This window comes from Ochotona curzoniae, unplaced genomic scaffold, assembly GCF_017591425.1.
Source record: "Ochotona curzoniae isolate NIBS_2020 unplaced genomic scaffold, NIBS_Ocur_1.0 contig_2699, whole genome shotgun sequence".
NCBI lineage: Eukaryota > Metazoa > Chordata > Mammalia > Lagomorpha > Ochotonidae > Ochotona > Ochotona curzoniae.
In genome coordinates, this window is record NW_024465561.1 from 3121041 (window position 1) to 3191970 (window position 70930).

At 50.1% G+C, this 70930-nt stretch overlaps 2 protein-coding genes and 3 pseudogenes across 2 annotated transcripts; all 5 read left to right on the forward strand.

The window, feature by feature from the left end:
- The first annotated feature begins 13842 nt into the window (after positions 1–13842).
- On the forward strand, positions 13843–29062 carry LOC121153784 (annotated as a pseudogene).
- A 967-nt stretch (positions 29063–30029) lies between these two features.
- Positions 30030–33728, forward strand: LOC121153785 (annotated as a pseudogene).
- A 1130-nt stretch (positions 33729–34858) lies between these two features.
- Positions 34859–38647, forward strand: LOC121153786 (annotated as a pseudogene).
- Positions 38648–39652: 1005 nt separating this feature from the next.
- On the forward strand, positions 39653–51005 carry LOC121153787 (galectin-10-like). Its single transcript, XM_040976530.1, has 5 exons — positions 39653–39659; positions 45770–45921; positions 48222–48298; positions 48812–49022; positions 50765–51005. Exons 1-5 carry the CDS (start codon positions 39653–39655, stop codon positions 50876–50878), a joined length of 561 nt encoding a protein of 186 aa, XP_040832464.1. The 3' UTR covers positions 50879–51005.
- Positions 51006–57975: 6970 nt separating this feature from the next.
- Positions 57976–65309, forward strand: LOC121153855 (galectin-10-like). The gene is made up of 4 exons (XM_040976608.1): positions 57976–58134; positions 59893–59969; positions 61229–61439; positions 65063–65309. The coding sequence occupies exons 1-4, from the start codon at positions 58117–58119 to the stop codon at positions 65174–65176; spliced, it is 420 nt and encodes a 139-aa protein (XP_040832542.1). The 5' UTR covers positions 57976–58116; the 3' UTR covers positions 65177–65309.
- The last annotated feature ends 5621 nt before the right edge of the window (positions 65310–70930 follow it).

Genomic DNA, 70930 nt, shown 5'->3' on the forward strand with positions numbered 1-70930 from the left:
GTTCAGCTCCTTTGCCAGGCTCTCTAGGGTGTCCCAGTCAGGACACGGGGTCATCTTGAATGCAGCTTTCAGGACCCTGAGCTGCTCGGGGTTGAATTGGGTGCATGGTCGGCACGCAGCACAGTCAGAAGCTATTGAGGCGACAGGCAGGAAAGTCAGGACTGCTTGGCTGGGACCCCAGGAGGTGGCGAGGTCCATTCCCCAGCTGCATAAACACATCCCCAACCCACAGCCCTATACCCTGTGTCCCTGACCATGAACCTGTGTACAAGTGAGCTACCTCTCTGTCTCTCTCTCTCAGTTGAACTAAACTCATGCTGGAAAGCAGAGCTGGGGTCAGGTTCACACACTGCCCAGACCAGAATGTGTGTGTACAAGCAAGGCCACCTGCCCACCTCCTCCTAACACAGGTGCAGACAGCAGACCAAGCACAGCATCGTCTCCCGACTTGTTGGAGGGAATCACACCCACAGGGCTCTGGAGGAAACCCCCATACATGACTGGGACACAGAGGGCCCTGCATGAAGTTGCTGGCTGCCTTCTGGCCCAGCGCTGGCTGCTGTGGTTAGTGGAGAGCAAACAGGCCAATGAAAACACTCTCTCCTAGTCTCTATTTCTCTCTGTAGCTCTGAGTCTAAGAAGATGTGTTTTCGTAAAGATCTCTTCAGAAAGAGACAAGACATCTACTTGAACTTGGTTCCTCCCATTCTCACACAGCTCATTCATTGGCAATCTGTGCCAATGCCCCCAGTATCCGCCTCTACCCCTGCTTACCTTGCATGTTAACTGACAATATGGGTCGTCCGCTCCAGCGTCTGTGCTTGCTCTACCACTTATTCTAGGAGCCCATGCATTTATGGAAGCATGTGAAAGGATTGCCCTCATGCTATCAAAGAACATCCTTCCTAATCCAAACACCAATTGAGGAGGTTTTGTCCAACACACAAATGGCAACTGTAATGCTTTGTTTTCAACATAAGCTGAAGTGATAGCCCTCAACAGTCCAAGCACACCCTGCCACAATCCCTTTTGCAAATGAGGGCTTCCTTCAATCAAACACACAAATGGCCAGTGGAAACTGGAGTTTTCAACATCAATTGTTCCAGATTCAAGACATTTTTCTAAATAATGATACCTGCCATTGAGGACCTCCGTGAGGTTGAGGGTCCTGGAACGGCAGAGTCACAGAGAGCGAGAGGGAGAGAGAGAGAGAGACAGAGGGAGAGAGAGAGAGAGGGAAAGAGAGCTGCATCCATTGCATTGGATTGGTCCGCTCCCTGATAATCTTAGAGTTGCCTCAGCATTGGATCAGTCATTCATCTGAATCGATGTCGCATGGGTTGCCTGAACTCACAGTTTTAGGCTCCCCACTAACCACAGCAGCCAGCGCTGGGCCAGAAGGCAGCCAGCAACTTCATGCAGGGCCCTCTGTGTCCCAGTCATGTGTGGGGGTCTCCTTCAGAGCCCTGTGGGTGTGATTCCCTCCAACAAGTCGGGAGACGATGCTGTGCTTGGTCTGCTGTCTGCACCTGTGTTAGGAGGAGGTGGGCAGATGACTTGCTTGTACACACACATTCTGGTCTGGGCAGTGTGTGAACCTGACCCCAGCTCTGCTTTCCAGCATGAGTTTAGTTCAGGGAGAGAGACAGAGAGAACCATTTTGCTCAGCTACCTCTGGCCTATGGTAGGTGGCTTCCACAGCTGTGCCCCTAGTACTTGGCTCTTGATCTCTCTCCTCCTGAAATCCCTGAAATTCCTGTCCTGAGGTTATTCCTTGTCCTATATAAGAATCCTGTGCAGCCCAAGTTCACCACCCACTTTGAGCTCTTTTACTCACTTGTGGGAGCCTCAGTCCAGCTGGGGCTTCCCCTTTTGTAGGCCCTTGTCTCCCAAGGGTTAACTCCAGGGCTTAGCTTGTTTCTCTAGGGGTAATGGGATGGGCAATCTTGGCCTGATACATTTAGCCCCTGGCTTGACTGTAAGTTCCCTCTTCGCCCCTCCCCGGTTTTTTAAGATGCCCTGGGGGAACTTAGGCGTTGCTAGAGCATTGGGAAAATACTGGGAGGAACTAGACAGATTATAAAAGAGGCAGGCCAACTTCGAATAAACACGGCATTCTCTTTACAAGAATGACCCACTGCAAGTCATCTTTTTTGTAACCTTAGTCCCTCCCCTCGGCTTGGGGGCAGGGTACTAAGCAACATGGACGTTGCTGACACCCTTCGCTCCCCTTTCAGGCCTGCTCCCAGCCACAGATCTTTTGCATGTTGGTCGTTGCTCTGATCTAGCCTGGAATAATCCATCACCGATCTTAGTCATTGTCATCAAATGTTGTAGCCAGACCTAGCCTGGCCCATCCCCAGTCCTGACTCTCACTGGTGGGTGCTGCATCCTAGCTCTTACCAGCCTGTCTTCATCCCTGGCTTTCATGCAAACTGGTAGGTGAGATAGCTTAGCCTGGCATGATCTGCACTCCATCCTAGCTCCTGCGCATGCCAGTGAGCTAAGGTTTGACCTGGTTCTGCCCAATCGGCCTGCCCCCCAAGCCCTGAAGCAACCCACATACCTGCCACAAGTGAAGCAGTGCTGCCTTGCCTTACCAACACTCAGCTATGACTCACGGACTCACCAGCAGAAGTGATGGCCCACCAAGGGAGTTCCCCAAGTTCCTCTGTCAGAACCACTCCCAGACGCAGATCTCATGCATGCCATTGGGTGCTAAGCCCGTTAGCTGGCCCAATCTGCCTCTGAGTCTTGGCCTTTGCGTGTGTTGGTGGATACTGCAGCCCTGCCTTCTCCACATCCAATTCTTGGGTGTGTCTGAGGGTGCTCCAGCTTTCACCAGCTCAGCCTATTCCCAACACCAGTGCCCGTGAGTGTTCGTGATTTCATTAGCGATGCCGAGCTGAGCCCACCACCACTGCCAACACTCAAGCAAACCAGCTGGTATAGCAGTCCCATGGGCGTGAGCTCAGGCTCCCCCACACAATGTGCTTTCAGACATTGTTCTCTCACATTCTGGCCAGAGTCATGGCCCATCCAGACATGGTTCACATCGTTCCCCAACACTCCTTGATGGGTATTGTGGTTGAGCTCAGCCAAACAGATTTCCTCCCACGGCTTTTGCATGTCCTCTCCTGTTTCCTGGAATATACCTGCTCTGCTTCCCCTGGGTAATGTTTCTGCATCTATTTAAATGTGTCCTCACCCTATTCCACCATATGGATTTTCCAGCTGCTCCACTTCTACTCTAGCTATCTGCTGATGTGCCTTGGTAAGTGACCAAAGGTGGCACCAACTTTCAGTGCCTGCATCCATGTAGAAGACGAGAGGAAGCTCCAGTCTCCTGGTTTGGCATCTGCCAAGACATGGCTATTGTCTCTCTTTCTCTCTGTTCTCTTTTTGATGTCTGCCCTTTCGCTCTGTTCAGCTGTATTTCAAAGAAGAAATCAAGAGCAAAAAAGAGAGAGAGAGAAGGTAATTCCACCATTGTGGCTCACGTTGGATGTCCGATTTACCCGCTGCACTGGTGGCTTTTCTCTTGGGGAGAAGGCAGTCTAGCTCTGGAGTCAGGAATTTAAGCCCAACTGCTGAAAAGCAGTTGGCACCATCTTGGTTCAGGTAGCGTGAGGATGGGACACCCCATTGGCCATCTATGGCTAGTAGGGGAGGATCATCCTAGATGTGGAGCTGCCATGGATCGGGCTAGGTGCCTGATAAGGACACTCCACTGGCTGATTTTGGTCCTGAACCAGGCCTGCAACGCAGATGCTGTGTTCAAGAGTCCTGCGGCTGAAGGATCCGGTGAGGCTCTGGTCACCTGGTCAGGACAGGGCTCTAGCTGTGAGGTGGGTTCTGGTTTTGTGGGCTCTGGGGATGAGAGATCCAGCAAGGCTCACGTTGCCATGCCCTGACCCTTGGTTCTACCCATGAGTGAAAAAGCCATAGTAGTGGACACAGCCTCTCATGCACATGGAGAGAATGGCAGACCACTTCGGACCAGAGGCAGGAGAACAGAGCAATTTGGACAACTGCCCCAGGAAATGATGACAACAAAACGCTGGGTGAATGGAGACTTGTGGTCGAATATAGCAGACAGCGGGCAAGGCAAGGTTGCCACACCTTTGGTTTGGTGAAATTGACAGCAATGGAGAACTACCATAACCGCCTGATCAGAACCCTCAGAACATGCAACGCAGCGGGACCCTGGGTTGATATTGGGTGGCGGTTCCCCATCATGGGGTACTGGGACATTTGGGAGGCTGGGCATGGCTTCCCCCTTTATCTCTCCACTTCTCCCAGAGACAGGAACAATGGAGAATGAGGGAACAATCATTTCACCCACTTCTCCCTCATCCTCGATCCTGCCCACCCTAGTCAACCCTGTCATCACCATCCAATAAAGAAAAGACATTTATTTTGTAAAAAAAGAAGGTTTAAAAAAATCAGAAAACATTATCAGTTGTGACATGAAGCATTTCAGTAGAATTGTGTAAACTGAGGCAGAGTGAGGGACAGACGAGCATCCCTGGCCCCGTCACAGCCGCAGGAGCCACAATGGGCTGGGCCGGGCCAGGCTGAGGTCGGAAGGCAGGAGCTTCATCCACATGTCCAAGTTGAGTGGCGTGCGTCCAAGAAGTGGGCACATGTTCTGCTGCTTTCCTTGGGCCATTGGTAGGGAATTGGCTCACAAGTGGGTCAGCTGGGACAAGAATCACAGCCACATGGGATGCTGGCATCACAGGATGCAGCTTTGCCTGCTGTGCCACATGCCTGGTCCTCGGAGAGCACCCCTGGGGTGAACTTGCCTCAGGAGACACAGGAGGCTGGGAGGTGGCAGTGAACTCCTGGCATCTGGTGTGTGCTCATAGGCCTGGATGCTGTCTACTGGATGGCATTTATGAACATCCCCACACCCTCTCATATACACAGACACTTACACACGCACACCATCCCTGCCATTGAAGCAGATGAAACATTCCTCTCTGTATCTCTCAATCACACACATTCCCCATCTGTATGCTATTCAGGATAAATAAAGTTACGTGAAAGTTTTAAAGACTATTCAGATTTTATTTTTCTTTAATCAAAACATCCTTTAAACATTCTAGTCAATATGAAGGAATGCCCAAGAAAGGCCTTGTCTTTGCATAGTCACGTCCTGTTTGTCATCAGCTGGTATTTTCTTGCTCGGGCGAAGTGTAAATAAAAGAAGTCCAACTTGGAAATCTTTCTGGATCCTAAGCATTTGAAGTAGCATTTGGCAGGTAGAAAGACAAGCAGGAATCCATCAGGTGGGACACTGTGGTGACTGGTCTGGGTGGAGAAGGTAGACATCCAGAGTGTTTGGGTCGACGTCGAGGGGGGAGCCATAAATCCTCACCAGCTCATCCAGGTCATCGGGAAGGGAGGCCCAGGGAGGCGAAGGATCCAGGACCAAGTCCTCCAGGTCGCTGGGCCAAGCGCCCTGCTGGCTGTTGTGCCCTGAGGTTTGTGGAGCCTGAAGAGATGTAGGTGTGGGTGCCTGGGAAGGCGGCTGTGGCTGTGGTGGCAGCGGCTGTGGCTGTGGTGGCAGCGGCTGCAGGTGGGAAGGTGTGGTCCCTTGTGGGTGGCGGCTGGAGCCTGAGGTCGACCCGGGTTTCTCCTCTTGCTTGGCAGAGACACTCAGGTCAACGCCACTGGTGCTGAGTTCCCGGGAAGCCCTCCCTGCTGCTGCTTTTTCTGCTGCTGCCTGAGCTTGGCTCGCCTATTTTTAAACCAGACCTGCGGAGAGAGGGGGCACAGGTCAGTGTCTGTGGTGGAAAGAGAGTGAGGTGCCCCCATCCCAGGCCAACACTGCCTCGCAGCGTTTCTCATGGACATACAACCCACAAGGGAACTTTGCATGGCACTGTGCCCAGCCCTGGGCTCCTCTGGGGAGGTGACTGCTGCCGCGGACCCCAGTGAGGCGTGCAGGAGCCCAAAGCACCAAGTCCTGGTAGGCACTGCAGGTGCTGCAGCTGCCGGGAGCACTGGGTGTCCCCACCCTCCCCCATGACACCGACCTTGACAACAGTCGTGTCCAGCTTCAGCTCCTTTGCCAGGCTCTCTAGGGTGTCCCAGTCAGGGCACGGGGTCTTCTCGAAGACAGCTTTCAGGACCCTGAGCTGCTCGGAGCTGAATTGTGTGCGTGGTCGGCGTGCAGCATTGCTAGGGCCTACAGAGGCGACAGACAGGAAAGTCAGGACTGCTTGGCTGGGACCCCAGCAGGTGGCGAGGGTCCATTCGCCAGCTGCACAACCTACTCCCCAAGCCATTGCCCCCCACACACACCCTGCGTGGCTGCCCCGTGAACCTGTGCACAAGCGAGCCACCTCTCTGTCTCTCTGTCTCTCTCCAGTGAATGAAACTCACACTGGAAAGCAGAGCTGGGGGCAGGTTGCCACACTGCCCAGACCAGACTGTGTGCTCACAAGCAAGGCCACCTGCCACCCACCCCCGCCCCACCCCTCCTCCTTACACAAGTGCGGACAGCAGACCAAGCACAGCACCTGCTCCTGACTTCTTGGAGGGAATCACACCCACAGGGCTCTGGAGGAGCCCCGTCCCCACCACACACGATTGGGACACAGAGGGACCTGCATGCACTTGCTAGCTGTCTCCTGGCCCAGCCCTGGCTGCTGTGGCTTGTGGGGAGTGAACCAGCCCGTGTAAAGCTCTCTCCTAGTCTCTGTTTCTCTCTACAACTCTGACACGAAGGCAGCTCATGTGTCTTGAGACACATGACAAGAAATCCCCTTGAACTTGGTTCCCCATGCCCACACAGTCCACTGCTTGCCCAGTGTGTGCCAATTCCCCCAGTTTCCCGCCTATGGCCCTGCTTACCAGGCATGGTCATGGACAAGATGAAGTCTACGCAGGCGTCGACTTCTCCAGCTTCTGACTTGCTCTATCCCTCCCTCTCGGGGCCCACATACTTATGGAAGCGTGTGAAGGGATTGCCCCCAGCTGCCCAAGTCACACCCTGCCACAATCCCTTTTGCAAATGAGGGTTCCTTCAGGTGGGGTGCAAAATCCAATCAAACACACAAATGGCCAGTGGAAACTGGAGTTTTCAACATCAATTGTTCCAGGTTCAAGACACTTTTCTAAATAATGCTACCTGCCATTGAGGACCTCCGTGAGGTTGAGGGTCCTGGAACGGCAGAGTCACAGAGAGAGGGAGACAGAGAGCGAGAGAGAGCGAGAGTGAGAGTGAGAGAGATCCACATTCATGGCCTTGGATTGGTTCACTTTCTGATAATCATCTTAGAGTTGCCTCAGCATTGGATCAGTGATTCATCTGAATCGATGTTGTATGGGTTGCCTGAACTCACAGCTGTAGGCGTAGTCTGCAGAGCCAAAGCACTGGCCCAGCTGTGTGTCCTGTACAGATGTGGTGGCTCTTTCTTTTTATACTCTCTCTTTTCATGTTTCTTACTCTTCCTTTTTTTTTAAGTTTTATTTTTATTATTTTTTTATTGGAAAGGCGGATATACAGAGAGGAGAGACAGAGAGGAAGATCTTCCGTCTGATGATTCACTCCCCAAGTGAGCGCAACGGCCGATAGTATGCCGATCCGAAGCCAGGAGCCTCTTCCGGGTCTCCCACGCGGGTGCAGGGTCCCAAAGCTTTGGGCTGTCCTGGACTGGTTTCCCTGGCCACAGGCAGGGAGCTGGAAGGGAAGCGGGGCTGCTAGGATAGAACCGGCGCCCTTATGGGATCCTGGGCGTGCAAGGCGAGGACCTTAACCACTGCGCCACGTGGCTTCAGGCTCCTGGCTTCGGATCGGCATAGTATCTGCCTGTTGCGCTCACTTGGGGAGTGAATCATCAGACGGAAGATCTTCCTCTCTGTCTCTCCTCTCTGTATCAAATATCATCTGAGGAAAGTAGCCAAATGGCTAAAGTCCTCATCTTGCATGCACTGGGATCCCATATGGGTGCTGGCTCATATCCCAGCTGCTCTACTTCCCTCCCAACTCTCTGCTTATGCCCTGGGTAGCAGTTGAGGATAGGCCATGGCCTTGGAACCCTGCAGCCACATGGTAGATCCTGAGGGGCTCCTGGCTCCTTGCTTCATGTTGGCTCAGTTCTGGCCATTGCAGCAGCTTGAGGAGTGATCCAGGGAATGAAGACCTTTGGCTCTACTTCTCTCTGTAAATCCAACTTTCCATCAAAAATAAGTAAATAAATAGGGCCTGGCACAGTAACCCAGTGGCGAAACTCCTCCCCTTGAACGCACCGCAATTCCATGTGGGCACCGGTTCTAATCCCGGCAGCTCCACTTCCCATCCAGCTCCCTGCTTGTGGCCTAGGAAAGCAGGAGAGAATGGTACAAAACCTTGGGACCCTGCACCTGCATGGGAGCCCTGGAAGAGGCTCCTGGTTCCTGGCTTTGGGTTGGCTCAGCTCCAGCCATTGTGGTCACTTGGGGAGTAAACCAGTGGATGGAGGAACCTCCCTGTTCCTCCTTCTCTCTGTAGATCTGCCTTTCCAAGGAAAAGAAATAGCTCTTTTAGACAAAAAAAAAAAAAAAAGTAGAACCAATTTCCAAGCAGTTGAACTGTAACTGTAGAATTGCTCATCTTGGCTCTAACCTGCTTTTTCTAACTTCTCTACCCTTATTTGCTCGCCAGTGTAAAGGCCACCAAGATTTTTTTTTTTCCTTTAAAAGCTCACTGCCCCGACAGCAGAGGCCTGTCTCCCTCAGACTCGTGCAGAGTGGAGGCAGTTGCCCACTGGCTAATAAATACTCTCAATTCTAAATTGGCTTTGGTGGACGTGGTGCACCCAGGAACAGAGCTACAATCTTGGTCATGGATAATCGGGGGAACAATTCACTTTTGACAGAGCTCAGGCATTGAACAGACACTATTCAGTCCTCCTCAAAGAACTGCCACATTTGTGCCACCATCTCCACCACCAGCTCAGGCCAGAGCAGTGCTTTACCCCCAAAAGGCAGCTCACGCCCATGGCCCTGGGCACCCAGAAGAACCTCCCAAGCCCTCAAATGGTGGTCTTCCTCGGGGGCTGCCTGCTCTGCATATGTCACAGCAACAGAATCACAGAGATCATACAGCATGTGGCAAGGGGTAATGTCTCATGTTATTTTGTAAAGGCTACCCAGGGAACTCTGGTAAAAATCATGGTAACAATAACTCCCTTGGTAAACCATGGGGTTCTTTCTTGATCCTAAGCATTTTTATCTGGACATTAACCTGAAATGCAGATGAGATCTCATCACGAGTAATATTTTTCTTTACTGTGGTGTCGGAAGGAGGTAAATATTCAGGCTGTTTCAGTCGGTGTCGCCAGGGGAACCATAGATCCGCATCAGCTCCTGTGTATCGGGAGTAAGGTAATTCAGCTCCTGGGAAGCTGCGGGACTCGGGTGCGTGGGCGCTGCGGGCCAAGAGCGGCCTGGGATTCTCCTGCTTGACTGGGGTGCTGGAATCCAAGGCCTCTGGTGTTATGCTCCCAGCAGCCCTCCCTGCTGCTACTGTTGCTGCTGCTTCCGCTGCCACTGGCTGGACTTGGCTCGCCTATTTTTAAACCAGGTCTGCAGAGGGAGGGAATACAAGTCAGTGCCTGCGGTGGAGACAGAGTGAGGTGTACCCATCATGAGCACTGGGCGGCTGACCTTGCACAGGCCAACACTGCCTTATAGCCTCTCCCATAGACACACATTCCAACAGGGAACTTTGCATGGCTCTCCATGTGATTCTGGGCTCCTCTGGGGAGGTAACTGCTGCTGCGGACCCCAGTCAGGCCTGCAGGAGCCCAAAGCACCAAGTCCTGGTGGGCACCGCAGGTGCAGGTGTTGCAGCCGCCAGGAACTCTGGGTGTCCCCACTTTCATCAAATACACCGACCTTGACAACAGTCGTGTCCAGGTTCAGCTCTTCCACCAGGCTCTCTAGGGTGTCCCAGTCGAGGTACGGGGTCTTCTTGAATGCAGCTGCTCGGGGTTTGAATTGGGTACATTGTCATTGCCCCTCCCCAGCTGCAGAGGAAATACATGGGGAGGCTTGCATGACTTTACTGGGACTATCGGAAGTGGCAATGGCGGGCCCAGTTCAGTCTTGGCAGCTTGACCACAGCTCCTAGCTGCTGAAGGTCCCTGGGTAGTGAACCCAGACAATAGGGGAGCAATTCTCTATGTCTCTCTGTTTCTTTCTCATCTGTAATTCTGACCCCCAAATAAATAGAATATTTCTTCAAATAAATATTTTGTAGAGACTGTTTTCCTACCTCTGACAAGAAATATACTTCTACATGTTTTAGAAAATTTGTGTCTTGTTTTTTTTTTTTTTTTTTGTAAAGATACATTTACAGAGAGAAAGACCTACCATCTCCTTGTTCCTTGTCCAAATGACCCCAGTGTGTGGAGCTTAGCTTATCAGGAACTAGGAACTTCTAGGTCTTTCATGTAGGTGCAGCATCCAAGGCTTTAGGCCACCCTCTGATCCCTTCTCAGGACACAAGCAGGGAGCTGGATGGGAAGTAGAGCAGCATATATACAAGCCAGAACTCCTATCAGATGCTGATGCATGCAGTCAAGGATTAGCCAATAGAACCATCTCATTGATCCTGAGAAATCCACTTCACCACTTGGTTTCTCCATGCCCTGCAGCACCTGCAAACTCTTCCAATCCCCACCCTCTGTCCCCAGCTTTCCACCCTCTGGCCCTGCTTACAGGACATAGTCACGAACAAGAAGCAACTTTCGGAGCCATTGTCTGTCCCGGTCTGAGCCTGCTCAACAACTCCCTCTCTTGATGTGCATATATAAGCATATTTGTGAAGACATCAAGACTTTGCCTGAATCCTCCCAAAACATATCCCACCATAATCTATTCACTGAGGTGGGTGACTGGGGCCCAAGCACCTAGACCATGCTCTGCTGCTTTCCCAGATGATCAGCTGGGGTCTGCGTTGAAGAGCAGCTGTCGGACACCAACTGGCACACATGAGGTATGGCAGCATGGCAGGTAGTGGGTTGACCAGCTTTCCCACAGGGCAGTCCCCAAATCAATATGTTTTCTGGCAGCCACTTTCTGAGTCCAATTGTCAATGCCCATCTCCTCTCATCCAAGAATCCTCCCAAAGGTTCTGGGTTTGCCAAGCTCCTCTACATTCAATTTTAGGTTTCATTTCAAAGTCAGGCACCACTGCACTGAGAGAGAGAGAGGGTGTGGGACACAGCCATTCCCTGGGAAGTGAAGCCTAGGCTGGAGTGTCAGCTCAGATGCTGGGAGCCTGCAGTCCCCAACACCCATCAAGTCTGAGCTGCCGGCTGAGGCTGGGGGCACAGCGGAGCTGGATTGGGCACTGGGGGCGTCATGTCCAAGCAGGGCACTAGGGTCAGTGGGAGGGAGGGAGGGCTCCCCCAGCCTGAGGCAGCCATAGGGGATCTGAGATGTCACATGAGTTTGCTAGATGTGGTCAGATCAAGGCAAAGGGGCATTGGGGCACAGGGACTCTCAAGGTGTTATGCACATGGACTTTGCAGAGAACCCAAGAGAGACTCCACTTGATCCACTTGTTCTGAGAAAGCAGCCAGAGTGAGCAGGGCAGCTGACGTGGAAAAAGAATGGGAGAGCTACCCTATCTATCTTTCTATCTATCTATGTGTGCCTTGGGTGGATGGGCTCTGAGAGTGAGTGGTAGAGCATGCTCAGACACTGAAGAAGACAAAGCCGCTATAGGCTGCAACATGTCTGTAACCATTAGCGATAAGCAGGGTCAGAAGCAAAAAGCTGGTTGCATTGGGCACACATGAGACAATCAGAGGTCTGGGCAGCGTGTGAATGTGACCCGTACACAGCTTTCCAGGGTGTTATAGAATTAAACTCTAAGATTATTTGCGATAAAATTTCACATTTTTGAAAATAGCACAAATGAAACCTTAAGGATTACAAGAGATTTGTCTTGTATTACTTGTATTTCTTTGAATTCTAAATTCCCAAAAGTTGCCATGGATATGCAGATGAAGTTAGCTTGCTAAACATTTATCGCAACAAAAGACACTCCAGAGTACAATTTGCAAGTCTAGAGGACAAGTTCTGTAAAATCGTTTTTTTCCTTGACCTTGTCTTCCTGATCATATTATATATTTAAAAGGTGGACAACCAAGCAACAGAAAACTTAGGGTCAGGTAATGGAGGTCTGGAGGAATCAGAAAGTGGCCAGCTGTCAGCAATAGAAGACCTTACTAACAAAATTAGCATCCCAGGACTGCTATCAAAGCAAAGCATTCAGCCAAGCTTCCAATGGGAGGGGATCCTCAGAAGACTCACTTCCATCCTCTCCCCCTTCCTCCTCCTTAGAGAACTCTGAATCTGCTTAGCACTGTTGCTCCAGACTTTGTCTGGTCTGAGGTTCCTTCTCCTTTTTTACCCTGGTTTGGGGTCCCTTCTGTCTTCTTACTCTGGTTTGAGGTTCCTTCTGTTTTCTTGCTCTAGTTTGGAGTTCCTTCTGTCTACTTACTCTGGTTTGCGGCTCCCTTCCCCTTCTTACAGATAATTTTTGAAGGAAGGGACACACCACCGCTTGACGGGATGACAAAGCAATATTAACCAAGTGCCAGAGGAAAAAGGTGGCTACAAGGAGAGCAAACCATGGGAATATGTCGCAGACCGTTTCAACGAACTTCTGCGAGCCTTAAGCTTACTGTCACTGCCTTGTGAGTGGAGCAGATCATGCATCCCTTAATCATTTGCACTTTAGTGAGTTCTTGCTCCATGATAAATTTTACTTATGCCCCTGCAAAATTTTTAAACTTGCCTGCGGATTTACAGGGTCCCTCAGATTGTCCCTCATGCCCCAATATCGGGAGAAGGTCTGGGGATGCAATTAATTATGCCCCGGGCCCGGTGCGGTGGCGCAAGTGGTTAAGGTCCTCGCCTTGCACGCCCAGGATCCCATATGGGCGCTGGTTCTAATCCCGGCGGCCCCTCTTCCCATCCAGCTCCCTGCCTGTGGCCCGGGAAAGCAGTCAAGGACAGCCCAAAGCTTTGGGACCCTGCACCTGCGTGGGAGACCCGGAAGAGGCTCCTGGCTTCGGATCGGCATAGCATCGACCGTTGCGCTCACTTGCGGAGTGAATCATTGGACGGAAGATCTTCCTCTCTGTCTCTGCTCTCTGTATATCCAACTTTCCAATAATAAATAAATAAATCTTTAAAAAGAAAAAAAGAAATTAATTATGCCCCTCCAGAGTTCCAAGGGTCCCTCAAATTGTCCCTCCTGCCATAGAACAGGGAGAGGGTCTGGGGATGAAATCAGTTATACCCCTGCAAAATTCTAAATTCTAAACTTATCTTTGTAGGTCCAGGGGTCCCTCGGATTGTCCCTCCTGCCATGCCCCATGGTAGGCACCATTCTTCAGACCAGCAGAGCCAGTAACGTGGACAGCGGACACGGAGAGGGTCTGGGGATGAAGCACCAACAGGAGACCAGTGATGGTGGAAGTCTCTGTGAAGTCTCTCTTTATTGCTCCTTCACCTCTCCTTATATGCTCTTCCCCCGACATCGTCATTTAGCAGATTATTGGATACAGATAAGTTCAATTAGTCTAGGTGTTATTAGCCACAAGCCCAGTTCCTGTTCCTGCCCAGGCTAATAAGCACTAATCAACTCCTTAGCCCACAACAGGGGAAAGCCTTCATTTGCAAAATGGATTATGGCAGGGTGTGTTTTTGGCAGATGAGTTCAATCCTTCACACGCTTCCATAAATACTTGGGCCCTGAGAGTGAGTGGAAGAGCAATATGAGATGCTGGAGAACACAAAGCCACTAGAGGCTTCATCTCGCCCGAGACCATGCAGTGTAAGCAGGGGAGGAGGTGTGAAACTGGGTGCATTGGGCGCAGATGAGATAATCAGAGGTCTGGGCAGTGTGTTAGCCTGACCCCAGCTCTGCTTTCCAGGGTGAGTTGATTCCGGGAGAGAGAAATAAACAGGAGGCTTGCTTGTGAACAGGTTCATGGTACAGGCATGCAGGATGCTGGGATGTGGAATGAGGAGAAGATTTACAGCTGGGGAAGAGACCCTCGCCACCTCTTGGGGTCCCAGCCAACCAGTCCTGACTTTCCTGTCTGTCGCCTCTGCAGGCTTCCGCTACAGACCTAGGCGCAGACCTCGCACCCAACTGAGCCTCGAGCAGCAAGGGGTCCTGAAAGCTGTCTTCGAGAAGACCCCGTGCCCTGACTGGGACACCCTAGAGAGCCTGGCAAAGGAGCTGAAGCTGGACACGACTGTTGTCAAGGTCAGTGTCATGGGGGAGGGTGGGGACACCCAGTGCTCCCGGCAGCTGCAGCACCTGCAGTGCCTACCAGGACTTGGTGCTTTGGGCTCCTGCACACCTCACTGGGGTCCGCGGCAGCAGTCACCTCCCCAGAGGAGCCCAGGGCTGGGCACAGACCCATGCAAAGTTCCCTTGTGGGTTGTATGTCCATGAGAAACGCTGCGAGGCAGTGTTGGCCTGGGATGGGGGCACCTCACTCTCTTTCCACCACGGACACTGACCTGTGCCCCCTCTCTCCGCAGGTCTGGTTTAAAAATAGGCGAGCCAAGCTCAGGCAGCAGCAGAAAAAGCAGCAGCAGAAAAAGCAGCAGCAGGGACGGTTTCCCAGGAGCCCAACTCCAGAGCCCTTGGATCTGAGCATCCGTAGAAGGCAAGAGGAGAAGCCCGGGTCGACCTCAGCCTCCAGCCCCGACACACAAGGGGCCACAGCTTCCCACCTGCAGCCACAGCCAGAGCCTGACCCACAGTCGCCTTAACAAGCATCCCACACCTACATCTCCTCAGGCCCAACCAGCGTCGGGTCACACCAGCCAGCAGGGTGCTTGGCCCAGCGACCTGGAGGACTTGGTCCTGGATCCTTCACCTCCCTGGGCCTCTCTTCCCGGTGAATTGGACCAGCTGGTGAGGATTTATGGCTCCCCGCTCAACATCGACCCAAACACTCTGGATGTCTACCTTCTCCACCCAGACAAGTCACCACAGCGTCCCACCTGATGGATTCCTGCTTGTCTTTCTACCTGCCAAATGCTACTTCAAATGGCTTAGGATCCAGAAAGATTTCCAAGTTCGACTTCTTCAATTTACACTTCGCCCGAGCAAGAAAATACCAGCTGAGGACAAACAGGACGTGACTATGCAAACAGAAGTCCATTCCCGGACATTGCTAGATATTGACTAGAATGTTTAAAGGATGTTTTTATTAAAGGGAAATAAAATCTGAATAGTCTTTAAAACTTTCACATAATTTTATTTATCCTGAATAGCATACAGATGGGGAATGTGTGTGATTGAGAGATACAGAGAGGAATGTTTCATCTGCTTCAATGGCAGGGATGGTGTGCGTGTGTAAGTGTCTGTGTATATGAGAGGGTGTGGGGATGTTCACAAATGCCATCCAGTAGACAGCATCCAGGCCTATGAGCACACACCAGATGCCAGGAGTTCACTGCCACCTCCCAGCCTCCTGTGTCTCCTGAGGCAAGTTCACCCCAGGGGTGCTCTCCGAGGACCAGGCATGTGGCACAGCAGGCAAAGCTGCATCCTGTGATGCCAGCATCCCATGTGGCTGTGATTCTTGTCCCAGCTGACCCACTTCTGAGCCAATTCCCTACCAATGGCCCAAGGAAAGCAGCAGAACATGTGCCCACTTCTTGGACGCACGCCACTCAACTTGGACATGCGGATGAAGTTCCTGCCTTCTGACCTCAGCCTGGCCCAGCCCAGCCCATTGTGGCTCCTGCGGCTGTGACGGGACCAGGGATGCTCATCTGTCCCTCACTCTGCCTCAGTTTACACAATTCTACTGAAATGCTTCATGTCACAACTGATAATGTTTTCTGATTTTTTTAAACCTTCTTTATACAAAATGAATGTCTTTTCTTTATTGGGTGGTGATGACAGGGTTGACTAGGGTGGGCAGGATCGAGGATGAGGGAGAAGTGGGTGAAATGATTGTTCCCTCATTCTCCATTGTTCCTGTCTCTGGGAGAAGTGGAGAGATAAAGGGGGAAGCCCTGCCCAGCCTCCCAAATGTCCCAGTACCCCATGATGGGGAACCGCCACCCAATATCAACCCAGGGTCCCGCTGCATTGCATGTTCTGAGGGTTTTGATCAGGCGGTTATGATAGTTCTCCATTGCTGTCAATTTCACCAAACCAAGGGTGTGGCAACCTTGCCTTGCCCGCTGTCTGCTATATTCGACCACAAGTCTCCATTCACCCAGCGTTTTGTTGTCATCATTTCCTGGGGCAGTTGTCCAAATTGCTCTGTTCTCCTGCCTCTGGTCCGAAGTGGTCTGCCATTCTCTCCATGTGCATGAGAGGCTGTGTCCACTACTATGGCTTTTTCACTCATGGGTAGAACCAAGGGTCAGGGCATGGAAGAAAAAGGAGATCGGAGGCAGTTCCCTCATCCACTTTCCGCCATTCCTCGAGCCTTCCCACCTTAATTGATGGTTCTCATGGGCATGCATCTCTCCACAATATAAACATCAGCAAAATCCAAATGAGTTTATTATTTTTAAAAGTATTGATTTTAATTCAAAGTCAGATATACAGCGAGGTTGAGAGACAGAGATAAGAATCTTCTGTATCTTCCATCTGTTGATTCATTGTCCAAGGCACCCCAGCAGCCAGAGCGGTGCCAAGCTCACCCAGGAACCTCAAGCCTCTTCTGGGTCTCTCACGTGGGTACAGTGTCCCAAGCCTCGGGCCATCATCAACTGTTTTCCAGGCCACAAGCAGGGAGCTGGATGGGAAGTGGGCCACTGCAATTAGAACTGGTATCCATATGGGATCCCGGCCTTTTCAAGCTGAGGATTTTTATCTACTGGGCTACCGCATGAGGCCCACATTTATTATTTTTAAATAAGTGTCTTGAATTTGATGGAGCTAATGTCCAAGACTAAAGTTTCTATTGTCTTTCATGTTTGATATTTCTGCTGATCCAGGGAGTGGCTTATTGGTAGATCCAGTGAAAGCAGGGTGTGACTAATACCCTTTACTACTGTGTTCTTCAAATACTACTGCAGGCCAATCCTTTCAGCACTGTGAAAGGATTGAAGCAGTTGAGATGTCAAGTGTCAGAGAGGAGAGGCAGAAGAGATAAACGAACATGCCTGGGAAGCTGGCAGTGGATGTTCCTGGGCTTGAGCCCTTGCAGCCCATGGGGGAGACCCGCGTGAAATCCCTGGCTCCTTCCTGGCTGTCGTTTGGCCCAGCTCTGGGGTTGGCCGGGTAGCCGCAGGTGGGGTGGGAGTGGGGGTGAGGCAGCAGCTGAAAGATTGATTTCCTTCTCTGCCTCTCCTCTTCTGACCCTCCAATCCTCAACAACCTGAATCCTTTTGTAACTAGACACGAGAGCATTGGGTCACAGCAGTGTTGGAAGAACATAGCAGAATCCTCTTGACATGAGGAGACCTGGGCCTGGAGTCTTCTTCCCTCATGGCCCTGAGGTGGACAGTGGAGCCCTTGGCTGAGCTCAGGCTGCGACCCAAAGCGCACATGGGCTTGTGATCCCTTTGACTCAGGCAGCCTCAGGCCTGTGGTTTTCTACACTGGGAACACGAAGGGGCAAGGCCAGAGCATGGGACACCGGGGGCTGTCGGTGGGGTCCAAGAGTGCCAGAGATCTCTCCACTTTGCCTGTGACGTCAGGCTGGCTCAGTCCTCCGCTTCCCCAGGCCCAGTCTTCTCTCACCATATTTCTGAATTTCTCTTGGAGGCACAGCCACAACCACACCAGGGACAGAAACCACAGAAATGGGGATGGGAGGAACACTGATTTCTTAGGTTGGAGATGTTTCTGAGTTCTCATTGGTTTGCAGAGCAACTGACCCAGAGATGGATGGAGCCCTACTTGGCCAGCTGTGCTCTCATCCCAAACATGTGGGAGGATGTAAATGTTGAAGCTGCTGGGATTGGCATCTTCAGGGAAACCATGTGGGTCCTTACGAACTCCTCTGTGTCAATGGGAAGGAAACCCTACAGAGCCACCTGCTCCAGACTGCATGTGTACTGTGTGGAGAACCCAAGAGGAACATCTGCTAGCTCTGAAAGAGCAGCCGGTCACTGAGCAGGGCAGCTGATATGGATTAGGGAAGAAGCTTGCTCTGTCTTCTGCCTGTCTGTCTGTCTATCTACGTATCAATCACTCCATCTGTCGTTCCATTTCTATATTTATTTCAGCCTTCCCAATAAAAATAAATGTTGGATGATTTAAAGAGAGAGAGAGAGATTTTCCATCTATTGGTTGAATTTCCAAATAGCCCCAATAGCCAGAGCTGAGCTAGTTCAAAGCCAGGAGCTTCTCCTGAATCACCCCAAAGGTGCAGGGACCAAAGCACTGCAGCAGTCCTTCCCTGCTAACCCAGGCAGATTCGCAGAAACCTGATTGAGAAATGGAGTAGGTGGGACTAGATCAGGTGCCAATTGGAAACATGTGTTTGCAGGCAGATGATTGGCTTCCAGTGTGCTGGTGCCTAGTCAAGAAATCTTAAAAAGCAAAAACAAACAAACAAACAAGAAACCCATCACATCTGAAGAGCCCACACAGCTGGGCCAATGCTAGTGCAGTTTATATTAAAAATGAAAGTTTCCACTTTGCATTTGTGTGTTTGCTTCACTGGTCCTGCCAACCCTGAGTACTGTGCATCTGAGGATTCGATGATGGCAGGGTACAACTTGGGAGGACTAGAGCAACCGCTTGCTGGCCTCTTCATGTTTCCAGAAATGGGTGGGCTCAGAAAGTGAGAAGTAGAGCAAGTGCAGACATAGGAGCAGACACAGCCTCAAATGTTGCATCCTGTCAGTGACGATGTCCTGTAAACGGGGGCAGAGGGCGGGAAGCTGGGGACCGAGGGCTGGCATTGGACAGGCCAGTGGGTGGTGTCGGGTGTGAAGCAACCAAGTTTAATAGTGGGTTTATACGACTGAGATGATAGCTCGTATGGCTAATCCTTGTCTGTCACAATACTTTCTCAAATTCATTTTATTGACTTTCTCTGTTTCCATTTATTTTATTTTGTGGGACCCAGTGCAGTAACCTAGTGGTTGAAGTTCTCAACTTGCATGTGTCAGGATCCCATGTGGGTGCTGGTTTGTAATCCAGGCTGCTTAGCATAATGCACTTTGTCTAAGAACATACAGATGTTTATACCCCTCACCCCAAACAGGGTGACAAAGCTCTTGTTACAGAGGCCAGGGTATGCAAGCTTTTGTTCATCACTCTCTTGGAGGAGACTAAACAGTCTCTAGGCTTGGTGTTTTGATGTTAACTAAAGTAAAGGGAAGTCAAAAGGGAGGGGCAACACAGCCAGTGAAGAAAAGGAGAGGAGGAGATAGACTGAGAGTTCGAGGGCCCTTCTTCCATCACTTACAACCTCATTTACAACCTGAGGGAGGCAGGAGGGAGAGATAGCATTGGGACTTGGTTGCTCCAAGTACCAGATGTCCTTGGCTTGGGAGAAGCCTCTAGTCCACAGACGCTCTCAGCTCCTTCATCTCCCCCTGTCTTTTTTATTTTGTAGCGTGATTACATTGACTGCATGACGATAGTGAGCTATGCTTTGGATTCATGTAATTCACCTCCAGACTACAGAAAAGCAATATAAGCAAACAAGACACAGTACCAAAGCGAGTAGCAATCCTGAACCCCAACAGCTAACTCTATTACAGGGATTGAAGGCAGCAACGACCTTGGCAATGTTTTCTGCTAAATGAGTCCCTGAAATTGTCTTGAGTTGTTTTACAAAAGTTTCAGAAATAGAAGCATGTAATCACACAATTTCAGCAGTATCCTGGCCATGGGTTTTCTTTTTTCTTTTTAAAGATTTATTTATTCTTATTGAAAGGCAAATATACAGAAAGGAGGAGAGACGAGAGGAAGATCTTCTGTCTGATGATGCATTCCCCAAGTGACTGCAACAGCCAGTGCAGCACCAATCTGAAGCCAGGAGTTTCCTCCAGGTCTCCCACGCGGGTGCAGAGTCCCAAGCCTTTTGGCTGTCCTTGACTACTTTCCTAGGTCACAAAGAGGGAACTGGATGGGAAGAATTGCTGCCAGGATTAGCACAGGTGCCAATAGGGGTTTCCAGCACATTCAAGACGAAGACTTTGACCACTGCACTATTGCGCTGGGCTACCATGGGTTTTCTTTGTTTTTGTTTTTTTTTTTTTTTTTTTTAGAATTATTTTATTTTTATTGGAACGTCAGATATGCAGAGAGGAGGAGAGACAGAGAGAAAGATCTCCCATCTGATAATTCACTCTCCAAGTGACCACAATGGCTCTTGTGCTATGCTAATCTGAAGCTAGAATCCAGGTAATTCTTTCAGGTCTCTCACCGGGGTGTAGAGTCCCAAGGCTTTGGGCTGTCCTTGAATGCTTTCCCAGGCCACAAGCAGGGAGCTGGATGGGAGATGGAGCAGCTGGGATTAGAAGCGGCGCCCACATGGGATCCTGGCATGTTCCAGGTGAGGACGTTAGCTGCTAGGCCATGCCGCTGGGTCCTGGGTTTCAAATGATGCTAAACTATTCCCATCTTACTCCCTAGACTCCTTTGCTCTCAGAAGAGATGTCCCTAACTGCAGTTTTAGGGATTGTGGGTGACGACCTGAGTGGGAGAGCTAGTAGGAGCTCCAGGCTCCTGGCTTCAGATGGCTCAGCTCCAACTGTTGTGGCCACTTGGGAAGTGACCCATTGGATGGTAGATTGTCCTCTCTGCTTCTCCTCCTCTCTGCTTCTCCTCCTCTCTGTAGATCTGCCTTTCAAATAAAATTAATGAATCCTAAAAAAAAAAAAGTTATAATAAAGGAAAATTTCCCTATTCTGGAGAAACAGTTGGGAAACAGCATCCAGGATGGGCACAGCACTCCCAACAAAGTGGACCCAATGTGGTCTTCACAGCGACATGTGATAATCAATCTCTCTTGAATCGAACACAAGGAAAGGATCTTTAAATGTGCACATGAAAAAAATCAATTGAGATATAGAAAAATGGCAATAAAATTCAGAACTCAGCTCTCACAGGAAACTTTACAGGCCAGAAGAGAATGGAGCGACATTTCTAGATTCTAAAAGCAAAAACGGTTGGCCAGCAAAGCTTTCCAATTGTCTTTGAAAATGAAATAAAATTCTTCCACAGAAAAGTTAAAAAAATATCCATCTTCCAAACATTTCCCAAAACTAATGCTTTAACGGTTTCTCTTGGCAGAGAAAAGGAATAGCATCCACCAAAATCTGTAGATCCCAGGAAAATAACAACTGAAAACTAAATCAGTGAACAACGCATTGCCAAAAATTCAGAATCAAATTACCACCCATTCGTATTGACCTTGATTGGAAATGACATAAAATCATCAGCCAAATGTCATTGATCACTAGATTAATTAAAAAAAACAAAACCCATCATTTTGTTGCCTACAGAGGATACATCCCACCAACAGAGATCGGCTGAAACTGTATCGCATGGATTTTACAATTTTTCTAAATTTAGCTTCATCTCTTCAAAACACTTTCTTCCTCTTTAAATTCTTCGCTGATTCACAGATCTTCACATGATTCACAGTAGCATCATGTTCTTCAAGAAGGTTCTTGATTTTCTGTTTCATTACTCAGCGACACATTAATCATTCAGTAGCATGTTATTTAACTTCATGGCGTTGTAAGTTTCTATTTTTTGTTCCTGTTGTTGATTTTGTTTTGTGTCTTTTCCCATTGGGGGATGTACAGAAACTGTGTAAGGGAGACTATTTATCCAGGGGCATGTTGTTTAACTTCAGGCATTGCAAATTTCTGTGTTTCTTCCTGGTGTTGATTTTGTTTTTCACTTGAGGGGATGTGTAGTGACTTGTAGTGGAGACTGACATGTCCAGATGTGAAGATATGAAGCAGTGCGCATCTCTACTTCCAGATCAAGGATGGACTCCCAGTAAAACTGTGGCTGTGTCTTGACAATGGGATGCCGGTCTCTGCCATTGAACATGCCTGCAAGAATGGACTTCTGAGTGTTAATGAGGAACTATGCTCTTGTAATGATAAGGGGAAAACTCAGTGGGAGGGAGGGATTTGGGAACCGTGAGAACAAAAAAGCCAGTCAGTGTGCAGGCACTCTCAGTCAGATTCTAAATGTCAGCCTGACCAAGAATACTTCCGGAGGCAAACCTTAGGAATGTATTGTGTGTGGAAAAGATTACAGCAGATCTCATACTGGATATACGCTAGAAGATTTTGAGATTCATGAAAGGATCCACACTGGAGAAACGCCCTCTGCAGCTAAGAGATGTGGCAAAGCTTTCTGGTGTCCCAGTTCTATTCCAATCTAGAAAAGAACTCACACTGGAGAGGAAGCCTACAAGTGGAAGGAATGTGGGAGAGTGGCCGTTTCACGCACAAACACACACTATCACGCACAGCAGAGACAGAACTGAGACATGTAAGGAATGCGGGAAGGCATTCATCTGCCACAGTTTTCCACAAACGAAAGAATTGACACCACAGAGAAGCTCTAGCCTTGCAAACACTGCAGACAAACCTTGCCATGTGCAACTTCCGTTCAGATTCGTGAGAGTTCTTACACTGGGGAGAAGCCTTGTACATGTAAGGATTGTGGGAAGGGTTCCCTGCTCATCCAGCCTTATGAGCAACCTGAGCGTGCACATGGGAGAGAAAGCTCACGCACGTAAAGAATGTGGGAAGGCCTTCAGCCGTCTCAACTGTTGTCAAAGACATGAAAGGACTCACACTGGGCAGAAACCATGTTAGTATTAAAAAAGAAAAAATGTGGGGAAACCTTCAGTGACCCACTGGATTTGCATCCAGGAAAGAAATCACACTGTATGGGCCCAGCATGGTAGGCTAGCAGGGAAAATTCGCACCTTGCATGAGCTGGCATCCCATATGGGTGCCGGTTCAAGTCCCAATGGCCCTGCTTCCCACCAAGCTCCCTGTTTGTGGCTTGGGAAAGTACTGGAGGACAGCACAAAGCCTTGGGATATTGTACCAGTGTGAGAGACCCAGAAGAAGCTCTTGGCACTTGACTTCAAATCAGCTTAGTTCTGGCCAAGGCGGCCATTTGCAGAGTGAATCAGCAAACAGAAGATCTTCCTCTCTGTCTCGCCTCTTCTCTATTATGAGACTTTCCAATAAAAAGAAATAAATCTCAATCAGAAACAAAAAAAAAAAACCCACCACTGCAGAAAAAGCCTATGAATGCAAACAACATGCAAAAGCTTTTGTTTCTGTTGAAAAGTTTTCGAACGCGCATACTAATGCACACTGGGGAGGGGCTGCATCAGTGCAGGGAATGTGGGGCAGCTTTCAGCTCCCCCAGCCCTTTGAGATCTCACACGAGAACTCACACTGGGGAGAAGCCTTAGGAACGCAAGCAATGTGAGAATGACTTGAGCTGTTGCAGTTACGTTCAGATACAAGAGAATCATGCTGTTGAGAAGCCATGTGAGTATATGGAGGGTGGAAAAGCCTTCAGTGATCCCACCAGCGTTCAGGCACACAGGAGAATGTACACGGAAAAGACACTGTACCAATGCAAAGAATGTGGGAAAGCCTTCAGCCGTCACAGTCCATCTCAAAGCCGTGAAAGGAGAGAGTGGGAAGGAGCTTTCCACAGTCAAGCAGTGTGGGAAGCTTCCCGTTTGTCCAGGTCTGTGAAAAACACATGGAAACACACAAGGGAACGTATACAAGTATGAGGAGTGAGGATGAGTTTCGCATTTGAATAAAGAATTGAAAGCTGTAGGCACGACTTTGGGCCTGGCAGTTTAAACTTCCAGCAGCCTCCCGGCTGCTGGTGAGTCTCAGGACAGGGCGTCTCATGCCTGGATCCCAGACGACAGCCACCATGTGCGCATGGTGAGCTGTCCCTGGGTGGCCAGGGCGCCATTTGGTGCCAGGCTCCACCTGCTGACCGCCCGTCTGGGGAGCTCTAGGGTTTTGATTCTTTGAATCACTGCTTAGGTAGATCCAGGTTGAACCCACTGTACTTCTAGGACGTGAAGCAATCGTAAAGATTCCCAATGACAGTAACTCTTTTTTTGAAAAACTTGTAATCACTGAACAATGGTGACCACCAAATACCAGTCCATGCAAAAGCTATGGCTTAGGGCTTGTCCAGCAAAATCATATCCTGTTACCTGACATGATGATGGATCAGGAGAAGGGTCACATTAAGCAGGGCCATTATATTAACTAGCACTAGAACCATAACTGTGGGCAGAATCTGTGTAAGATGTGTGGGCCAAACCCTGTGGAAATTCTAGCCTCACTGGTTAGCTCAAGAGATGGGGTGGTGATGGAATAGCTGGGTGTGACCAAGGATCCTGCCATCAATCACAGGTAAAGGAACCCCCAACAGTTGGGACTGGTCAGGGCAGCACCCAAATGTGCATCCTGAATAGGGTGTGAGGTGAGCCGGGCTGCAGCATTCACCAGCTCATACAAGGCCAAATGGAAGGTCAGTCTTCGCCGGAACCTGGCCTAAACCCAATGGCATGTATGAGAACTGTGTATGGGAGTGAATTAAATGGAGGAACTCGGGGAACTCCCTTGGCGAATCATAGCTCCTACTGGTGAACATGTGGTCCGGACCTGGGGGTTGGACAAGCTGGGCAAAGTAGCTCCAACAGCTGGCTAATGTGTCAGTTGGTAATGCAACAGGGTGGACCAGGCGGGACTGAGCAAACCTTAGCCCACAAGCGAATCTAGAGACCAGGAGGGAGCACAGGTCATGCCGAGCTAGGCTCTTGTACCTACTGGGATGCATGAGCCAGGAACACTAAGCCACAGTGTCTAAGGCAGAGGTCGAGACAGGTGAGGGACTGAGCCAAGCTGAGTCAGAGCAACCACTGGCATGCAAGTGATCTATGGCTGGGAACAGGCCCGGTTGGGGAGCTAAGGGGACAACCCTAGCTGGGTTGAGGTTCCCACCAAGGTGCATGTGGGCTGAAATAGGGGCTGCGTTCTGAATGGGACACGGTTGTAGTCTCCCTTGGCACAAATGTGGACTAGGATTGGGTGCACCGAGCCGGGCCAGACTCCAACACCATCTGGTGTACTGGAGGACCACGGTAGATGTGGGATGGACTAGGCAAGGTCTCAACCCCTACTGAGCCATGTGTGAGCCTTATGTGGGTATGGACGAGCCATGGCTGGGCTGAAACATCCAACAGCAAGGACCAGTTTGGGTTGAAGGCCAGTCAGGAAAAGCCACTGTCCCTGCTAAGACAGGAGGTGAACTGAGTAGTGCTGGCTCATGGACCCCCTGGTATGTGCAAAATCTGGCATTGGGAGAGGTTCTGATGGAGGAGCCTGGGCAACTCCTCTGGCAGGACACAGGCCCGGCAGGTAAGCACAAGCAACATGATAGGAAACAGCCCAGAACAAGCCATGGAAAGTTACCCACTGTCATACATCTGGCATAGATCGGGGAAGACCAGGCTGAATCTGTTCACATCATCCACTGGCAAATCCAGGCACCAGAACAGTGTGGGTCAAGCCGGGTTTGGTTGCAACAAAAACCAGTGTACAATACAGAATGCCAAGGTGGGGTTGCCTGTACCGGAAGTGACTGCAGCGCCCAACCAGCACACTTGAGAACCAGGAAGGGAGGGGGCGGAGCCGGCAGGGGAATAAGGGAGGGTTCCTTTGCTGGACAGCTACTCCCACTGGAGAGCATGAGCTGGAATGGGGGCAGACCAGACTAAGCAGGGCTACAACACCTGTGCACCTCATGTGGACTAGATCAGGGAAAAGCCAGGCTGGGCTGATTATTCCTACTGGTGCAAACAAAATTAGAGTGGGTGAGGTTTGTTTGGGCTTAGCCACAGCATCAGCTGGCAGAAGCTGGCACTGGGACCTAGTTCTGTCAAGTCAAACCACAGAACTACCTGGAGAGTTCATAACCGGGAGTGGGAGAGGCCTGGGAGGGAAATAGTGGGCTCATCCCTTTTGGGTTACCACTTCTAGCGGAGGGCACGAAAACTAGGACAGGGGCTGGGGTCGAATGGGGTGTGGGACAGACTGGACTACTGCTACACATACTGGCAACCCAGGGTGGGGGGCAGGCCTGGTGGGGGTTATTGTGGGTTGCTGCAACTGGGCTGCAGCTCCCACTTGTTTATGTGAGGGCCGAGAATGTGCTGGGCAGCACCAGGCTGGACTGCAACACCCATTGGTTCCAGTGGAAGTCGGGGCTGAAAACAGAATCAACCCAGTGATTGCAACCACCAGCTGATCAGGGCGATGGACTGAGCCGGGCCTTGTACCTGCTAGTACATACAAGAATCTGGTCTGAGAACACCTCAGAAAAAGTTTCTTTGGAGATTTCCCCAATCAAAATGCTGGACTCAGAACCCTAACCAAGAAAAGAGAGAAGACAGAACAGGTCAATCAACCATCTCAACTTTATGTTGACACTGAAGTACAGGGCAGAGACTATGATGGACTATGTCAATCAGTGGATTCTTCAAAGACCTCATACTGCTTGGAGTGGCAAGATTGGCAGCAATTTATAACTGGTGAACTATCAAAACCACTTGAGCAAGAACCTCAGAGCATACCCTACATGGGGGACCTGGGCAGGGTGGGAAATTGGGTGGGCCTTCTCCCTTAATACCCCCCTTTAAACATGAAGAAAACAATATGTAAATAATAGTTTTACCCACGTTCCTATAGTCCTTGAATCTTTTTACCCCAATTAACTATGTAAAGATTGTAAAAACATAATAAAAAAAGCAATAAAAAAAGAAAAAAAGCTGTAGTGCCCACATTTCAGAGTTCTATGTGGGTAATAAAGAAAGCCAGATGCAAGTAATACTGTGGAATGCCATATAACACAAACTGTGACCTTGTACATTTGCTAAGAAACTTAACCACGACAATACTATCTAAGATTCCATTACAAGAGTTTTAAGAGAAGGACGTTCCCTTGAAATCAAGCATTTTACATAGTATAAATATGTTAGTGAATTAAAGTGTAAAACTAATAGATAATTAGGTTTAAAAAAAAAAAGGAAAGGAGTAAGAAACGCAAAAAGAGCATAAAAAGCAAAACCTACCACTTCTGCACAGAACATAGAGGTCGGCGAGGGCTTTGGCTCTGAGGACTACGCCTACACCTGTGGGCTCAGGCATCCCATGGGACACAGATTCAGATGAATGATTGAACCAATGCTGAGGCAACTCTAAGATACTTAACAGGGAGCGAACCAATCAAATATAATGATTACGGATCTCTCTCCCTTTCTCCCTCTTCCTTCCTCTGTCTCCCATCCTCCCTCCCTACCTGCCTCTCCTTAGGGAGATCCTCAATGGCAGCTATGTTCATTTAGACAATGTCTTCAGAGCCCGGCACGGTGGCGCAGTGGTTAAGGTCCTAGACTTGCACGTCCTGGCATCCCACATGGGCGCTGGTTCTAATCGCGGCAGCCTTACTGCCCATCAAGCTTCCTGCCTGTGGACCGGGAAAGCAGTCCAGGACAGCCTAAACCTTTGGGACCCTGCACCCAAGGGGGAGACCAGGAAGAGCTCCTGGCCTCAGATTGGCTCGGCTCCAGTCTGCCTCAGATTGGCTCGGCTCCAGTCGTTGCGGCAGCCTGGGGAGTGAACCATCGGACGCATGATCTTCCTCTCTGTCTCTCCTCCTCTGTATATTCACCTTTCCAATCAAAACAAAGAAATCTTGGCACTGGGCTTCGTGGAGACGTGTGCGGCTGGAGCAGCTGTCCGTGTGGCTGACTGCGCTCCCTGCTCCTCCCCTCCGTGCACCTGGGCACCAGGAAGGATTCGCTGGTGCTGCTGAGCCGCGCCTTGGCGTCCCCGGACTCTCACTGCTGGTTCTTGGCTTGGAACCCCACGGGGACGCTGCTGGCCTCGTGCTGTGGCGACCAGAGAATCCGGGTCTGGGGCACCGAAGGTGACAGACAGCTGGATCTGCAAGTCTGTCCTTTCTGATGGCCACCAGCGCACCCTGTGCAAGGTGGCCTGGTCACCCTGTGGGAACTACCTGGCCTCCGCCAGCTTTGATGCCACCACTTGCATCTGGAAGAAGACCCAGGATGACTTTGAGTGTGTCACCACACTAGAGGACCACGAAAATGAGGTCAAGCGCGTGGCTTGGGCCCCTTCTGGCAACCTCCTGGCCACCTGTAGCCGAGATAAGAGATAGGAGCGTATGGGTTTGGGAAGTTGATGAAGAGGATGAATTCGAATGTGTCAGTGTTCTCAACTCCCACACGCAGCATGTCAAGCATGTGGTCTGGCACCCGAGCCAGGAGCTACTAGCCCCTGCCAGCTACGATGGCACCATGAAGCTCTACCGGGAGGAAGAGCATGACTGGGTGTGCTGTGCCACCCTGGAGGGCCACGAATCTACCGTGTGGAGCATGGCCTTTGACCCTAGTGGCCAGCGGCTAGCATCGTGCAGTGATGACCGCACTGTGCGCATCTGGTGCCAGTATCTACCAGGCAACAAGCAAGGACTGGTGTGCAGTGGCTCTGCCCCCAGCTGGAAGTGTGTGGGCACTTTGTCCGGCTTCCACTCCAGGGCCATCTATGACATTGCTTCGTGCCAGCCGACAGGTGCCCAGGCTACAGCATGTGGGGACGATGCCATCCGAGTGTTTGAGGAGGATCCTAGCTCTGACCCGCAGCAGCCCACCTTCTCCCTGACAGCCCATTTGCGCCAGGCCCATTCCCAAGATGGCAACTGTGTGGCCTGGAAGCACAAGGAGCGGGCACTTCTGGCTTCCTGCAGTGACGATGGACAGGTGGCCTTCTGGAAGTAGCAGCAGCCCGAAGCCCTCTGAGCTCCTGGCTTTGGGATCAGAAGGCCCCAGAAAGCGTGCTAAGACTCTCAGTCCCAAGAAGACCTGCACTTACCTTAGATGACATCCGTGCAGATTCAAGTGCAGTGTGGAGCCACAGAATCTCGTACTCCCGCACCTCCTGACATGAGGCCCTCAGCCAAGAACTAGGGAATGTGGGTCTTTGGTAGTTAGGCCACACAGTTGGCTTGCTATGGAACTGTGACATTCAGGGTATGTAGTGGAGAGAGCATAATGTTTGTATGTGTGGTGTGTGTGTTTGTATGCAAAGCTATGTATACAATGGAGAATGTGTATTGTGAAAGATCATGGATTTCAAAAGGTTTTTGCACCAACATCAACAAATGTTTATCCCAAAAAAAGTTGAAAAATAAATAAATCTTTTTTAAAAAAAAAAAGGAATTCAAAGGAGAGAGAGATGCATTCACTGCTTCACTGCCCTGTGACTACAACATGCAGTGCTGGGTCAAGGCTTTTCAATATCATAACACATTCGTGAATGCAAGTGTAAAACTCATCAAGTATTTGACTTAGAAAAAAAAGGAAGAGTAAGAAACATGAAAAGAGAGAGTATAAAAAGAAAGAGCCACCACATCTGTACAGGACACACAGCTGGGCCAGTGCTTTGGCTCTGCAGACTACGCCTACAGCTGTGAGCTCAGGCATCCCATGCCACATCGATTCAGATGAATGACTGATCCAATGCTGAGGCAACTCTAAGATGATTATCAGAAAGTGAACCAATCCAAGGCCATGAATGTGGATCGCTCTCTCTCTCACTCTCTCTCGCTCTCTCTCGCTCTCTCTGTCTCCCTCTCACTCTCTGTGACTCTGCCGTTCCAGGACCCTCAACCTCACGGAGGTCCTCAATGGCAGGTAGCATTATTTAGAAAAGTGTCTTGAACCTGGAACAATTGATGTTGAAAACTCCAGTTTCCACTGGCCATTTGTGTGTTTGATTGGATTTTGCACCCCACCTGAAGGAAACCTCATTTGCAAAAGGGATTGTGGCAGGGTGTGACTTGGGCAGCTGGGGGCAATCCCTTCACACGCTTCCATAAGTATGTGGGCCCCGAGAGGGAGGGATAGAGCAAGTCAGAAGCTGGAGAAGTCGACGCCTGCGTAGACTTCATCTTGTCCATGACCATGCCTGGTAAGCAGGGCCATAGGCGGGAAACTGGGGGAATTGGCACACACTGGGCAAGCAGTGGACTGTGTGGGCATGGGGAACCAAGTTCAAGGGGATTTCTTGTCATGTGTCTCAAGACACATGAGCTGCCTTCGTGTCAGAGTTGTAGAGAGAAACAGAGACTAGGAGAGAGCTTTACACGGGCTGGTTCACTCCCCACAAGCCACAGCAGCCAGGGCTGGGCCAGGAGACAGCTAGCAAGTGCATGCAGGTCCCTCTGTGTCCCAATCGTGTGTGGTGGGGACGGGGCTCCTCCAGAGCCCTGTGGGTGTGATTCCCTCCAAGAAGTCAGGAGCAGGTGCTGTGCTTGGTCCGCTGTCCGCACTTGTGTAAGGAGGAGGGGTGGGGCGGGGGTGGGTGGCAGGTGGCCTTGCTTGTGAGCACACAGTCTGGTCTGGGCAGTGTGGCAACCTGCCCCCAGCTCTGCTTTCCAGTGTGAGTTTCATTCACTGGAGAGAGACAGAGAGACAGAGAGGTGGCTCGCTTGTGCACAGGTTCACGGGGCAGCCACGCAGGGTGTGTGTGTGGTAGGGGCAATGGCTTGGGGAGTAGGTTGTGCAGCTGGCGAATGGACCCTCGCCACCTGCTGGGGTCCCAGCCAAGCAGTCCTGACTTTCCTGTCTGTCGCCTCTGCAGGCCCCAGAAATGCTGCGCGCCGACCACGCACACAATTCAGCTCCGAGCAGCTCGGGGTCCTGAAAGCTGTCTTCGAGAAGACCCCGTGCCCTGACTGGGACACCCTAGAGAGCCTGGCAAAGGAGCTGAAGCTGGACACGACTGTTGTCAAGGTCGGTGTCATGGGGGAGGGTGGGGACACCCAGTGCTCCCGGCAGCTGCAGCACCTGCAGTGCCTACCAGGACTTGGTGCTTTGGGCTCCTGCACGCCTCACTGGGGTCCGCGGCAGCAGTCACCTCCCCAGAGGAGCCCAGGGCTGGGCACAGACCCATGCAAAGTTCCCTTGTGGGTTGTATGTCCATGAGAAACGCTGCGAGGCAGTGTTGGCCTGGGATGGGGGCACCTCACTCTTTCCACCACAGACACTGACCTGTGCCCCCTCTCTCCGCAGGTCTGGTTTAAAAATAAGCGAGCCAAGCTCAGGCAGCAGCAGCAAAAGCAGCAGCAGGGAGGGCTTCCCAGGAGCCCAGCACCAGTGCCCTTGCACCCCAGTGTGCCCGCCAAGCCACAGAAGAAGCCCTGGCCGACCTCAGCTTCCAGCCGCCACCCACAAGGGACCACACCTTCCCACCTGCAGCCGCTGCCACCACAGACACAGCCAATGCCACCACAGCCACAGCCGCTGCCACCACAGCCACAGCCGCTGCCACCACAGCCACAGCCGCCTTCCCAGGCACCCACACCTACATCTCCTGAGACGCCGCCACCCTCAGCACACACCAGCCAGGCCAGCTCTTCCCCCAGCGACCTGGAGGACTTGGTCCTGGATCCTTCACTTCCCTGGGACTTCCTTCTCCAAGAAATGGACGAGGTGATAAGCATGTGTGATTCCCCCCTCGACCTCGACCTTGACCTCGACCTCGACCCAAACACTCTGGATATGTAGCTTCTCCAAATACACCAGTCACCACAGTGTTCCACCGCATGGATCCCTGCTTGTCGTTCAACCTGACAGAAGCTACTCCAGAAGCCACTTAGGATCCCCAAGGAATTCCCACTTGGAGCTCTTCAATTCACACTCCACCCGAGTAAGAATGGACCACTCGAGTACAAACAGGACGTGACCATGCAAACACAAGGCCATTCCTGGACAGTCCTCGATGTTGACAAGAATCCTTAAATGTATTCATTCAAGAATAATAAAATCTGAATAGTCTTTGAAACCTTCCTGCCTCTGTCTTTTTCCTGAAAAGCACACAGATGAGGAATGTGCGCGAGTGAGAGAAAGAGAAACAGAGAGAGGTGTCTTTCATCCGCTTCAATGGGAGGGATAGTGTGTGTCTCTGTGTGTGTGTGTCTGTGTGTGTGTGAGAGGGAGAGAGAGAGAAGCCTTCCCTCCACATCCCAAATGCCTGCCACAGCAGGGACTGGGCAGGTGAAATCCACGAGCCCACAGCTCTGTCTTACTCTCTCACTGGGTGGCCACAGCCCTAACCCCTGCGTCCTCCCTAGCTTTCTCCCGGGATGCCCAGCAGCAAGGAGCAGCAGAGCCAGGACTAGAACTACGCCTGCGGGAGGCCCAAGCCAAAGCTTCATGACCACACCAAGGATGGTCATCTTATCCAGCGGCCCTACTTCCCATCCAGCTCCCTGCCTGTGGCCTGGCAAAGCAGTCCAGGACAGCCCAAAGCCTTGGGACCCTGCACCCAAGGGGGAGACCAGGAAGAGCTCCTGGCCTCAGATTGGCTCGGCTCCAGTCTGCCTCAGATTGGCTCGGCTCCAGTCGTTGCGGCAGCCTGGGGAGTGAACCATCGGACGCATGATCTTCCTCTCTGTCTCTCCTCCTCTGTATACTCACCTTTCCAATCAAAACAAAGAAATCTTGGCACTGGGCTTCGTGGAGACGTGTGCGGCTGGAGCAGCTGTCCGTGTGGCTGACTGCGCTCCCTGCTCCTCCCCTCCGTGCACCTGGGCACCAGGAAGGATTCGCTGGTGCTGCTGAGCCGCGCCTTGGCGTCCCCGGACTCTCACTGCTGGTTCTTGGCTTGGAACCCCACGGGGACGCTGCTGGCCTCGTGCTGTGGCAACCAGAGAATCCGGGTCTGGGGCACCGAAGGTGACAGACAGCTGGATCTGCAAGTCTGTCCTTTCTGATGGCCACCAGCGCACCCTGTGCAAGGTGGCCTGGTCACCCTGTGGGAACTACCTGGCCTCCGCCAGCTTTGATGCCACCACTTGCATCTGGAAGAAGACCCAGGATGACTTTGAGTGTGTCACCACACTAGAGGACCACGAACATGAGGTCAAGCACATGGCTTGGGCCCCTTCTGGCAACCTCCTGGCCACCTGTAGCCGAGATAAGAGATAGGAGCGTATGGGTTTGGGAAGTTGATGAAGAGGATGAATTCGAATGTGTCAGTGTTCTCAACTCCCACACGCAGCATGTCAAGCATGTGGTCTGGCACCCGAGCCAGGAGCTACTAGCCCCTGCCAGCTACGATGGCACCATGAAGCTCTACCGGGAGGAAGAGCATGACTGGGTGTGCTGTGCCACCCTGGAGGGCCACGAATCTACCGTGTGGAGCATGGCCTTTGACCCTAGTGGCCAGCGGCTAGCATCGTGCAGTGATGACCGCACTGTGCGCATCTGGTGCCAGTATCTACCAGGCAACAAGCAAGGACTGGTGTGCAGTGGCTCTGCCCCCAGCTGGAAGTGTGTGGGCACTTTGTCCGGCTTCCACTCCAGGGCCATCTATGACATTGCTTGGTGCCAGCCGACAGGTGCCCAGGCTACAGCATGTGGGGACGATGCCATCCGAGTGTTTGAGGAGGATCCTAGCTCTGACCCGCAGCAGCCCACCTTCTCCCTGACAGCCCATTTGCGCCAGGCCCATTCCCAAGATGGCAACTGTGTGGCCTGGAAGCACAAGGAGCGGGCACTTCTGGCTTCCTGCAGTGACGATGGACAGGTGGCCTTCTGGAAGTAGCAGCAGCCCGAAGCCCTCTGAGCTCCTGGCTTTGGGATCAGAAGGCCCCAGAAAGCGTGCTAAGACTCTCAGTCCCAAGAAGACCTGCACTTACCTTAGATGACATCCGTGCAGATTCAAGCGCAGTGTGGAGCCACAGAATCTCGTACTCCCGCACCTCCTGACATGAGGCCCTCAGCCAAGAACTGGGGAATGTGGGTCTTTGGTAGTTAGGCCACACAGTTGGCTTGCTATGGAACTGTGACATTCAGGGTATGTAGTGGAGAGAGCATAATGTTTGTATGTGTGGTGTGTGTGTTTGTATGCAAAGCTATGTATACAATGGAGACTGTGTATTGTGAAAGATCATGGATTTCAAAAGGTTTTTGCACCAACATCAACAAATGTTTATCCCAAAAAAAGTTGAAAAATCAATAAATCTATTTAAAAAAAAAAAAAAAAGGAATTCAAAGGAGAGAGAGATGCATTCACTGCTTCACTGCCCTGTGACTACAACATGCAGTGCTGGGTCAAGGCTTTTCAATATCATAACACATTCGTGAATGCAAGTGTAAAACTCATCAAGTATTTGACTTAGAAAAAAAAGGAAGAGTAAGAAACATGAAAAGAGAGAGTATAAAAAGAAAGAGCCACCACATCTGTACAGGACACACAGCTGGGCCAGTGCTTTGGCTCTGCAGACTACGCCTACAGCTGTGAGCTCAGGCATCCCATGCCACATCGATTCAGATGAATGACTGATCCAATGCTGAGGCAACTCTAAGATGATTATCAGAAAGTGAACCAATCCAAGGCAATGAATGTGGATCTCTCTCTCTCGCTCTTGCTCTCTCTCGCTCTCTCTGTCTCCCTCTCACTCTCTGTGACTCTGCCGTTCCAGGACCCTCAACCTCACGGAGGTCCTCAATGGCAGGTATCATTATTTAGAAAAGTGTCTTGAACCTGGAACAATTGATGTTGAAAACTCCAGTTTCCACTGGCCATTTGTGTGTTTGATTGGATTTTGCACCCCACCTGAAGGAAACCTCATTTGCAAAAGGGATTGTGGCAGGGTGTGACTTGGGCAGCTGGGGGCAATCCCTTCACACGCTTCCATAAGTATGTGGGCCCCGAGAGGGAGGGATAGAGCAAGTCAGAAGCTGGAGAAGTCGACGCCTGCGTAGACTTCATCTTGTCCATGACCATGCCTGGTAAGCAGGGCCATAGGCGGGAAACTGGGGGAATTGGCACACACTGGGCAAGCAGTGGACTGTGTGGGCATGGGGAACCAAGTTCAAGGGGATTTCTTGTCATGTGTCTCAAGACACATGAGCTGCCTTCGTGTCAGAGTTGTAGAGAGAAACAGAGACTAGGAGAGAGCTTTACACGGGCTGGTTCACTCCCCACAAGCCACAGCAGCCAGGGCTGGGCCAGGAGGCAGCTAGCAAGTGCATGCAGGTCCCTCTGTGTCCCAATCGTGTGTGGTGGGGACGGGGCTCCTCCAGAGCCCTGTGGGTGTGATTCCCTCCAAGAAGTCAGGAGCAGGTGCTGTGCTTGGTCCGCTGTCCGCACTTGTGTAAGGAGGAGGGGTGGGGCGGGGGTGGGTGGCAGGTGGCCTTGCTTGTGGGCACACAGTCTGGTCTGGGCAGTGTGGCAACCTGCCCCCAGCTCTGCTTTCCAGTGTGAGTTTCATTCACTGGAGAGAGACAGAGAGACAGAGAGGTGGCTCGCTTGTGCACAGGTTCACGGGGCAGCCACGCAGTGGGTGTGAGGGGGGCAATGGCTTGGGGAGTAGGTTGTGCAGCTGGCGAATGGACCCTCGCCACCTGCTGGGGTCCCAGCCAAGCAGTCCTGACTTTCCTGTCTGTCGCCTCTGCAGGCCCCAGAAATGCTGCGCGCCGACCACGCACACAATTCAGCTCCGAGCAGCTCGGGGTCCTGAAAGCTGTCTTCGAGAAGACCCCGTGCCCTGACTGGGACACCCTAGAGAGCCTGGCAAAGGAGCTGAAGCTGGACACGACTGTTGTCAAGGTCGGTGTCATGGGGGAGGGTGGGGACACCCAGTGCTCCCGGCAGCTGCAGCACCTGCAGTGCCTACCAGGACTTGGTGCTTTGGGCTCCTGCACGCCTCACTGGGGTCCGCGGCAGCAGTCACCTCCCCAGAGGAGCCCAGGGCTGGGCACAGACCCATGCAAAGTTCCCTTGTGGGTTGTATGTCCATGAGAAACGCTGCGAGGCAGTGTTGGCCTGGGATGGGGGCACCTCACTCTTTCCACCACAGACACTGACCTGTGCCCCCTCTCTCCGCAGGTCTGGTTTAAAAATAAGCGAGCCAAGCTCAGGCAGCAGCAGCAAAAGCAGCAGCAGGGAGGGCTTCCCAGGAGCCCAGCACCAGTGCCCTTGTACCCCAGTGTGCCCGCCAAGCCACAGAAGAAGCCCTGGCCGACCTCAGCTTCCAGCCGCCACCCACAAGGGACCACACCTTCCCACCTGCAGCCGCTGCCACCACAGACACAGCCAATGCCACCACAGCCACAGCCGCTGCCACCACAGCCACAGCCGCCTTCCCAGGCACCCACACCTACATCTCCTGAGACGCTGCCACCCTCAGCACACACCAGCCAGGCCAGCTCTTCCCCCAGCGACCTGGAGGACTTGGTCCTGGATCCTTCACTTCCCTGGGACTTCCTTCTCCAAGAAATGGACGAGGTGATAAGCATGTGTGATTCCCCCCTCGACCTCGACCTTGACCTCGACCTCGACCCAAACACTCTGGATATGTAGCTTCTCCAAATACACCAGTCACCACAGTGTTCCACCGCATGGATCCCTGCTTGTCGTTCAACCTGACAGAAGCTACTCCAGAAGCCACTTAGGATCCCCAAGGAATTCCCACTTGGAGCTCTTCAATTCACACTCCACCCGAGTAAGAATGGACCACTCGAGTACAAACAGGACGTGACCATGCAAACACAAGGCCATTCCTGGACAGTCCTCGATGTTGACAAGAATCCTTAAATGTATTCATTCAAGAATAATAAAATCTGAATAGTCTTTGAAACCTTCCTGCCTCTGTCTTTTTCCTGAAAAGCACACAGATGAGGAATGTGCGCGAGTGAGAGAAAGAGAAACAGAGAGAGGTGTCTTTCATCCGCTTCAATGGGAGGGATAGTGTGTGTCTCTGTGTGTGTGTGTCTGTGTGTGTGTGTGAGAGAGAGAGAGAGAGAGTGAGAGAGAGAGAAGCCTTCCCTCCACATCCCAAATGCCTGCCACAGCAGGGACTGGGCAGGTGAAATCCACGAGCCCACAGCTCTGTCTTACTCTCTCACTGGGTGGCCACAGCCCTAGCCCCTGCGTCCTCCCTAGCTTTCTCCCGGGATGCCCAGCAGCAAGGAGCAGCAGAGCCAGGACTAGAACTACGCCTGCGGGAGGCCCAAGCCAAAGCTTGATGACCACAAAAAGGATGGTCATCTTATCCAGCGGCCCTACTTCCCATCCAGCTCCCTGCCTGTGGCCTGGGAAAGCAGTCCAGGACAGCCCAAAGCCTTGGGACCCTACACCCAAGGGAGAGACAAGGAAGAGCTCCTGGCCTCACATTGGCTCGGCTCCAGTCGTTGCGGCAGCCTGGGGAGTGAACCATCGGACGCATGATCTTCCTCTCTGTCTCTCCTCCTCTGTATATTCACCTTTCCAATCAAAACAAAGAAATCTTGGCACTGGGCTTCGTGGAGACGTGTGCGGCTGGAGCAGCTGTCCGTGTGGCTGACTGCGCTCCCTGCTCCTCCCCTCCGTGCACCTGGGCACCAGGAAGGATTCGCTGGTGCTGCTGAGCCGCGCCTTGGCGTCCCCGGACTCTCACTGCTGGTTCTTGGCTTGGAACCCCACGGGGACGCTGCTGGCCTCGTGCTGTGGCGACCAGAGAATCCGGGTCTGGGGCACCGAAGGTGACAGACAGCTGGATCTGCAAGTCTGTCCTTTCTGATGGCCACCAGCGCACCCTGTGGAAGGTGGCCTGGTCGCCCTGTGGGAACTACCTGGCCTCCGCCAGCTTTGATGCCACCACTTGAATCTGGAAGAAGACCCAGGATGACTTTGAGTGTGTCACCACACTAGAGGACCACGAAAATGAGGTCAAGCACATGGCTTGGGCCCCTTCTGGCAACCTCCTGGCCACCTGTAGCCGAGATAAGAGATAGGAGCGCATGGGTTTGGGTAGTTGATGAAGAGGATGAATTCGAATGTGTCAGTGTTCTCAACTCCCACACGCAGCATGTCAAGCATGTGGTCTGGCACCCGAGCCAGGAGCTACTAGCCCCTGCCAGCTACGATGGCACCATGAAGCTCTACCGGGAGGAAGAGCATGACTGGGTGTGCTGTGCCACCCTGGAGGGCCACGAATCTATCGTGTGGAGCATGGCCTTTGACCCTAGTGGCCAGCGGCTAGCATCGTGCAGTGATGACCGCACTGTGCGCATCTGGTGCCAGTATCTACCAGGCAACAAGCAAGGACTGGTGTGCAGTGGCTCTGCCCCCAGCTGGAAGTGTGTGGGCACTTTGTCCGGCTTCCACTCCAGGGCCATCTATGACATTGCTTGGTGCCAGCCGACAGGTGCCCAGGCTACAGCATGTGGGGACGATGCCATCCGAGTGTTTGAGGAGGATCCTAGCTCTGACCCGCAGCAGCCCACCTTCTCCCTGACAGCCCATTTGTGCCAGGCCCATTCCCAAGATGGCAACTGTGTGGCCTGGAAGCACAAGGAGCGGGCACTTCTGGCTTCCTGCAGTGACGATGGACAGGTGGCCTTCTGGAAGTAGCAGCAGCCCGAAGCCCTCTGAGCTCCTGGCTTTGGGATCAGAAGGCCCCAGAAAGCGTGCTAAGACTCTCAGTCCCAAGAAGACCTGCACTTACCTTAGATGACATCCGTGCAGATTCAAGTGCAGTGTGGAGCCACAGAATCTCGTACTCCCGCACCTCCTGACATGAGGCCCTCAGCCAAGAACTGGGGAATGTGGGTCTTTGGTAGTTAGGCCACACAGTTGGCTTGCTATGGAACTGTGACATTCAGGGTATGTAGTGGAGAGAGCATAATGTTTGTATGTGTGGTGTGTGTGTTTGTATGCAAAGCTATGTATACAATGGAGAATGTGTATTGTGAAAGATCATGGATTTCAAAAGGTTTTTGCACCAACATCAACAAATGTTTATCCCAAAAAGAAGTTGAAAAATAAATAAATCTTTTTTAAAAAACAAAAAGGAATTCAAAGGAGAGAGAGATGCATTCACTGCTTCACTGCCCTGTGACTACAACATGCAGTGCTGGGTCAAGGCTTTTCAATATCATAACACATTCGTGAATGCAAGTGTAAAACTCATCAAGTATTTGACTTAGAAAAAAAAGGAAGAGTAAGAAACATGAAAAGAGAGAGTATAAAAAGAAAGAGCCACCACATCTGTACAGGACACACAGCTGGGCCAGTGCTTTGGCTCTGCAGACTACGCCTACAGCTGTGAGCTCAGGCATCCCATGCCACATCGATTCAGATGAATGACTGATCCAATGCTGAGGCAACTCTAAGATGATTATCAGAAAGTGAACCAATCCAAGGCCATGAATGTGGATCTCTCTCTCTCTCACTCTCGCTCTCTCTCGCTCTCTCTGTCTCCCTCTCACTCTCTCTGACTCTGCCGTTCCAGGACCCTCAACCTCACGGAGGTCCTCAATGGCAGGTAGCATTATTTAGAAAAGTGTCTTGAACCTGGAACAATTGATGTTGAAAACTCCAGTTTCCACTGGCCATTTGTGTGTTTGATTGGATTTTGCACCCCACCTGAAGGAAACCTCATTTGCAAAAGGGATTGTGGCAGGGTGTGACTTGGGCAGCTGGGGGCAATCCCTTCACACGCTTCCATAAGTATGTGGGCCCCGAGAGGGAGGGATAGAGCAAGTCAGAAGCTGGAGAAGTCGACGCCTGCGTAGACTTCATCTTGTCCATGACCATGCCTGGTAAGCAGGGCCATAGGCGGGAAACTGGGGGAATTGGCACACACTGGGCAAGCAGTGGACTGTGTGGGCATGGGGAACCAAGTTCAAGGGGATTTCTTGTCATGCGTCTCTACAACATGAGTTGTAGAGAGAAACAGAGACTAGGAGAGAGCTTTACACGGGCTGGTTCACTCCCCACAAGCCACAGCAGCCAGGGCTGGGCCAGGAGACAGCTAGCAAGTGCATGCAGGTCCCTCTGTGTCCCAATCGTGTGTGGTGGGGGCGGGGCTCCTCCAGAGCCCTGTGGGTGTGATTCCCTCCAAGAAGTCAGGAGCAGGTGCTGTGCTTGGTCTGCTGTCCGCACTTGTGTAAGGAGGAGGGGTGGGGCGGGGGTGGGTGGCAGGTGGCCTTGCTTGTGAGCACACAGTCTGGACCCCATGGTTGGGCTCATGGAGAGCCATGCATAGCTCCCTTGTGGGTTGTGTGTCCATTAGAAACTTGCGAGGCAGTGTTGGCCTGGGATTGGGGCACCCCTCTCTCTTTCCACCACAGACACTGACCTGTGCCCCCTCTCTCCACTGTCTGGCTTAAAAATAGGTGAGCCAAGCTCAGGCTGCAGCCGAAAAAGCAGCAGCAGGGAGGGTTTCCTGGGAACCCAGCACCAGTGGCCTTGCACCCCAGTGTCCTTGCCAAGCAACAAAATTCTTTTGATTTGTTTGTATTGTCATATTGCCTCTGTCGGTTCCTCTAGATCTATGTTGAAAATCAGCAGAGATATCTGACAGCTTTTTTTTATTCTAGATCTCAGTTTTATTGGTTCCATTTTTTTTCTCCATTCATTATGATGCTGGCGTTTGGTTTTTCATATATTGCTTTGATTATTTTGTGGAATATTTCATCTTTGCCTCTCTTGATTAGGGTTTTTAGGATGTAGTGGTATTGGATTTTTTTGAAAGCTTTTTCTGCGTATTGAAACTATTATGTGATTCTTGTTTTTCAGTTTTTGGATGTGGTGTATCAAATTTATGGATTTCCGAATTTTCAACCATCCCTGCATTCCAGGGATGAATCCTACCTGATCTGGTTGAATGATCTGTCTGATTTTTTTTTAATCCCCCATGGGGGGAGGGTTTGAGTGGGGTGAGGGGATACCCAGTGCCTATAAAACTATGTCACATAATGCAATATAATTAATAAATATAAATAAAAATTTAAAAATAAAAAATAAATAAAAGAAAGGGTCTTCTACACCCTGCTAACTCTCCCTACAATACTCCTATCCTAGCTGTAAGAAAGCCTTATGGAGGGCCCGGCGCAGTGGCGCAAGTGGTTAAGGTCCTCGCCTAGCACGCCCGGGATCCCATATGGGCGCCGGTTCTATCCCGGCAGCCCCACTTCCCTTCCAGCTCCCTGCCTGTGGCCCGGGAAAGCAGTCGAGGACGGCCCAAAGCTTTGGGACCCTGCACCCGCGTGGGAGACCCGGAAGAGGCTCCTGGCTTTGGATCAGCATAGCATCGGCCGTTGCGCTCACTTGGGGAGTGAATCATCGGACGGAAGATCCTCCTCTCTGTATATCCGCCTTTCAAATAATAATAAAAAATAAATTAAAAAATTTAAAAAAAGAAAGCCTTCTGGAATTTGCAGACTAGTTCTGCATTTTCGGATTATTAGCTCAGCTGTTGTTCCCTTACATCCTGTTGTCCCTACCTGTATATTCCTTAATTCTGAGACTCTCTTTCCAATTCCCTTGAGTTAGATACTAAATCAGATACCCCAGCTGTAGGAGGACATTGTGACCCTGGAAGGTCAGCGAGCACAGGATTGCAGTTCATTGGACAGTATTTGCATGACAACAACCAAATGGCTACCTTTTGTATAAACAGCATGTAAATGAGAACACCTGGTGGAATATACAAAACGAAAGGAATTCCAATCAGGAGTAGGGAAACAGTATGAACTCTCAGTGTATAAAGTCTGATGCCCCTAATAAACTTCGGCTTTGACCATCAGTCAGGGTCCACGTGTGTTATTATTGGCTCCGTGCACCAAGTCCATCGCTGCAGGGCAGCGACACCCCGCCTCCTGGTTTAAAATTTTAACTATGACTTTAGACATGCTCAGCTCCTCATCTTTTTTGCCCAGCCTCACTGAGTGCTTATTTTGCTTCACTGCAGGGACCCATTCTGGCTTCAGTACCCATTATCAACCCAGGCAGCAAACCCAACCTCTTCCCAATCAGTTACTTCATTAGGTGCTGTTCCCCTAGGGAACCCACTAGCCCATAACCTGATGTGCTGTAACACGTCCAGGACTTGCCTTAAACCCCTCTCCTGCTCTACCATAATTCAGGTAACCAAGCCTACTTCCTCTTCTAAAAGCTCATTCATGTGGTTTAATGGCTCTATGGATAACACTAGCAATCCCACCTCCCCTGGCTCCTGCCTCCCAGTAGTAACCATGCCCCAACTGTCTTTACTTAGCAAGGGAGAACTCTCATGGATGCTTTCTTCATCAGTGCGTCCAAAGCATGCATTCCTCCCCCCCCCCCCCCAGTACTTGTGGGGGCAGCCATGGTTACTTTCCTGTCTTCTCTTGGATTAGCAGCACGGAGCCTGGGATACTCAATCACCTCAATTGAGCAGCTGTCAGAGGAGCTCAAATCAGCCCTAGATAACACCACTCTCTCCAGCGCCAACTCACCTCCTTGGCTCAGGTAACTCTCCAGAACAGAAGGGCCCTGCACTTTCTTACAGCAGAAAGGGAGGCACCTACAAGTTCCTACACAAGGAATGCTTAACAAATCAGGGATAATTGAGCAAAATGTTAAACACCTTCAACAGTCTAGAACTAATAGTAACTCCTGTTTTTCCTGGGCTCAGTCCCCTCTGATGTCTACACTTGCCTCTCTGATTAATACTCATTGCAGGGCTCACCATGGCCCCTTGCCTCATTAATTTTCCTCAAAAATTTATCATCACTTAAATGGAAAAAAAAATCATTAACAAAACTACCAACCAGGGTTGGTTTTGCAAGATTATGAGCCTCTCCCAGTCTCGCATTCCTCCCCTGACCACCAGGAGACCACTGATTAGACAATCCTGCACCCAAATTCAGCTCTAAGAAGCTATAGCAGAAAACAGTACTCCTTTTCCTTTATAAATAGCAAAAGGAAGGAATGTAAGGAGCGATTTGGGGGTCGTCACTGAGCCTTATACCCTGCCACCCTGGACCAGGTGACATTTTCTCTTCCTCACAGCTCATGAACTTCACCCAGTCCACCTGCTCACCAGAAAAATCCGGCATTTCACCTGAGAATCTATTCCCCATCTCTCAGCCCCTTCCCCAACCCCACCAACTTACCAATCATCCCTAGGCATTCACTTGCAGGTACCAATTCCCTGGGGCCTGCCCTCAATCCCTCCCAATCAGGCACCACCCCTCTCACGCCTTGCAGGCTCATCTGAACATAAGGAGCCTCAGGTGCCTCCTTCTGCCTCTTCTGCTCCGCAGCCCTTTCACCCCCTCATTCCTGTTCCTGCTCCGCTGAGGCAATGAGATGCCTCCACATTCTGTTTTCCTTGCTGCTCTTTCCACCACTTCCATCCGGGTCCTGCCCTACTGGAATACCTCCTAAAGTGCAGTGTTGCATCTGGTATTTTCGGCATAAGGTAAAAAAAAAAAACAAGCTTCAGGAATTAGCTGCACATAATAACGGGAAAACTAGAACTTTAACTGTTTTAAATAACTAACACTTGGTGCTTTGGGCTCCTGCACGCCTCACTGGGGTCCAGGACAGCAGTCACCTCCCCAGAGGAGCCCCGGGGTCACATGGAGAGCCATGCAAAGTTCCCTTTGGCATGTGTCCCTAGGAGAGGCGCTGCGAGGCAGTGTTGGCCTGGGATGCGGGCACCTCACTCTCTTTCCACCACAGACACTGACCTGTGCCCCCTCTCTCCGCAGGTCTGGTTTAAAAATAGGCGAGCCAAGCTCAGGCAGCAGCAGAAAAAGCAGCAGCAGGGAGGGCTTCCCAGGAACCCAGCACCAATGGCCTTGGGTCCTAGCACCCCCACCAAGCCACAGGAGAAGCCTGGGCCGACCTCAGGTTCCAGCCCGACCTCAGCCTCCAGCCCCCACCCACAAGAGGCCACACCTTCCCACCTGCAGCCGCTGCCACCACAGCCAGTGCTGCCTTCCCAGGCACCCACATCTACACCTCCTGAAACCCCACCAGCCTCAGGACACACCAGCCAGCTGGGCTCTTGGCCCAGCGACCTGGAGGACTTGGTCCTGGATCCTTCGCCTCCCTGGGCCTCCCTTCCCGATGACCTGGATGAGTTGGTGAAAATATATGGTTCCCCCATGGACATCGACCCAAACACTCTGGATGTGTAGCTTCTCCACCTACACCAGTCACGACAGTGTCCCATCTGATGGATTCCTGTCTGCCCTTCAAACTGGCGATGGCTTTGTATGAATCTTTAGGATCCAGAAAGAAAGGTTGAAGTTGGCGCATCCCTGGGATGATACTAACTGTAGCCATGGTGCTCCTGAGTCTGACATACAATCTCCTCCAATGTCACCCCTAGATAGAACATGTGGTGGGAATTCGTTGTTGTGACGTATGCAGAGCAGGCCGCTTCCGAGGAAGACCACCACGGGGGCTTGGCAGGCTCTGGGTGCCCAGGTCCATGACATGAGCCTCCTTAGGGTTCAAAGTTGTCTTTTTTGTCTGAGGTGGTAGTGATGGTGGCACAAGTCTGGTAATTGACTCAAGAGGATTGGAAAGTGTACTTTCAAAGCCTGAGCTTTGTCAATAGGCATATATCTCAATGACCCACGCCCAAAGTTGTACAACTTCAAAGATGTGTAGTAGACAGGCATTGTGTCTCAATTCAATCGTGGCAGAATACATCAGTATTCCCAGAACAAAGTTACAAAATCAGGCTTCTATTTTAAAGTGTTTTTATATTTTCATTTTATTGGAATAAAGAGTTGAGATTCTAGTTCCTCTGTGTACACTTCTTTATCACTGTATGTGCCTCAGTGTGTGTTTTGAGAGAAAGAGATGCCAAGAGAAGTATAAAATGTCTTCCAGCCACAGGTGAAGGCCACAAGCCCAGAACTCAGTGAACCTCAGGACTGGGTCAGAAAGCCCTGTACCCTTCCCTGCTTTCTCCCAGGGTGCAAATCAACAGGGAGATGGTTGGCCAGCTGTGCCAACTCATTTTCCATCAACCCTAACCAAGAAAAGAGAGAAGACAGAACAGGTCAACCAACCATCTCAGCTGTATGTTGGTAGCGAAATACAGGGCAACGGAGACTCTATGATGGACTATGCCAATCAGTGGATTCTTCAAAGACTTCAGAGTGCTTGGAGTGGCAAGATTGTCAGCGATTCATAACTGGTGAAATATCAACCACTTGAGCAAGAACCTCAGATAATACCCTACATCCATGACCTGGGGAGGGTGGAAATTTGGGTGGGCCTTCTCCCCAAAAATACCCCCCTTTAAACATGAAGGAAACAATATGGAAAAAATAATAGCCTTACCAGCTTTCCTGTAGCCCTTGAACCTCTTTACCCTAATTTTATAAATAAATAAATAAACAAAGATATCAGAGCAATAACAAGAAACATCTGGCCATGGGGAAGCGGAGGACTGAACCAGCGGGACACCACAGCAACTGAAATGACCTCCCGCACTCCTGGCTATGACCATACAAGGTCCCGAACATTGCCATTCTCCTGGGACATTTGTCCTGGGACAAATGTCTTGGACACCACTGAAATGCCCTGGTGCCCTGTACTCTAGCCTTGCCCCTTTTTATCATCAGCTCAGATAGCACCAGGCCAGAGGCAGACTTAACTCCGCTTGTGAGCACACAGTCTGGTCTGGGCAGTGTGGCAACCTGCCCCCAGCTCTGCTTTCCAGTGTGAGTTTCATTCACTGGAGAGAGACAGAGAGACAGAGAGGTGGCTCGCTTGTGCACAGGTTCACGGGGCAGGCACGCAGGGTGTGTGTGTGGGGCAATGGCTTGGGGAGTAGGTTGTGCAGCTGGCGAATGGACCCTCGCCACCTGCTGGGGTCCCAGCCAAGCAGTCCTGACTTTCCTGTCTGTCACCTCTGCAGGCCCCAGAAATGCTGCACGCCGACCACGCACACAATTCAACTCCGAGCAGCTCGGGGTCCTGAAAGCTGTCTTCGAGAAGACCCCGTGCCCTGACTGGGACACCCTAGAGAGCCTGGCAAAGGAGCTGAAGCTGGACACGACTGTTGTCAAGGTCGGTGTCATGGGGGAGGGTGGGGACACCCAGTGCTCCCGGCAGCTGCAGCACCTGCAGTGCCTACCAGGACTTGGACACAAACTGGTGTCCATTTGAAATTCTGGCACTTTCAAGGTGAAGATTCAGCCACTAAGCCATGGCACCTGGCCCAACTCTTTAATATTTGCATTAATGTATTTATTTCATGGGGCAGAGTAAGAAAATTTCCATACATTTTAGTAGAGAATTTATTTTACTTATTTGGAAGGCAGGAGAAAGAAAGAGAGAAAGACAGACAGAAAGAGAAAGAGTCTGTCTTCTATACATGCGTCATTTGCCTAAAAGCTGCAATGGCCTGGGCTGCTCCAGGCACAAGCCAGAAGCCTGGAGTTCCATCTGGGCCTCCCACATAGGTACCAGGGCCGACTTTCTCGGATCATCATCTGTTGCCCTTCTAGGCACATAAGCAACACGTTGGATTGGAAACACAACAGCTGAGACTGCAACCAGAGCTCTGATCTGGGATTCTGGCATCCCAGGTGGTAGCTTAAACTAACGTTTCTTTACACATTTCCCTGAGCTGCAAAATCCCACCCAGCTCCCTGCAAATGCACCTGGGAAAACAGCAAATACAGCTCAAGTGTTCAAGCCACCACCACACATGTGGGAGACACGATGGCTTCAGGATGGCCCCGCCCTGGCCTTGGTAGCCATTTAGAAAGCGAACCAGTAAAGAGATGTCTTCCTCTGTCTCTACCGCTCTGTGTAATGCTGCCTGTAAAGTAAATAAATAAAATCAGGCTGTTTGTATTCTCTTCCAATGAACTCATGCATCTATTGCCGATTGATTTTTGACACATGACTCAAAATCAATTCAGGGAGACATATCTTCAACAAATTGGATCTAGAAAAAATGGATCTCTGTGTGCAGAAGTATGAAACGAGACCCATACCTTACACCTTATACACCTTATACCAGGACTCAGCTCCCATCACCACCTCTACGGCACCTGCTGTCTTCACAGGAAACAAGAACCAAGCAGCAGGCAAATCAAAGACTACAACCAACTATCCCAGCTTTCTCCCATCATCCACAGAAGGAACAAGAACCTGAGACCAGCATGGAAACCCAGACAGAAAGGAGGGCATGGCTGGAGCCCAGCTGTGTAACACACAGAATCTGAGTGGCCCTTCCCCCAGTGCCATACAGCTTGACACAGCCAAGGACTTGGGGTGGGGTCCAGGTGACACAAAGATATTCCCATCTCTCTCTCCAAGTCCTGCCAACCCTCCATTTCCACACTCCCCCAGGAACTCTGGGAGAGAAAAGGATTCCCTCCTGGAGCCAACGGCCTTACCCCCTGCACCATCTCTTCTTTGGCACTGTGCAGGGGAGAAAGAGATACACCTTGTGGGTAGAATCTGCAATGTGGGAAAGGGCTGAGAGAGAAAGATGAGGCTGGACCTGGCACCCATCCATGGGACTCCCCCACCCACTCACCACATCACCTCTGTGCCTTTCCCCTCCCAGCTGCTCCCTCTCTGACACTGCGGTTACATCACAGAAACAGCCCCGCACAACAGGCCTGTTTCTGACACAACCCGCTGGGAAACCTCACTAGCAGGGGCGCTTGGGCTCAGGAATGAAGCCAGAGGGCAGGGCTGGAGGAATCACTTATATGCAGCCACCTCAAGAGTGTCTCACCTAAGGCCAGACCTCCCTCAAAAGAGCCACCTGAGGAAGACGATGATGCAGGTGAGGCAGAAACGCACAGCCTCCGGTGGTCCCAGGTCCCATGAAGGAAGGGAGAGAAAAATGGGAGATTTCAAGAGATGAGGCCAGGAAGCATCCCATGCTGGATGTGCTACTGAGAGCGGTGGGTGTGTGGGAGAGAGAGACCCTTGGGAGATGATCCAGAAGAGGATGATCTGATGCTAGAGCCGTGTAACCACGTGTCAATATCTGATCACGTCTGACACACAGACTGTTCTGATAGCGTGAAGTGGAGATTCCTGACAGTCCTCTTTGTACTGATAAGCAGGCAGGGGGAGTCCAAATAACGGATCTACCATCCCACTGCTGCGGAGGACTACTGTCAGGATCAGCAGCAGGAAAGCCTGGCTCTTGACACCTCCTCTTAAGTAGGACCCTATTGGTCTGTCAACAAAACTGGGACCGCTGACTGTGCTGGGGTAGAAAGAAGGAGTCTTCAGAGTTGGCCCTTTGACCCCTAACTTGCTGAACCCAGAAACTACTACAGGAGGGGAACCAACAGCCAGCCCAGCCCCTTCTCACCCATTCCCAATTCCCATAACAGGTCCCGTATACACGGAACGTGTCCTTGTGCATCGGTTCTTCAGTGACCATCAGAGGGGCACCTGCCAATTGTTTCAGGTGAGTGCCTTACAGTCTGTGGGTAAGGGATGGAGGACTATCAGGATGGATGATATTCTCAGAGTGGGGAGGTCACCACATGACTGGCTGATGTTAAAATATTCCATTGTGATAGAGGCGATGCAAGCAGGGTGTAGATGCAGGAGAGGCTAAGTCCCTAGTGTTGAACCTGTAGTAGTTTGCTGAACTGTGAGCAAGTCTTGAGTCTAGGATAAGACATCACTTGAAGGGGATAGAAGCAATGTCTGGGACAGGGATGTAACTCTTTATCAAGAGACAGAGACTTTTCAAGAAATGGATACTCAATAGGCCTAGGTCAGTGGTTCATCTTCAGTCTCGGGCTAAGGGACAGAGTATCTCACTTCTCCAGGCAAGATGAGCTCAGACAGCCCCACAGAAACAAGAATAAAATATAACTTGGGAAGAGGTAGTTTTGAAAAACTTGGCTGTGTGCTGTGTGCGGACCACCACAGGGAGGGGACCTGACCGATATGCTACATGCTTTGTCTTCAGAAAGGATCCACAGCTGCAGGTGGATTTCCACACGGGCACCAGTGAGAAGTCTGACATCGCCTTCCATTTTCGAGTGTACTTTGGCCATTGTGTGGTCATGAACAGCCTTCGGTGTGGGGGCTGGGATTGCGAGGTGAAATCCTCTTACATGCCCTTCACGGAGTGTAGACAGTTTGAACTGTGCATCATGGTGCTGCACAATGAGTACCAGGTGAGTGTGCCCAAGAGCGCCTGCCATGCCACCTGCCAGGGCTCCAGGACCTGGCCCCAGGAGTCCTGGTGATCCAGCACACTCTGTCTATCCTATCATCCTCAATTCTTTTCCCAACTCTGTCCAGGGTCAAGGTTGGCTCACAGGCCAGTCCATCCACCGGGGAGGATCTTTTCTGTGGCTTTTCCTACAACCGTCATTTCTACTTCTGCTGTTGGGTAAATGTTTATGCAGCTAAATGGTTAAAATACACACAGGAATAAGATTACAGTCAGTCAGTCAGTTTCTTTTCACTCCTTAAGCATTGCTACCTTTTTTATTGGGCTCTCAGAAATAATCATACCTACACAGACCTATAATACTAATTAGAGTTACACATATATATGTATATACATTTATATAGGTACATATATTTATATATGTATTCTTTCACTTATTTTTGAATATGCAATGGCAAAAGTTTCTCTTTCCACTGTATCTAAAAACTGGGTAGTTATTAGTTTTTAAAAGATCTGTCTTGTGGAAATCACTTTATTCATAATGATACTGTCTTGTATGCTAATAATTGTATTAATATTCCACCATAAGTATGATAAAAACTGAAATCACCCTTATTATAGTGGGCATTTGGTCTATTTCCAATATTTGTCTTTTACAAATGATGCTGCATTTTTCTCATTGTCAACCCCCCTGTACTTTAATATTTTATTATTAATATTCAGGAAGTACATATTTCATATGCCCGTAAGTTATCAAAATAGTATCTATTCTTATTCTCATTTGGGAAGCAGAGTTAGATAGAAACAGAGATACCACCCACTCATTCATTCCCCAAAGCCTGTTAAGAGCCAGGGCTGGCCTAAGCCAGAGCCAGGCGCTGGATATTCAATCCAGGTCTCTCCATGTGGTTGGCAGGAATTCAATTACTTGAGACATCACCACTGTCTCCCAGGGCCTGCATTACCAGGAAGCTAAGCTTAGCCCCTCTGACATGATAAAAGGGCATCTTAACCAACGTCTTGATCACTAGGCTAAGCACCCACCCAACATCTTCACCTCGGGACCACTGCACTACCCAAACCTTTTCCAAACACGAGCGTTGCATTCTTTCCCATCAGTGACCCAGAAGAGGGCTGGACTCTGAGCCATAAACACAGTGAAGGTTTGAGGAACTGAAGCCTAGGCACTCAATGACCTTGTAGTAAGTTCCAGCCCCATGGTCAGCTTTGTACAAGATACAGGAAATCAAGATTCATGAGGTACAGACTCTGTCCACGGGGCTTTTCTAGGGTAGAAAGGAAGTTAAGCAGAGAGACCCCATCATAGAGTGGTAGAACTTCACTGGAGGAAATAACCAATTGTCTAAAGCAGCCACAAATGTAGTCTGCAAAAAGTCAGCCTAGCAACTTAAGTGCCACAGCAAAGCTGGCATCCCCTATGGTGGTGCCAATCAGCTACCTGTCAATGTGCCTGTGAGACAGTGATGCCCCAAGTACATGGACCCATACCACCCACACGGGAGACTAGATGAAATTCCTGGTGGAGACCTAGCCCAACTGGAGATTCTTTCTACCCAGTGACACTCTGCCTTTCAAATAAATAAACCTTTAGAGCAAAAAGAACATGTCCTGGGTTCTGATATGTCATTGGGACATTTTGGGTGAACGTTCTTCTAAGTCTTAAGGTACAAAAGGAAAAAGGAGGCACCCTGTATTTCTGACACTCTTCCTTCCTTCCGACAGGTCGTGATAAACGGCCAGCACTGTTACAGCTTTGCCCACCGAGTCCACCCAGCATCTGTGAAGATGATTCAGGTGTGGAGAGACGTCGCCCTGACCTCGGTGGAAGTCTGCTAGAGGACAGGGGTTTCCGGTACCCCGTGATCCAGGAGCCCCCCTCTCTCCTTATGACCCATGAATTCCCAAAACCAACACAATGGCTCCTCCTCATCGCCTTAGCTATACTTGCTCATTAAAACATCATCAAACTTCATAGTGGGTGTCTCTTCCTTTAGGCTGAAGTTAAAGAGACTGGTGTGGTTCCATGGGAAGAGTCTAGGAGGGAAAATCTGTGAGACCGACAGGGAGTGATAAAGTCACTGACACAACTGGGATAGATGTGTTTTGTTAACTTCCTGCAGGCCAAACACACTAAGCCACGGCTCTGGCCCCGCTCCAAATGACAGAATTAAGACGTTAATGCAGGCCTGGAGCAGTAGCCTAGTGGATAAAGTCTTCACCTTGAACACGCTGGGGTCCCATATTGGCGCCGTTTCATGTCCTGGAGGCCCCACCCATTCAGTTCATCTGCTTATGATTTGGGAAAGTAGACAAGGATAGCCCAAAATCTTGGGACTCTGCACCTGCATGAGAGACCAAGAAGAAGCTCCTGGTTCTGGATCATCACAGTTCTGGCCATTGCAGCCACTTGGGGAGTAAACCAGTGGATGGAAAAACTTTTTCTCTGTATCTCCTTTTCTATATATGTGCCTTTCCAATAAAAATAAATACACCTTAAAAAAAGACACTGGTTTCAAACAAGAATTTGGGTGGGAATTTGGCACAGCACTGAGGGCACTGCTTGGGATGCCTACACCTCACATATCACAGTGTCTGGATTGAGTTCTGAACCCACTCCTGGTTCTAGGGTCTCATTATCACAGACCCTGAGATGCATCGGTGACAGATAAAATATTGGTTTCCATACATATGGGAGACCTGGGCTGAGTTCCAACCCCAGCTTCGGCTCCACCCAGTGCTAGCTACTGTGAGTATCGAGGCACCTGTATACGCAAAATCATTCTGTCTGATATGCCTCTCTCATTCTCCCTTTCCAATAAGTAAATAAACAAAAGTAGAAATAATTCAAAAATTATTTTCTTTTACAAGATGACTGGACTTGCATGTGGCTGCGACGAGGAGCTGAGTTTTCTGAAGGATCTGCTGCTGGGGCTTCTAGAGGATGCTTTACTCCAGCCTGAGTGGCCAGAACAGTGGAAGGCTGGCTGCTTGTCTCCTTCTCTGCACCTGTCCATGGCCACCGGGGACCTGCTCAAACCCTGCACTCAGTGAGTGGGGACCGCCAAGGGGCAGCTTCCAACCACACTCAAGCATAGGGTGCAGGGCATCCCAGGGCTCTGGAAGTCACAGAGGTCACATCCAGGGGAAGGGACTAGTCAGGGTGTGGCTACTCTAGCCTATGGTTCATGGGTGCAGAGACGGCTTACTATTCTACTCTGACACTCCCCACATGCCAAGACCCCAACTCCCCCTCTGGGAGCCCCGAGTAGTAATGTCAGAACAGTCACAGGCTCAGAATGGGAGTCTGGCATCCCAGCATCCAACTTGGGACATGAGATGAACTCAGTGTGAATTCAAAGGTGTGGTTGATCTCCACAGGCACGCTAAAGAACTGCAACACCTTTCCTGTTCACAATAGAAACACAACACTGAGACAGACACAGGAAAAAAAATGCATTTAAACTGTACATTTTATGAGGACAAAACCAGAGGTCTACAGCAGTTACTGGGTGCACAGCATTTCTGAAGCCAGTCCAGATTGTCTCATTGCGGCATCTGGCTCCACCCCTTGCCCTTTGAGTTCGTGCCAAGAATGACAGCCCTTTTCTTCTAGAAGTGTCCAGATCATCGGCTTCTTAAAAAAGATGGAGAACCCTTCAGCAGAGACAAGGTATTACCCAAAAATAAGCTGAGGAAGGTTTCAGAAACATTCTACAAAAGGGCTTCTGTCAGGCATCACTCTTTAAAAAAAAAAAAAAGATTTATCTATTTATTGGAAAGTCAGATATACAGAGAGGAGAGACAGATAGGAAGATTTTCCACCCGATGATTCACTCTCCAAGTGAGCGCAACGGCCGATGCTATGCCATTCCGAAGCCAGGATCCAGGAATTTCTTCCAGATCTCCAACACGGGTGCAGGGTCCCAAAGCTTTGGGCCGTCCTTGACTGCTTTCCCAGGCCACAGGCAGGGAACTGCATGGGAAGTGGAGCTGCCAGGATTAGAACCAGCGCCCATATGGGATCCCAGCACATTCAAGGCGAGGACTTTAGCAGCTAGGCCACGCCGCCGGGCCCTGAGCATCACTCTTGATCCTATCCACTCTCACCGTAGTCGCTGCCACAGCTGATCCACCTTACTTGTGGGTGTGCCTCTTCCTTAGCCTTCCTCCCACCTGACACCCAAATACCATGAGATGCCAATACGAGGTCATGATACCCTCAGGCCCTTCTTCTTCCTTTCATCCCTAACCCTCCTCTCTGCTTCTAAACTCTTTGGTTCTCTTAAGGCACGATCTCCTCCTCACATATCTCCCATCCCAGTCTCGTTCACCTATGTATTTTTTTTTTAAATGAATCAAGGATCCTGCCTTTAGCCTACCATTTCTTTCCTGGAAATCATTAAATTCTTTCTTATTTTTAAAATATTTTATTTCTTTGAAAGGCAGAGTTATAGAGACAGATGACAAGCAAGATAGGCCTTCCATCCATCTGTTCATTCCCAAAATACCTGAAACAGTTGAGCCTGGGCCAAGTCAAAGCCAGGAGCTGGAACTGCAATGCAAGTCTCCCAAAAGGGTGGGAGGGTCTCAAGCACTTCCAGTCATTTCCTGCCACTCTTCCCAGAAGCCTTAGCACAGAGCTGGTTTGGGAACAGAGCAGCGAGGACTCAAACCGGCGTTCATATGGGATATTGGAATTGCAACGGTGGCTTAACCTCTTGCATCATAATCTCAACCTCAGGAAATTATTGGTCTACATAGATGAAAACTATGCTAGGCTCCAATGCTTGCTGAGGATGGCACGAGTTATATGCTTTGTCTATTTGTTCCTTGACCGTTTTATATGAATAAACCACACAACCCTACACGGTGGTTCTCCTAGGTTAGGGTTAGGGCTACTGCCTAGTTACACACTCATCTTTATTCTCAATATATACTCAATATACTCACACACCCAGGTGGGACACAGGAATCCCAGGGTCCAGCGGTCAACAAAGATCATTTGAAGGACCTCTTAAGAACTTTCCAACATCTTTCTCACTTCAATTTCTGTTCTTCTCTTATGAAACAGGGCACATAGCAAGAAACAAAAGGTCACTCCTGAGATGAAACGATTCCCCTTTGCAAATGTCCTTGGCTTTTTTCTGTCTCCAACAGAATATGTTCTGAACAGTGTCATAGTACAACGCATCAAGCACCCGCCTGCAATATTGGCATGTCACATGGGTGCTGGTTCAAATCCCAGCTGCTTCACTCTGATGCAGCCGCCTGCTGATGAGCCTGGGAAAACAGCAGAAGGCCTAAGTACCTGGGCTCCTGCCCCACAAGGAAAACCGGGATAGAGTCCCGACTCTCAGCTTTTTGGCTGGGACCAGCTACATGTGAGGAAGGAGCCAGCAAACAACTGATCTCTTGCTCAGTGTGTGTCTCCCTCCCCAAATAACTCAGCCTTTCAAGCAAAAATACATCATATAAAGTGTGTGTGTGTGTGAGAGAGTGTGTATGTGTGTGTGTTGTGAGTGATTAGAAGGGCAGATTTACAGAGAGAAGAAGAGACAAAGAGAAAGATCTTTCATTTACTACTTATATTACATACCCAAATGACTGCAACTGCCTGAGCTGATCCAAAGCCAGGAACCAGGAATTTCTTCTGGGTATCCAACATGGGTGCAGGGTCCCAAAGCTTTGGGCCATCCTCAACTGCTTTCCCAGGCCACAAGCAGGGAGCTGGATGGGAAGTGGAGCTGCCAGGACACAAACCAGTTGCATATAGGATGCTGGTGCTTACAAAGTGAGGATTAATCAGATAAGCCATTGTGCTGGGCCCTAAAGCCACTGGGCCTCTACGGCGCTGTACATGATGTTATCCATCCAGTGGTGGACCTGCTCCATACTTCCAAGTGAGAGCCAGGCAATACAGAATGAGATTTTTGGTCAAAAATGCCTACAATGAGCAGAAATTAATTTTGAACATTTAATTTTTTTAAGATTTATTCATTTTGGGGCCCAGCGCGGTGGCGCAAGTGGTTAAGGTCCTCGCCTTGCACGCCCGGGATCCCATATGGGCGCTGGTTCTATCCCCGCAGCCCCGCTTCCCATCCAGCTCCCTGCTTGTGGCCCGGGAAAGCAGTCGAGGACGGCCCAAAGCTTTGGGACCCTGCACCCGCGTGGGAGACCCGGAAGAGGATCCAGGCTTCGGATCGGCATAGCATCAGCCGTTGGGGAGTGAATCATCGGACGGAAGATCTTTCTGTCTCTCTCTCTCCTCTCTGTATATCCGCCTTTCCAATAAAAAAATAATAAAAATAAAATCTTTAAAAAAGATTTATTTATTTTTGTTGCAAAGTTAGATATATAAAGAGGAGGAGAGACAGATAGGAAGATCTTCCACCCGATGATTCACTTCCCAAGTGACCGCAACAGCCGGTACTGCGCAAATCTAAAGCCAGGAGCCAAGAACTTCCTCCAGGTCTCCCATGCAGGTGCAGGGTCCAAGGCCACAAGCAGGGAGCTGGATGGGAAGTGGAGCTGCCAGGATTAGAACCGGTGCCCATATGGGATCCCAGCGTGTTCAAGGCGAGGACTTTAGCTGCCAGGCCTCTAACTTTGAACTTTTAAAACAAGATATCTGAATTATGTCAGACTTTTCTAGCAGATATACAACAGAACTTAAACTAGGGAATTGCTAATCATTCATCAGCATTCCATATAGGAATCACTAAAAAATTAGCAAAAATATTTCACATTTATTTCTCCTATAGAAAGAATCTTTTCTACAGTTGCTCTTTATTTTCATTTTTATAAAGTCAAAATAGTTGGAGCCTGGCATGGTGGCTGAGTGCCTAAATCATTGACTTGTACACATTTGGACCCCATATGAGTGTCAGTTCCTGTTCCAGCTGATCCACTTTCCATCCAGCTCCCAGTTTGTGGCCTGGAAAAGCAGTAGAGGATGACCCAAAGGCATGGGACTCTGCACCTGCATGAGAGATTGAAGAAACTCCTGGCTCCAGGCTTCAGATCAGCCAGCTCAATGCAGCCACTTAGAAAATGCACCAGCATGGGCCTGGCAGCATGGCCTAGCTGCTAAAGTCCTCGCCTTGAATGCGCCGGGATCACATATGGGTGCTGGTTCTAATCCTAGCAGCTCCACTTCCCATCCAGCTCCCTGCTTGTGGCCTGGGAAAGCAGTCAAGGACGGCCCAAAGCCTTGGGACCCTGCACCCATGTGGGAGACCCGGAAGAAGTTTCTGGATCCTGGCTTCGGATCAGCCGTTGCACTCACTTGGAGAGTGAATCATCGGGTGGAAGATCTTCCTCTCTGTCCCTCCTCCTCTCTGTATATCTGACTTTCCAATAAATAAATCTTTTTTAAGAAAATGAACCAGCATTTGAAAGAACTTTGTCTCTCCTTCTCTCTGTAAATCTGCCTTTCCAATAAAATAAATAAAGTCCTTTTTTTTTTTTTAAAGAGCAAGTGATGGAAAAATGATTCCATGTCAGTGATGACTGGCATCTAAGACAGCCCTTCTTGAAATTCCAGTCTTGGGGGGCCCAGTGCAATGGCTCAATTGGCTAACACTCTAGTTTCAAGCACCAGATTCCCATATGGGTGCTGGCTCATATCCCAGATACTCTGCTTTCCATCCAGCTCTCCACTTAGAGCCTGGAAAAGCAGAAGAGGACAGCCCAAAGCCTTGGGACCCTGCACCCACAGGGGAGACCCACAAGAAGCTCCTGGCTCCTTGATTGAGATCAGCTCAGCTCCAGCTGTGGCAGCCTTTCCAGAGTGAAACAGTAGGTTCACTCTGTTAATCCGCCTTTCAAATAAAAATAGATGAATCAGGCCAGGTACCCTAGCCTAGTATCTAAAGTCCCTCACCTTGCATGTACTGGGATCCCATATGGGCCTCAGGTCTAATCCTGGCTGCTCCACTTCCTGTCCAGCTCCCTGCCTGTGGCCTGGGAAAAGCGGTGGAGGACAGCACAGAGCCTTGGGACGCTGCACGCATGTGGGAGACTAGAGGAGACTCCTGCAGCCTGGCTTTGGGTTGGCTCAGCTCCGGCCCTTGCGGCTACTTGGAGAGTGTACCAGTGGATGGAGGATCTTTTTCTCCATATCTCCTCTCTGTATATCTCCCTTTCCAAGAAAGGTAAATAAATCATTTTTAAAAAATAATAAAAATTAAATTAAATTAATAAATCCTTTTTTTCTAATTCCAGTTTTGGCATTGAGGATGTTCCCTCCCATCCCAAAAGAACTTGAGGAGCAGTGCTCAGTCCTCCACCCCAACCACACTGCATCACGGCTCAGCTCCCATCACCACCTCTACGGCACCTGCTGTCTTCACAGGAAACAAAAACCAAGCAGCAGGCAAATCAAAGACTACAACCAACTATCCCAGCTTTCTCCCATCATCCACAGAAGGAACAAGAACCTGAGACCAGCATGGAAACCCACACAGAAAGGAGGGCATGGCTGGAGCCCAGCTGTGTAACACACAGAATCTGAGTGGCCCTTCCCCCAGTGCCATACAGCTTGACACAGCCAAGGACTTGGGGTGGGGTCCAGGTGACACAAAGATGTTCCCATCTCTCTCTCCAAGTCCTGCCAACCCTCCATTTCCACACTCCCCCAGGAACTCTGGGAGAGAAAAGGATTCCCTCCTGGAGCCAACGGCCTTACCCCCTGCACCATCTCTTCTTTGGCACTGTGCAGGGGAGAAAGAGATACACCTTGTGGGTAGAATCTGCCTTGTGGGAAAGGGCTGAGAGAGAAAGATGAGGCTGGACCTGGCACCCATCCATGGGACTCCCCCACCCACTCACCACATCACCTCTGTGCCTTTCCCCTCCCAGCTGCTTCCTTCTGACACTGCGGTTACATCACAGAAACAGCCCCGCACAACAGGCCTGTTTCTGACACAACCCGCTGGGAAACCTCACTAGCAGGGGCGCTTGGGCTCAGGAATGAAGCCAGAGGGCAGGGCTGGAGGAATCACTTATATGCAGCCACCTCAAGAGTGTCTCACCTAAGGCCAGACCTCCCTCAAAAGAGCCACCTGAGGAAGACGATGATGGCAGGGATGCAGGTGAGGCAGAAACGCACAGCCTCCGGTGGTCCCAGGTCCCATGAAGGAAGGGAGAGAAAAATGGGAGATTTCAAGAGATGAGGCCAGGAAGCATCCCATGCTGGATATGCTACTGAGAGTGGTGGGTGTGTGGGAGAGAGAGACCCTGGGGAGATGACCCAAGGATCCTCATCAGGCAGTATGAGTTGTCATCCTTGATCTGTTTCTGATGTGAGACAATATGAGTTCAAGTGGGAGGCAGACGCTGCCTGGGGTGGGCAGCTGTGTAGGTGAGTGCAAGGGAGTGAGACTGTGTACTTAACTCGGTAACCGTGTGTGTGTGTGTGTGTGTGTGTGTGTGTGTGTGTGTGTGTGTGTGATTGTGTGGCCTCAGGTTGAGCTGTGATTGTGTCTAGTTCTGAATGTGCAGATTCTTCCATGACAGCGACTCCCATTAAATGACACTGAAATCTCCCATGCGCCTCAGCGTAGGTTCTAACAGGCAGTACTGGTGGTTGTCTTGGAAACTGTGAGTTTCCCAGGGATCCGCCTGCAATTCCTCCCAAGAGCAGAGTGAATGAGCCCTTATGGACTTCTCAGAGAGAGTGGGGCTGGGAGGGCACTGGAACTTCAGGCTGCATCTGCAGATCACAGCCTCCTATCTCCCCTGCTCAAGGTCTCTCTCTTCCTTCCTCTGGCCCAGCCTCGCTTTGTCATCAGGCTAGAGAAAGGAGAGACAGATCTGAACACCCAGAGGAAGGCCACAGCGAGACTTTGTTCACAGGGAATTAAACCATCTCAAACAGGATACCATAAATGTAACCTCAACACAAACCGAGCTTATAACTACACCTTGTAGATTTTGACCAGTTCTTTTCATGTCCCACACACCCCTGCACAGGTCTTGGAACTATGCTCTTCACCATTTGCGCACATTCCCTCTGCTCTGTCGCTCATTTTTGAAGGATTCATTTGTTGGAAAGGCACAGAGATGCATCCATTTGGGGAGTGACTATGGAAGTCTCTTAGAATGGACTATGGAAAATTTCTTTCTCAATCTCTCTTTAACTCTGTCTTTCAAATAAGTAAGTCTTGGAATAAGAAAATAAAGGAAAAAGAAGTATCCAGGACTTGACCAGGCACTCCAGTATGGAAAGCAGGCGTCCCAATCCCTGTGCCACATACCCACCCCACCCACCCAACACACACACACACACACACACAAACACACACACACACACACACACCCTCTTTACACATGTACTTTCTCCACGGAAATAAATAAATTATACACCCTCATCTCTCACATTCACCAGTTCAAAAGTAGAAAATTATCAGATGCTATATTCCAGAAAGGGTCATCCCTCTGATGGCTAAACTCATTCTAGATACCCTATACACACCAGGACTGCATGCTTGCCACATTTAAAGTTCCTCTATTCTTGAGACTACCCTATGAAGTAAGAGTCCCTGACAATCCACCTATGCTGATAAGCAGGCAGGGGGAGTCCAATTAACGGATCTACCATCCCACTGCTGCGGAGGACTACAGTCAGGATCAGCAGCAGGAAAGCCTGGCTCTTGACACCTCCTCTTAAGTAGGACCCTATTGGTCTGTCAACAAAACTGGGACCCCTGACTGTGCTGGGGTAGAAAGAACGAGTCTTCAGAGTTGGCCCTTTGACCCCTAACTTGCTGAACCCAGAAACTACTACAGGAGGGGAACCAACAGCCAGCCCAGCCCAGCCCCTTCTCACCCATTCCCAATTCCCATAACAGGTCCCGTATACACGGAACGTGTCCTTGTGCATCGGTTCTTCAGTGACCATTAGAGGGGCACCTGCCAATTGTTTCAGGTGAGTATCTTGCAGTCTATGGGTAAGGGATGGAGGACCATCAATACAGATGAGACTTGTATTGTACCTAGGCAAGTGTTACACTGCTGTGAGATAAGCAGCCAATACCTGGTGGACATCCTGGGCCTGATTAGTGCCAAATTTGTGTTAATTATACCAGTGTGCCAGCAGAGTTGCCTATACTATTTTTTTTAAGTCATGAGAGGGGCAGATGCTGGCTGGCAAGCAGGTGGGGTCTGTGCACAAACATGCATGGGTCCCAAGCATGCAGTGCCCTAGGGCAGGATGCCACACCATTAGAAGATTGGGCTTGGACCTGCATGCTCATGGGCATGGGGGGGCACAAATTTCTCAGGGAAGTGCATCAGGAGATGTGTAGGAGGAATGAATATTGATGGAGTATGTGATCAGTGAGGAATGACTTATGGGGGATTAACAACAACAAGGTTACTAGATTTGCAGGTAAACAAGGGGGCTGCGACTGGGTGGTATAGAGAAGGGAAACTGGAGGACCTTTCAGAGCCAAACCCAATATACCCATCCATGTGCAAGACCTGAACTGGGCCAGTTGGTATCAACAACCACCTACCAGCTCACATGAAAGCCATGGCTGGGGTGGGGCCTGTCTGGCAGGGATCAACCACAGTACCCACCAGTGAGTGTTGGGGCATGGACCTTGATACTAACAGGCATATGAGAGAACTAGACCTGGTAGCAGATAGTGTGGGGGATTTGTGGGTTCAGCCTGTGGGATTACCATATCAGCTCATTTGCTCGAGGGCTGAGGGTGGTGACAGGCCAAGCTAAGCAGGACCATGGAATTCATCGATATTCATGGGAAGTAGGGTTGGGAATAGGCTGAGCTGGCCCAGGCTGCAGCACCTACAGGTACACTCAAGAATTAGAGGTGAGGCGGGCCAGGCTACAACATCCACCAGGACAGGTCATAAGGCTAAGGCAAAAAGTCAATAGACAGAATGTAAGGGGGCAGAGAATGTAGCTTTTACAAGGTACACAGACTTCATGGAATGCACAACCAACAGGCTTAGGTCAGTGCACCCAGCCCATTTTCAGTCTTGGGCTAAAGGGCAGAATATCTCACTACTCCAGGCAAGATGAGCTCAGACAGCCCCACCTGTGAAGGAAATATCATCTTCCTTTCACTATGGAGAAGAGGTAGGGAAAGCTTGGCCTGTGTGCTGTGTGTGGACCACCACATGGAGGGGACCTGACCAATAAGCTATGTGCTTTGTCTTCAGAAAGGACCCACAGCTGCAGGTGGATTTCCACACGGGCACCAGTGAGAAGTCTGACATCGCCTTCCATTTGCGCGTATACTTTGGCCATTGTGTGGTCATGAACAGCCTTCGGTGTGGGGGCTGGGATTGCGAGGTGAAATATTCCCACACGCCCTTCACAGAGTGCCAACATTTTGAACTGTGCATCATGGTGCTGCACAATGAGTACCAGGTGAGTGTGCCCAAGAGTGCCTGCCGTGCCACCTGCCAGGGCTCCAGGACCTGGCCCCAGGAGTTCTGGTGATCCAGCACACTCTGTCTATCCTACCATCCTCAATTCTTTTCCCAACTCTGTCCAGGGTCAAGGTTGGCTCACAGGCCAGTCCATCCACCGGGGAGGATCTTTTCTGTGGCTTTTCCTACAACCGTCATTTCTGCTTCTGCCGTTGTGTAATTATTCATTTAAATTGTTAAGATACGCATAGAAATAAAATTATTGCAGTCAGTCAATCAAATCAGTCTCATTTCACTCCTGAATCCCATTCTTCTTCCCAAAACAACCATTCTAGACCTTCCTCCTGGAGATAATCCATACTCACCCAAGCTTATAGTGTAGATTATATTGTGTGTATATGTGCATGTGTATATGTACATATAGTAAATAGTACACATACACATACAAATGCGTATATGTACAAATATGCACATACATATGCAAATGTATAGATGCATTTGTATAGGTGGAGCTATACATACATGTGTAAATATACATATATATACATATGCAAATGTATGTTTCCCTTCTTGTTGGAAATATAGTGACATAAACACTGAACCTAAGAACTAAGAGTCTTAGTTGCCAGAAAACATATTTCAAGAAAAATCAATTTATTTATGAGGCCTCTGTCTTGCATATTCATGATTGTATTCTACTCCACTAGAAAGATGATCTAAATTTGAACTGGCCCTTATTGATGGATATATAGGTTGTTTCTAATTTTTTTCTTTACAAATGCTGCTGAATTCGGTTCTGTATAACATTTTTCCCATTACCAACCTCCCCATACTTTCACGTTTTCTTAACATTCAGGAAATGCACATTTCATATAACTATAATTTATTTAAATAATAGATATCAATAAATTCTTATTTGAGAAGCAGTCACTCCCCCCAAAACCTGCAACAGGTAGAGCTGGGCTGAGGTCAAATATCCAGGAGCTGGATATTCAATCCAGGTCTCTCCATGTGATCGGCAGGAATTCAATTACTTGAGACATCACCACTGTCTCCCAGGACCTGCATTACCAGGAACCTAAGCTTAGCCCCTCTGACATGATAAAAGGGCATCTTTTTTTTTTTTTTAAAGATTTATTTTTATTATTTTTTCATTGGAAAGGCGGATATACAGAGAGGAGAGACAGAGAGGAAGATCTTCCGTCCGATGATTCACTCCCCAAGTGAGCGCAACGGGCCGATACTATGCCGATCCGAAGCCAGGAGCCTCTTCCGGGTCTCCCACGCGGGTGCAGGTTCCCAAAGCTTTTTGGCCATCCTCGACTGCTTTCCTGGGCCACAGGCAGGGAGCTGGAAGGGAAGCGGGGCTGCCGGGATTAGAACCGGTGCCCATATGGGATCCCGGGCGTGCTAGGCGAGGACCTTAACCACTTGCGCCACCACGCCGGGCCAAAAAGGGCATCTTAATCAATATCTTGATCACACCACAATGTCTTAATGTCTTGATCAACATCTTCACTCGGGACCACTGCAAACCTTTTCCAAACACTAGGGTTACATTCTTTCCCATCAGTGACCCAGAAGAGGGCTGGACTATGAGCCATAAATACAGTGGAGGTTTGAGGAACTGAAGCCTAGGCACTCAATGACCTTGTAGTAAGTTCCAGCCCCATGGTCAGCTTTGTACAAGATGCAAGAAAGTCAAGATTCGTGAGACACAGATCTTGTTCTAGGATCTTCCAGGCTACAGGGGATGCTGAGCCAACAAAAATAACCGTGTCACACTGAGTGGTAGAAAATCACTTGAGGATGAGCCCAGCATGGTAACCTAGTGGCTAAAGTCCTCACTTTACACACGTTGGGTTCCCATATGGGCACCGGTTCTAATTCTGGCAGCTCCGCTTCCCATCCAGCTCCCTGCCTGTGGCCAGGGAAAGCAGTCAAGAATGGCTCAAAGCCTTGGGACCCTGCACACGCATGGGAGACCCAGAGGAAGCTCCAGGTTCCTGGCTTTGGGTCAGCATAGCTCCGGCTGTTGTGGCCACTTGGAGAGTAAACCATCAGTTGGAAGATCTTCCTCTCTGTCTCTTCTCTCTGCATATCTAATTTTCAAATAAAAATGAAATCTTTTTTAAAAAATCAGTTAAAGAGTGATCAGACAGAGAAAATAATGAATAACTGTTCAAAGCAGTCACTTAAGGTGATCTGCAGGGGCCAGTGCCATGGCTCAAGGGGCTAATTCTCACCTGCAAGCACAAGCATCCCATATGGGTGTCAGTTCATGTCCCGGCTGCTCCATTTCCCATCCAACATCCTGCTTGTGGCCTGAAAAAGCAGCAAAGTATGGCCCAAGTCCTTGGAACCCTGCACCCTCATGGGAGACCAGAAGAGGCTCCTGGCTCTTGGCTCCTGGCTTCAGAACAGCTCTGCTCTGGCTATTATCAGCCATTTGGGGAGTGCACCAGCAGATGGAGGATCTTTCTCCCTATCCCTCCTTCTCTCTGAAAATCTACCTTTCCAATAAAAAATAAATGTTTTTATTTTAAAAAAGTGATCTGCAGGGCCCAGCACAGTAGCCTAGCAGATAAAATTCTCACCTTGAACACATCCTGGCATCCCATATGGGCACTGGTTCTAATCCCAAAGGCCCCGCTTCCCATCCAGCTCCCTGCTTGTGGCCTGGGAAAGCAGTCAAGGATAGCCCAAGGCCTTGGGACCCTGTACCCATGTGGGGGACACAGAAGGAGTTCCTGCTTCCTGGCTTTGGATCGGCTCAGCTCCAGCCATTGTGACTGGGGAGTGAATCATCGGGTGGAAGATCTTCCTCTCTGTCTCTCCTCCTTCTGTATATCTGACTTTCCAATAAAAACAAATAAATCTATTTTTTTAATGATCTACAAAGAAAAAGAAGAAACATGTCATTGTAGGTGCTATGGTCCAGCAGAATAAGCCCTACTCTGAGCCTGTAATACTTACGGTGGGGCCAGTTCAACTCCCTATTGTGTGTCTGAGAGTAAATGGATGTTGTCCCAAATACTTGGGGCCTCTGTCATCCAAGTGGGGGGCTTGGATGAAGTTTTCAGCTCCCAACAGAGATGGAGGGTGGCACTGACTCCGCCTTTCAAATAAACCTTCTTTTAAAAAAAGAAGTCTGTCTATTGGGTTCTGATGTCTCATCAGGAGTTTGTGGGTGAACGGTGTACGTACTAGGTCATACATGGAAATAGAAAACAGAAAGTGGGCCCAGCACAATGGCTTAGTGGCTAAATCCTCGCCTTGTCTGTACCAGAATCCCGTATGGGCACCGGTCCATGTCCCAGATGCTACACTTCCCATCCAACTCCCTGTCTGTGGCCTGGGAAAGTAGTAGAGGATAGCCCAAAGCCCTGGGACCCTGCACCCACATGGGAGTCCCGGAAGAAGTTCCTGGCTTTGGATCAGCTCAGCTTCAGCTGTTGCAGCCACTTGGGGAGTGAAACAACAGATGGAAGATCTTTCTGTCTCTCCTTCTCTCTGTAAATCTGCCTTTCCAACAAAAATAAATCTTAAAAGAAAAACAGAATACAGAATACTTGTGTGGTAGCATTCTGTATTTCTGACACTCTTCCTTCCTTCCGGCAGGTCGTGATAAACGGCCAGCACTGTTACAGCTTTGCCCACCGAGTCCACCCAGCATCTGTGAGGATGATTCAGGTGTGGAGAGATGTCTACCTGACCTCAGTGGACGTCCGCTAGGGGACAGGGGTGTCCAGACATGCCATGATCCAGGAGTCCCCTCTCTCTGCGTGACCTATGGATTCCCAAAGCCAACACGATGCTCCTCCTCATCTCCTTGGCTATACTTGCTCATTAAAATGTTACCAAACTTCACAGGTTGTGCCTCTTGTTTTCAGCTGAAAAGAAGTTAAAGGGTAATTGCCAAGAGGGTATGGAACCTCCATTTGCACACTGTTGGCACTATTGATTAACCCAGTAATCAGATGCTAGCTTATCAACCATCAACCAGCTGCAACACATCACAATCCAAGCACTAACCAGGCCCGACCCTGCTTAGCTCCAGAAATCAGTCAAGATCAGGCACATTTAGAGTGGTATGGCTATAATCCACACAGCATTTCTGAAGCCAGCCCAGAATACCTCACTGCAGCACCAGGCTCCACCCTTTACCCTTTGAGTTCCTGCCAAGAGCTACAGCCCTTTCCTTCTAGAAGTGCCCAGATCACCTGCTTCTTAGAAAATCTGGAGAACTCTTCATTAGAGATAAGGTATTACCCAAAAATAGGCCAAGGGAGGTTTCAGATACTTTCTCTCTCTCTACCCAACACCCAAATACCATGAGATACCAACACATCAGTCATGATCTCCCTCAAGTCTTTCTTCAGTTTCATCCCATATCTGAATGCAATGCCATCCTCTTTATTCCTAAACTCTTGAGTTTTCAGATATATTAAGGAAAAATTATGGAACTAATTGTCTTGCCCATCTTCCTGTAACGCTTGAAACTTTTTATCCTAATTATGTCAAGATTGTCAAAAAAAATTTTTTTTAAATACAAAAAAAAGAAATATAGTAAGTATAGAAAAATAAAGATTCTTAAGGACAAAAAAAAATAAAACGCTTGAGTTTTGTTAAGGCACAATATCCTCCTTACATATTCTTTGTCCCAGTCTTGGTCATTTCTGTATTTTCATAATGAATCAAGGATCCCATCTTTAGCCTGTAATTCCTTTTGTGGAAATTCCATTTTTTTTTTTTTTTGGATTGTTCTATTTCTGGGCTTGGCACAATAGTATAACGTCTAAAGTCCTCAGCTGAACATATCAGGATCCCATATGGGCACCGGTTCTATCCCAGAAACTCCACTTCCCATCCAGCTCCCTGCTTGTGGCCTGGGAAAGCAGTTGAGGATGGTCCAAAGCTGTATGGAAGACCCAGAAGAAGCTCCAGGTTCCTGGCTTCAGACTGGCTCAGCTCCAGGCGTTACAGCTACTTGGGGAGTGAATCATCAGATGGAAGATCTTCTCTGTCTCTCCTCCTTTCTGCATATCTGCATTTCCAACAAAAATAAAATAAATCTTTCTTTAAAAGTATTCTGTTTCAGGCCTGGCGCCATGGCCTAGCATCTAAAGTCCTCACCTTGAATGCACCGGGATTCCATATGGGTGCTGGTTCTAATTCCAGCAGTCTACTTCCCATGCAGCTCCCTGCTTGTGGCCTGGGAAAACAGTCGAGGATGGCCCAAAGCATTAGGACCCTGCACCCGTTTGGGATACCCGGAAGAAGCTCCTGGATCCTGGCTTCGGATCAGCATAGGATCTACCATTGCGTTCACTTGGGGAATGAATCATCGGACAGAAAATCTTCCTCTCTGTCTCTCCTCCTTCTGTATATCTGGCTTTCAAATAAGTAAATAAATCTTTAAAAAAAAAAAAAGTATTCTGTCTCTTTGAAAAGCAGAATTAGAGGAAGAGAGGCAGGGAAGAAAGAGAGAAAATCTTTATTGTACTAGTTCACTTGCCAACAGCCTTCCCTTTTCAAAGATCCTCAGTTTTGCATAGACTGTGCTGAAACCTCCAAAAGAATAGATTCCGGAGCCATGTTACCCTGCTGCCTGTGACCTTGTCATCTCAGATCAGATCTGAGTCCTGGCTGCTCGCATATTTCTGATCCAGCTTTCTGAAAATGAGCTTGGGAAAATAATGAAAGATGTTCCCAGTGCTTGGACCCTGGCCACCCATGATGGAGATCTGGATTGGATTCCACTCTCCTAACTTCAATCTGGGCCGTTTTGGGAGTACATCAGTGAATGGAAGATTTTTTCTCTGTGTGTCTCTCCCTTTCAAGTGAAGAATGAATAATTTCTTAAGATTTCAGAATCGGTTCTGGTCTAGCAGGATAGATACCAAGTTCTCCAAAGCTGCAGGGCCCTATGGTGCTGTCCACGGTGCTGAATAACATGGGCCCTGCCTTCTGCTTCCAAACGAGGGACAAGCAAGGTAGATGGGAATCTCTTAATTTTTTGTGTGTTTTCTTTATGTATCCATCTCTCTTTTTTTTTTTTCAATTGAAATTTTATTTGAAAGGCAGACCATTAAAGAGAATGAGGAAGAGGAAGGAAGGAGGCAGGGAAGTAGAGAGGTAGAGGGAACAAATGAAAGAAAGAGGAAGAAATTTTTCAACTGTTGATTCAGTTGTGCAGTGCCCAGCTGACTTCACACCTTTGGTCAGCAGCATTCTTTCCCTATAACACTTCCCCAATCCCTCTCCAGTACCACCTTCTCTTCCCAGATAAACCTCTTGCGTTTCCCCAGTCTCAAGATCTACTTCTGGAAGAATCTCAACGAAGAGAAGATATGTAATGTTTTTCAATAGTTCTCAGAGCCTATCCTAGAGCTGGTCATGTGTGAGACGTTCATTTCTTTCCCTCCAGGTTCTTCTACTTTTCTAAATACAGATGGTACATAGCTTTTTTTATATTAAGATGAGAAAGCTCCTGATGAATTTCTATAGCCTGTACCTTTGTTTAAAAAAAAAAAAAGATGTATTCTGTTGTTATTGGAAAGTCAGATATACAAATAGAAGAGACAGAGAGGAAGAGCTTTCGTCCATTGATTCACCCTCAAGTGGCCGATCTGAAGCCAGGAGCCAGCAGTCTCCTCCGGGTCTCCCACACGGATGCAGGGTCCCAAAGCTTTGGGCCATCCTCGACTGCTAGGGAGCTGGATGGGAAGTGGGGCCACTGAGATTAGAACCAGTGCCCAAATGGGATCCCAGCACGTTCAAGGTGAGCACTCCCGATGTCTATTTTCAAATAGAAAGCGGCTCTTAAGACTAGGGCAACTTCTTCCAGACTCAACATTCCCTGAGGTAATAAAATCATCTTCCTGATTGCCAAGTCACTCAGGGCGCGAGCGTCGGCACGCAGGCGCATGCACGCGCACGCAGGCGCGCTCCCCGACGCGCACGCGCCTCCGCGCTCCCGACCACACCGTCCGCCGCTCTCCGCTGCTCCGGTGGCCGCTGCCAAACGCCGAGCTCCCGCGGTGCACGATGTCCGAGCTCCCCGGAGGCAGCGGCGTCCCGCAGAGAGACGCGGCGGAGGGCGACGCTCCGCGGCCCGAGGTAAGCTCCGCAGCCCGAGCGGAGCCGGGGTCGGCCTCCGGCCCGGGCGCACCCGCGATGGCCGCCGCGCGGGTGCGCCTGGCCGACACCCCCGAAAGTCGGTCCAGGACCCGGTTCCTGCGAGAGCTGTGCATGGGCTCGGCCGCCTTCTCCGGAACCGAGCGCGAAGCCGACACCTTCCCGGTGGACTGGGGGCGACCTCAGCCCCTGTTTGGGGAGGAGATGCCGCGCGCCCACGGTGGCCGGTTCCGGGGCTTGGACGAACCCAACTGGGTGTTCATGGACGCCTGCAGGGCCAGGGAGGCGGCCCGCGATGCGCGCTGGCAGGCGCGCTACCCCAACGTCTATCTGGATTACTTCACCTTCATCGAAGACCTCTTCGCCTCTGTGGCGCTCAGTCGCCTGGCTGCCGAGCTCGGCTGCGACCGCTTGAAAGACAGGGAGTAGCTAGTGATGGTCTCGCGTGGGGGACGCGGGGGGCAGGCAGAGGAGGCAGCCATTTCCAGAAACCACCTTCTTTTTGGAGCTCCCTGGAGCAGGAGGGAATTGCGCGTCAATCCTGCAGCTGCGTATTTTTGTTTCTTGAGAGAAAAAAAAAAATTGTTGTTGTTTGTTTTAATTCTCATGAAGGGAAAATAGGACAGTTCTGGCCCGAGTCGAGCATCATGGGGGACGCAAAGAACGACACAGGGTGGTATCTGCAGAAAAATCCTGATGGATGTTGATTTCCCACCGTCCCCTCCCCACCATCACCTTATGTTCTTGGGTTGCCTCACTGCCCAGACTGATTTTGCAAGAATCAAGTTGAAAGCCTTAGGAGGAAGCCTGCCTGTAGCCACCAACCAGGAAGATAAAAGAAACAGCAAGAGGCCGCACTTCTAGACTGAGAGCTGGGAAATTAGGACTGGATGACTGAGGGTTGAGGGACTGACTTATGAAGGTTTCAGGATTGGGCAGCCCTTCAGGTGACCATCCCCAGAGGGAATGTGTGGGAAGATCTGTTGTGTGTGACCCCAAGGATCTTAAGATGGAGACCGCGCTCGTGTGTTTGCAGGAATGTCTGAAATATGGGAGGAATCGGGCTTATTCATTATCGGGAGATAATCCCCCACAAAGCTCAGAAGGTACAAGGGGCCCAGTGAGAAGTCTCCTTGCATGTTGCCCTGCCCCCAGTTCCCACTGCAACCCCACAGGACGCCCCACCTGTAGTTTGTGAACACAAGCCTCTCTGCACAACTGTGTGTGTGTGTGTGTATATAGATTCCTTGACTTCTTAGTAAGTGTTAACACCTAGAGATCTGTGTAAATATGTACATAGAATTACCTGTTACCAAGGCGTGCTGTGCCCACGGTGGTTCTGTAAGATTGATCCGGTGATGGACAGATCTGCGTGTGGGCTACCTCCCACCGCCGTTCAAGGCACATTAGCAGGAATCAGGGTCGGAAGCACACAGGACTCTAACCAGCACTCCAGTAAGGGATGCCACACTGCAAGCAAATGCTGACGCCAGCATTACTTTTTCCCTTTTGAGAATCCTAGCATCATTCCCGCTTTCCCTTTTAGAAAAAAAAAAAAAAATCCTAGCAAACTCCACTCCCCTTGCCCCATGTAGAGAAAAATCTTTTTGACATAACTGTTGTCTGCTGTAGACGCAGACACACCAGCCTGTTGAGGTGTAGTTAACCATGTCAGGGCATTTTCTGTTATTTGTTTTGTTCCCTATGTGTTAGATTTATCTGGAAAGGTGGTTGGATTTTTTTTTTTCAGAGAAGTAACTATAATTTTCATTGGACTGTAACTAACTCACAGGATCCTGGTTAGAACGCGTTAATGTTCCAGTGTGCTACTAATGCCGTTGGTGAATGTTCCCTGTAGAGCTTTCTGTGTGGGTGTTCACGCTAAGATCACCATGTACTGTATGGCATGGTCCCTGTCAGCTTTGAAATTGTTGTGAAACTCAACTTTATTCAACAACATGTAAACGTTGCACGAGTTGTGTATACTCTGTTGAGGGGGGTGAATCCCATTACAATTTTCCAGCTGGCGACATCAGGCGTGGCCATTTGAACTGTGGCCGGTGACTGTCACATCACAAGACAAGGGCATCGTTCCTGCCCTTGTCTCCCTGCTTGCACGGGAGCAGGATGCCCCAGCAGGGCACAGCGCGAGATGAGTAAGATGGGCCGGGCGGAGCCCCAGCTGACCCAGAGTGGATAGGCATGCATGTGAACCAATAAACTTGTCCTCGTCAAGCCTGAGGTGTTGGGGATATTTGTTACTGCAGCAGAAGCTGGCTGATACAGCCAAAGTCCGAGCTGGGGACACTTGGAATGGTCTGCATTTACCCCACTGCCTACCTGACTCAC

Excerpts from the sequence above, each read along its gene's own strand:
- LOC121153787 (XM_040976530.1), top strand. Across the intron at positions 45,922-48,221 it reads TGGACACGACTGTTGTCAAG|GTCCCGTATACACGGAACGT; the intron begins GTCGGTGTCATG and ends TTCCCATAACAG. Across the intron at positions 49,023-50,764 it reads TGCTGCACAATGAGTACCAG|GTCGTGATAAACGGCCAGCA; the intron begins GTGAGTGTGCCC and ends TCCTTCCGACAG.
- LOC121153855 (XM_040976608.1), top strand. Across the intron at positions 59,970-61,228 it reads GCACCTGCCAATTGTTTCAG|AAAGGACCCACAGCTGCAGG; the intron begins GTGAGTATCTTG and ends CTTTGTCTTCAG. Across the intron at positions 61,440-65,062 it reads TGCTGCACAATGAGTACCAG|GTCGTGATAAACGGCCAGCA; the intron begins GTGAGTGTGCCC and ends TCCTTCCGGCAG.